This window comes from Spea bombifrons, chromosome 10 (genome assembly GCF_027358695.1).
Source record: "Spea bombifrons isolate aSpeBom1 chromosome 10, aSpeBom1.2.pri, whole genome shotgun sequence".
Lineage (NCBI taxonomy): Eukaryota > Metazoa > Chordata > Amphibia > Anura > Pelobatidae > Spea > Spea bombifrons.
The window spans coordinates 14416205-14488293 of NC_071096.1; the positions used below are offsets into that span (position 1 = coordinate 14416205).

At 39.0% G+C, this 72089-nt stretch overlaps 3 protein-coding genes across 3 annotated transcripts; 1 reads left to right on the top strand and 2 right to left on the bottom strand.

Moving 5' to 3' along the window:
- Positions 1 to 21679: 21679 nt before the first annotated feature.
- Positions 21680 to 28600, bottom strand: LOC128467988 (mucin-5B-like). The gene is made up of 5 exons (XM_053449767.1): positions 27320 to 28600; positions 26695 to 26735; positions 26384 to 26500; positions 22108 to 22230; positions 21680 to 21703 (listed from the first exon to the last, which is right to left on the bottom strand). Exons 1-5 carry the CDS (start codon positions 28587 to 28589, stop codon positions 21680 to 21682), a joined length of 1575 nt encoding a protein of 524 aa, XP_053305742.1. The 5' UTR covers positions 28590 to 28600.
- Positions 28601 to 28608: 8 nt separating this feature from the next.
- On the bottom strand, positions 28609 to 48843 carry LOC128467989 (mucin-5AC-like). The gene is made up of 30 exons (XM_053449768.1): positions 48822 to 48843; positions 47954 to 48010; positions 46968 to 47229; positions 46251 to 46368; positions 45799 to 45889; positions 45160 to 45266; positions 44786 to 45002; positions 44571 to 44696; positions 43559 to 43676; positions 41741 to 41879; positions 41222 to 41332; positions 41015 to 41084; positions 40437 to 40574; positions 40033 to 40197; positions 39233 to 39327; positions 38806 to 38932; positions 37243 to 37498; positions 37012 to 37064; positions 36781 to 36881; positions 36056 to 36207; positions 35301 to 35439; positions 35091 to 35201; positions 34614 to 34793; positions 33263 to 33502; positions 33021 to 33177; positions 31724 to 31852; positions 30300 to 30444; positions 29754 to 29797; positions 28788 to 29605; positions 28609 to 28704 (listed from the first exon to the last, which is right to left on the bottom strand). The coding sequence occupies exons 1-30, from the start codon at positions 48841 to 48843 to the stop codon at positions 28609 to 28611; spliced, it is 4584 nt and encodes a 1527-aa protein (XP_053305743.1).
- A 9604-nt stretch (positions 48844 to 58447) lies between these two features.
- LOC128467990 (acrosin-like) lies at positions 58448 to 60594 on the top strand. The gene is made up of 5 exons (XM_053449769.1): positions 58448 to 58517; positions 59000 to 59198; positions 59468 to 59733; positions 59863 to 60008; positions 60343 to 60594. The coding sequence occupies exons 1-5, from the start codon at positions 58448 to 58450 to the stop codon at positions 60592 to 60594; spliced, it is 933 nt and encodes a 310-aa protein (XP_053305744.1).
- Positions 60595 to 72089: the final 11495 nt, after the last annotated feature.

Genomic DNA, 72089 nt, shown 5'->3' on the forward strand with positions numbered 1-72089 from the left:
GATGTTTCAGGTGTTACATCTCGATTTAACAAATATATATATATAAATATATATATATATATATATATATATATATATATATATACACATTAGTATAATTCCCAGTATAGTTTTTTTCTAGTACTGTGAAAAAGGACAGTCCCCAAAATGATTTCTTTGAGTCTCTGATTAAGTCCAGTGCGGATGAAACTCATGAGACATTGTTCTCATTTTTTATGAAGTCCTTGTGAATCAATATAGTTGATAATTTTGGATAGACACATATGCTCAATGATTACTGTTCCTCACATTGCATCTTATATCTGCTTGTTTCTTTTATGCATATATAAAATTGACCCCAGTATGTACTTCATGCAAATATAGGTTTCAAACAGTTAACACATTTCTTTCCTTTAGCTGGCAATAGCATGGTAGATCAATATTATTTCTTGCTTTAGTAAAATAATACCTTGTCCTTCTTTTGATAGCGTGGAGATGTATGGATTAGCAACTGCAATACCTGTATCTGCGACAGGGATACAATCACAGTAAAGTGCACACCTATCATATGTCCAGAGCCTACCATATTTCCTTGTGAAAAAGAAGCAACCGATTTGGTGGAAGTCATAGACGAAAAACAGCCATGTTGTTTGAAGAAAGAATGCCGTAAGTGTGTTTCAGGGAAGCTGGTTTTCATACCATTTTGTATATGAATGATTTGTATCAGCTGGAACCACTGAAAACCTTTAAGACCCTTTTGTGGTGTATATCTTAATTTTTTTGCTGTAGCATAATTATATATTGGAAGAAGACATCTTGTCTCTTTTTGGGATTCTTTATCATCATTTTGATGATGTCACAGAATAGAATAAATATTGTAAACTGACATGTTGGGTTATGTAGAAGAGAGAGATACACAGGCAAATACACACAGTCCTTGGTGATTTGGTGTTCATGTTATTAGTTGATTTATAATAAATAATTATCAGCAAAGATTAAAAGAGCCCAATATGTGTAGCTTAGGGAAAAGAAGAGGGATGGAAGATGTGATAGAAACATTTAAATACATTCAAGTATAGGAGGAGAAATGTTAAAACAAGAGGTAATACTCTAAAACTAGAGAGTCAGAGGCTTAGTGGTAATATAAAGCACTTTAATTTAACAGAGAGGAATGGCGAACAATGGAACAGCCTTCCACCAGATATCGTAGAGGTCAAAATAATGAGAAGATTTTAAACATACAGTATATAGGATAGGCTTAAAGATATTCTAGATCTAAGATGAGACAAAGGACTGATTTAGGTCTGAGTCTTTATATCATGTAAAAAGCAGATTAGATTATGGGTCTTATCTACCATCAATTTCTGTTTCTATGTAAAACTGATGGCTCTTTAGATGGCACAATTCTGATGCTAGTTTGTCTTTGATCCTTTAGAGGCGGAAAAATGTCTACTGGGAGATTTTAGCAGAAACATTCTTAACCCCTTAATGACAAAGCCCATACATGTACGGGCTCAAAATGCATTGTTTTCAATGGGTTTTGGGAGCGCCCATTGTCCTTAAGGGGTTAAAAAACCTATGTTTTTATTATTTTGTATTTGTCAACATTGGATATCATTTCTTAATCCTTATATCCCTCAATGTTAACAAATCACCCGACATTGAGCAGACATTCTGTGCTGCGTTTACAAGCCTACACAGTTTGGAGTTTTAGAAGCTATATTTGTTGGTCATAGTTATACAATTTAAGCAGCTGTGTAGCTGGGATTGACCCATTTAGTACCTAATCTCTAACTGTTACAAAGTCAGAGGAGGGACCCTAAATAACAACTCTATGTTTCCTTTCTTTCGTTTAATGCCCATTGTTTCCCTTTCATTTTATTGTCCAGTCTGCGCTGGAGCACGATATCAAATACAAAATCTGTCATTTGTCCATTTGCAGGGTGCAATGTCAGCAAGTGTTCTCTACCAGTGCTGTGTAAGCCTGGGTTTATTTTGGTAACTAGTCACAAAGAAGGAGAATGCTGTTCTTCTTATGTATGCGGTAAGTTACAACATTTTTACACTTAGAAGAGTAGTGTTGATTAATTGAATTTGTATGAATGAAGCAATATCTGTCAGTACAATTCAAAATATTATATATATATATATATATATATATATATACACATATATATATACAGTATATCATATGGTAAATTAAATTTTATTCACTAAATCTGGAGTTTGCAGGAGAGTTTGCAAATCACCAATGTCACTAGGCATTATAAACGGTTTACACATGTGCAAGAGTATATCTAAAGCAAAAATGTTCTGTGTATTGTATAACAACATTAAAACACAATATTAAATAAATAAAATGATATAAGCATGTTGTAAGAATAAACTTAAAGGGGAGCTACTGACATGTTTACTTGTATCACATTGTATACGTTTTTAAAATTTTACACTCACCCTCCGCCAAAAGATAGTTTAACGAGCAAAGGATTTTTTGTTGGATAAGTAGGACTTTTTAAGCATTGCCATAAAGAATCAGCTCAGTGTGGGGTTTGTGCATTGAAAGCCACCCGAAATATCACGTCTCCATGTCTGTAGATAAAGACAGTTTATTGGAACAAAATGAAATAAAAATCATTATTAAATAATTTTAATAATAAATCTTTCTCAAGTTTGAAACAACATTACTATATAAAGCACTGTATTTAATGGTTACAGAAAATATATTTCCAGAGGCTTTCCTCTTAAGCATTTGTATTCCTTCAATACTGTTTTTGATAATAAAACACAACTCACATTGTAAGGTATACATCTAAAGTGTATCTCTCATAATAGATCCCCTGGCTGTTTGTGTAGTTGATGGGAATGTATATCAGGTAAGCAAATCCAAATACAGTTTGCTTTTCATGTAGAATTACACAGAATAATATCCCCAAGATTTGAATTTAAGATTTTAAATTACATTGTTTCTTGATTGATAGCCTGGTCAAAATATTTCACATGGCCTTGACCCCTGCGTAATATGCGAGTGCTCTGATGAGAAGGACACGGAGACCCAGTTACTTCGAGTAAAATGTAAGACTAAAGAGTGTAACACAGACTGCTCAAAGGTAAGTTCCTGCACTTTATTAAAATAAAATATAAGAACAGCCCCGGAGGAAAAGAAATTGGACAGAGGGCCCACATGAATTTAGTGCGGACAAGGTACCCATGGTCAGGCCTGTTGAAGGGGTTAGGGCATGACTAAGCGGAAATTTTGGCACTGAAAGTGTTAAGTTGGTGGCACGTGCAGGGCCAGAAGGGAGGGGGTAATTACCCTCCCTTGGGGGTATATAAGGAAGGGTCGTGGCCTATAGGGGCAACCATTTTAAAGAAAATTTTCCCGCCCGTCCCTCCCCTGATTTTGGCATTGTGCCGGGTACTCTGGTTTTTAAGCTGGTACGGTGCAGGAGTTAACCATCTAGGTATGGTTACTTGTGGTGCACAGAGGTGTAAGTGCAGGACACTCCAGGGGCATGCGCCTCTGTGAGTCATAAGGTCATGTGACTGCCGCGCTAGGGGACGCCGGCAGTTTCAGCAGGGATACAGGTGGACACGCCCATACCAGCAGGTTACTTATTTGGTTATTAATTTGGTTATTAAGTGGTTATTAAAATGGTTACAATTGGTTATGATATTTATATATATTGTGTCAAATTGGTTGTGGTAATAATATTTGACACTTTGTAACATGTTAATAAAGGTTGAGTGTCGCGGTGCTGAAGTTATTTCAAATAATTCCATATCTGACATTTAATAAAGCTTTTAAAATAAAGAAGTGTCTCTTGTTTTATTTGTAAAGAGGTACCGAAACTGGACGCTACTACATTCATGTTGATCCAAAAGACACAAAAAAATATTTACTGTGGTTCTTGACAGGGGTACAAGTACCATCTCAAAGAAGGAGAATGTTGTGGTGAATGTGAGCCCCAAGGTTGCACTCTACCTTTGGGAAATGGGACAACCATTGTTATTGAGGTATGTAGACTGGGCTCTTTTGCCTTTTTCTTTCTTCTTCTAGCTAATGTCGAAAGGAATTTTTATGATAGCAGCTGGGACCTGATAATATTTAAATTCGTTTTAATAAAAAAAATGAAGGTCAGGCTTTTTCATTAACAAAAACAGAGATCTAACCTGCAGGGGATTAGTAATGCTCATTGCGATTTGCTAGACATAGGTAACAATGCACCTTGTATCCTGCACCTTTCATACTACCAATTCGGTCTGATTTCCTTTTGGACTGTGAAAAAGTCTGCAATATGAACAGAGTTTAGATATTTTAATATCAGCTTAGTCAGTTTTCAAATATTGAAATTAAGTGTTTAGCATTAAACCAAATAATCGTTTGTCTCTCTGCATAGGCCGACAAGGAGATTTGGTATGATCTTATTGATAAATGCTCATACTATCAGTGCATGCAGGAAAATGGAAGGTATATCTTGATCCACATCAAAATATCCTGCGCTGAATTAAATGATACTTACTGCAATCCGGTATGTTTTTCTCCTATTCATCTATGTAAAAGCTTTGTGTTGTGTTAGAATAACATTACACAAAATAACTTAAGCCATATGAACATAGCTTTTATTAATCTAGCATAATATTCTAACATAATATTCTAACAATTGACATACACTATGTCTTGATAAAAAAAAAATTACTAACCTTCATGAAAAGTATTTGCCCATAACACACACATTGGAAAAGTACTGTTTTTGTGTTAAAAAAAAAAACAAGCACACCCTGGTGGGACACATTTATTATCAGAAAACAAAAACAAAAGCAAGTCTTCCACCACTACAGAGTTTTGATTCCAGTCTCTGGACTCATAAAAAAGATTATTGTCTTTCACTCAATTCCGTCTGAATATTACTAGAATGGTTTCAATTTTAAAAAGACATAGTGAAACTGATGATATTGTAGTAATGAATAAGGGCCATAAGGAACAAGAGATCTGGTGACTGTGGAGGCCATTCGAGTGCAGTGAACTCATTGTCATGTTCACATAATCTCAGACTGGTTTCTTGAACTTTGTAACATGGTGCATTATCCTGCTGGAAGTAGCCATCAAAAGATGGGTACACTGTACTCATTAAGGGATGGACACTTTAAAAAAGACATAGTGAAACTGATGATATTGTAGTAATGAATAAGGGCCATAAGGAACAAGAGGAGCTTTGATGTGTATTCTTACAATGTCCATGAAAAGGCTACAAGCCACTTCAATTTCTAGATATTTTGTTTCCACAATAATAGGGTTACAAGTTCCAAAAAGTAGAAGAAGAATGCTGTGGGCACTGCGTTCAGGTGGCATGTGCATTAACTCTGAGTGACAACTCAACCAAGATCATGCAGGTACCAGCATTTGTACGGGATATCACAATGGAGTTGAATATTTTGGTTGTTAAGTGTGTGAGAAATATGAGAATTTAGAAGATGTTTTTTTTAAGTGGAAGCAGCAGGATTTGGTGACTGGATGTGAGGGATGAAGGAGAGAGCTGGGGCAAGTATGACACCAAGGCAGCGAATGTGGTCAGTTGGCTGGATGGTGTAGTTGTCAACAGTAATAGAGATGCCTGGAATTGTGTACAAGTGAATAGCCATGAGCTCAGTCTTCGAGATGTTAAGCTTCAGGTAAAGCAAGGTAATCCACGATGCAATTCCAGAAAGACTGTCATGAGGCGAGTTAAAAGAGGGAAAAGGCCTGCATAAGAAATGTAAATTAGGGTTTCGCCTGCATATATGCACTCACTGGCCACTTTATTAGGTACACCTTGCTAGTACCGAGTTGGATCCCCTTTTTCCTTCAGAACTGCTTTTGTTCTTTTGTGGCATACCTTCTACAAGGTGATGGAAACATCCCTCAGAGATTTTGGTCCATATGGACATGATGGCATCACACAGTTGCAGATTTGTCAACTGCAAATGCATGATGTGAATCTCCTGTTCCACCACATCTCAAAGGTGCTCTATTGGATTGAGATCTGTTGACTGTGGAGGCCATTCGAGTGCAGTGAACTCATTGTCATGTTCACATAATCTCAGACTGGTTTCTTGAACTTTGTAACATGGTGCATTATCCTGCTGGAAGTAGCCATCAAAAGATGGGTACACTGTACTCATTAAGGGATGGATATGGTCAGCAACAATACTCAGGTAGGCTGTTGTGTTTAAACAATGCTCGATTGGTACTAAGGGGCCCAAAGTGTGCCAAGAAAATGTCCCCCAAACAATTGTATAACCACCACCAGCCTGAACTGTTGATACAAGGTAGAATGGATCCATGCTTTCATGTTTTTGACTCTGCTCATTCCAGGCAACATTCTTCCAGTCTTCCATTGTCCAAGTTTTGTGAGCTTTTCTGCATAAGTTGGTTTTAACAAGTGGTTATTTGAATTATTCTTGCCTTTCTGTCATCTCGAACCAGTCTGCCCATTCTCCTCTGACCTCTGAGAAAAACAAGGCATTTTTGTCCACACAACTGCCCCTCACTGGATATTTTCTCTTTTTCGGACCATTCTCTGTAAACTCTAGAGATGGTTGTGCGTGAAAATCCCAGTAGATCAGCACCAACAACAATGCCATGTTCAAAGTCACTTAAATCCCCTTTTATCACATTCTGATGCTTGGTTTGAACTTCAGCCTTGACAACGTATACATGCCTAAATGCATTGAGTTGCTGCCATGTGATTGGCTGTTTAGCTATTTGTGTTAACAAAACAATTGAATAAAGTGGCCAATGAGTGTATACTTCAATCAGGATATTGAAGTCCCCCAGGATTAGTGTAGGAATGGTGGAGAAAAGAAAAAGAGAGAGACATTTTATTATTATTATTATTTTATATAGAGCCATCAAATTTCATAGCGCTGTACAGTGGGTAGACAGGACATACGTAGTATGTAATATAACAATTTGACTTACAGAAACATCAGGTTAGGAGGACCCTGCTCAAACGAGCTGCAAAAAGATCAAAGAATTGCTTAGAAGGGCCATGGCAATTGGGGAAAAGAGACAGACAGAATGTACTTCAAAAGACCAGAAGGAGAGACAGGAAATTGGTGGCAGTCATTATAAGGTGCAGTGGGAGGGAGGGAGAGATTACAAACACCCGTTGTGTCTGACTATAGGTTTAGGTGTGTGGCTAAAGTGTAGACCACCGTAAGAGAGAGAACCAGGAGAGGTAGTGTCAGTTAAGTAAGTGAATAGAGGTTGAGGTGGTAAGCATGTATGGGAACTCTCTGGGTTTGACCCATTTTGAAAAACCTTCACACTTCTGAAAAAAATATGAAATAAAGTTAATTATAAAATAATATGAATACTGGTAAAATGGTTCACATATCTGTATTATTTATTTATCCTCAAAGTATTTTTCTTAATTTTTTTAGCCTGGGGAAGTATGGCGTCATCCAGATAAACCTTGCGATTACTACGAATGTATTAAAGTTGATGATAAGTTTGTTGTGATCACCAAACACACTGCCTGCCCTCCGACTGAATGCCCTCTTGTAAGTTATCGTGACGTTCTGTAGATTTTGTAAAGCTCAACAACCTTTTGCAGCGCATCACAGCTATATTCCTTGGTCTTATCCATTGTGATCTTATACTTATACCCCTGTGAAACAGGAAGTCACAGTTGAACAGTTTCCTGTTTCTAGTCACCCAGGTGTACTTAAAAATGTAAAATATCACTGGGAATATACTTCAACTATGTTTTTCGTATAAATTCATAGTGGTGCCAATAATCGTGGCACACATATATTTAACACCTGTTTTTGGATAAACATAAGTTGTGTTTTCAATTGTTTGATATCCACAACAGCTGAGTATTTTTGTGTATTTTGAAGAAAAGATCGATTAAGACAATTATTCACATAATTGCATATGTGACTCTAGATGTGTTATGTTGGCCCATAAAGAAGTATCTCCTTTGGCCAAAGACATCCTTTTTATCCACTATAGCTGCTAAAACATCAAAAATGAAAATGCCATCAGAATTGTATACTAATGGAGTGCACATTTGGATCATAGTTCTATTATTGATAAGGAATAAAAAATAGTTTTTTTTATGGACCGACCTAATACATGTTATATTCTATTTGCATAGCCTTGCCCTTATGGAAAAGGTATCAAAATGTTATTTGGCAAAAAAGTTTACATTTATCAGTGAATTCCACATCATAATTGCTTTTTTTTAGACATTTTTTTTTAAATCTAAGCTTAAAGGATGTCCCTTTTTGACATTTCTGTGTATAGAGATGTTATATTCAGTAAATAATCCCAACCAATTAAATTAATGAAATGTTTTAAAAAAAGCAACACAGATTTGATTTTTGACATTCATCCACATGTCTCAGAATGTATAACCAAATCATTTTGTCTTGTCTCTATCCTTTAGAGGAAAAAAAAGCATTAAATTAAAATAATAATTCGATGTTAGATGTCTACTTATTTTCATGTCTTCATTTCTCTAGGGATTTAAAAAGAACAATGATAAGTGTTGTGGTGATGCTTGCGTGCGTGATGCCTGTGTACTGGAACAAGAGAAAAAACTTCTCCGGGTAACATATAGGTCTACCTCTTTTTAAAAAATGATGTTCTCTGTCTTTCTTCTTAATAACGCAAAGTCCTAAACAAGTCACAAGAACTCCAACTCATTTTATAGACCATTTTCTTCTTGCCATCTGCTCCTGCATTAAAGCACTTTTATAGAGTGTTATGTTAACAACCATTCTCATGGCAATGTTTATTTAAAATATTTATAGTGGAAGGCATAGGTCTTCACGTGCTTTCAAGACCTGCATGGTCCATTTTGGTGGTAGGCAATAAAAATAAAAAAAAGGATAAAGGCTTGGGTCATTATGTTTTTTTACAGCCTGGGGAAATCTGGACACCTCCAACGGACAAATGTGTATCATACCAATGTGATTCTTCATTTGAGTTGTTGGCAACAAAAATGTTCTGTCCACCTTTTGATTCATCAACATGTGAAGAGGTATGTTTTAATAATGTGTCTGTTTTTTCATTTTCTGCTTCTGCACTGGGCATAGGTACCTAACATCTATCTACCCAAATAAATGATAAACTCTATTATAAAACTATGTTACTAATCGGGTGACTCTTATACAGGGAACTGTAAGAACTGCTGATAATGGCTGTTGCCAGATCTGTGAACAAAAAGGTAAGGAATTTTAGTTTAAAGTGCCTTTTAGGTTTTTTTTAATCGTTTACCATTGGACATCTGGATATAAAACATCAAGCAATATGTTGCTTATTTTAAAGAGATCTTACCTGGCACACAGTAGAGTGTCTGTGAATAGATTATATGGTAGCAGATGGTGATTGATAATATGAAAGCCAGATGGGTATGAGATGAATTTTGGAACCCTAAACAATGCATATGGGACCACCTCGGGGCAAGAAATTAGGGCACAAATTTAGCATGTGTTTCTAAGGCATGTCTCTGCATTGTTTTTTTTAATTTGTGAATAATTAGAAATTCATGATTGAAAAAGTGTTGTTATTTTAACATGACTTCTGCGTGCATGTTTATTAAATGTATCTTAGACTTGCTGTACTCTGTGTTAAAAGCTGATTTCTCCTAATGAAATATTAGTTTGACTAGTACTCTAGTGTCATTGGACGACAATGGAAGAAAATCAAAGCTCTTGAACCAGTGTGCAGTGGTGTTGGTGGATTGTAGCTCTACCAGAGCATGCCTTCTGAGAAGTGGGTGGCAGCACCCAAGTGATTAAGAAAGTAACATTTTCAGTAACAGACTGTGTCTATTCATTAAAGAGGGAGTTCGATGAACAGCTTGATTCCCTTCTGTCGTTATGAAGGCTATGTCACAATTTTTTTAAAACTCGCCTTACTTAGCTATGCGCTATGCCCATACCTGAGAACCCTGTGGGCTTGGCCCAGAGTCTCTGTGTGAATCTCTACTTCCATGGGTCTCCTGGTCAGTTTCTTCTTTTTCTGGACAGGGAGCAGTGTTTGGTCATGCCTACTCCCTACCTAACCAGTTCTTCAGCCACTACCCTCCCACTCAAGGCTGTCTTGAGGCTGGCCCTGACCCTAGAAAAGGCTAGTCCTGCCCTTCAGGAAGACATGAGAATGGTTATGCAGAGCAAGCCAATAATGTTTAACTTTAAAATAGAATCCCTCTAATGTATGTGCCTCTCCCACTGTTTAGTGGTGGGAAAACAGGATCACAATGGGGGATTTGCACTGCAGCTTTTGTAGCAGCTTTTCTCCTACAGAATAACAAATGTATAGTAAAGAATTTACAAAGTTATGATGTTAGGTGTGGATTCTGGATTACCGTCGCAGGAAGGAACACCCCTTATGGAATGTTGTTGACCAAAGCAGCCAGAAAGGAAGTGAAACGACCCAGGAAAGAACTTGAGCAGGCCTACACATATTCTGGAAATATAGTACCAAGTCTCAGGCAGAAGAATAGTCTGGATGGTCCAATAGTTGAGGCAGCAAGGTTAAAAAAGGATTACGCAGACAGAAGTCGAGACAGGTGGCATTAAGCATAATAACAAAACAAGCCAAAAATCCCAAACTAGGAAGCGGTAAAAGGTAGCAGTGGGCTTAGTGACACTATCACAATAATGGAAGAGTGGAAGATGCTGCCTACGTACCTGATGTATTCAGTGATGTGCGCTCGCTGAAAGAAGGCAGATGCATGCGAGTCGGGTAAGGATGTAAAGCAATAGTAGAAGTGGTCAGCAGCACCAAAAAAATCAATATGTACACGAGCTCCTTTAATAACAAATAAACAGACGGAGGTTCAGCACTTCAAGTCGTGCCATGTTTTAAAGACCACACACAAACATTGTTTCACTGCAACAAATAGGTTCATGATGGATTAGGGCTTCTATTATTTGTTATAATCACTATATGAATTTGGGGTATTTTAGTTTTTTAAAAAAAGACTATTATAAACCAAATTCTCGTGCTCACAAGTGTAAGTGAAAAATAATTATAATGTACTTCCACAATACTTCCCAGATGACTGCAGCAGCCCAAAAAAGACACTCTTCCTCAGGGTGTTGTAATTGCACTCACAAACAATATAGATGCTTCAGACCCATCATTGTGTGGTAGAAAGATTCCTTTAATTAATCTTCATAGAGAGTCTATAAAAAACAAACTAAAATAGTGCAGTATCTATAAGGCAAAAACAAGTATGGATGGTATAGTTGCACTCACAGTTAGAATATGCACAACATGAATAGTGTGCACGCGAGCTCGTAATGCCAAAAGTCCGCAATGATTCAATTGAAGAAAAAGTCCAACAGAGTTCTTCTGACGCGTTTCACCGTTTTGGCTTCCCCAAGAGAAGTAAAAATCGACCTACTGATCGATTTTTACCGATGGGTCTGAAGCATCTATATTGTTTGTGAGTGCAATTACAACACAAATCACATTTATTGTTGGTTATACACTCTGCACTATTATTATATTATTATTTCTTCCTATATGTATCTGCGCCCCAATCATCTGTTTATTGGTATTTTAGTTTTTAAAAGAAACATTTGATTTTATTCTTAATCAGATTCATTATGATGATGTATCATTCAGGTTTATCCTTTATTTCATGATTCCGTCAGCATCAAAACTTTACATTTTGTCACAACGCTTTAGTGTGTAATGACTTATTTTAATGTTCAAAAAAAATGTACACAGACATTTTAAGCAACATTAATTAATCTTTTTACTCATTATAGTCTTTAAAGAAAAATGTTCAAAACTAACCGAGTCCATCATTATCAAATCCGATGGCTGTGAATCAAAAGGATTTGTGGAACTAAGTTACTGCTCAGGAACCTGCAACTCATCATCCAGGTGAGTAATGAACAAAAAGAATGAATGGTCAAACTGGCAATATGATGGTCTGCATAATATGCAGATATGATGCATATTATGTTGTGCATAAACTCAATGGGCACCCTAATTCTGAGGTCTGCCACTTAAGCTTCTTCTTGGAAAACTGATCCTTGTTCACAAAACACCATAATGCAGTCCATCATAAATAGGGATTTCTTTTTCAAAGCTCTAGGTTACAAGCATTCATTGTAGTTACAATGCAAATTGTCAGTAAATTATGTTGTAGATGTGACTTTTTTTTACATTTTTTTTTTAAAAGTATTTTATCGCTTACTGTTTTAAACACTGCTTGTTTTGTCTCCATGTTTGTCATGCACGGGCGTAGGAACCGAGGGGGATGGGGGGGATGGAAAATCATGCGGGGGGGCCGATAATAGAGAAATCCCCCCCAGGGCTGTAAGTGAGGCAAGTGCCCTCGGGGGCAGCAGTAAGGGGGTACACAGCTACCCGATCAGCAGCTGCAGCGTGCAGGACTGGTTGGGGAGATCACGGATTTCCCTAACCAGTCCAACATTAAGGTAACACTTACCAGTGTGATCTCTGTCACTGAGCGACGGGATATGACGTTTATATCCCAGCCCCGGCGCTCAGCATAAACAGCTGTGTGCAGCCGCACTGCACTGAGAGTGAGCGGCAAACCAGAAGGAAAGGAAGAACAGAAAGGTAAGCGATGTGAAGAACGAAGGGAGGGAGTCTGATGTGCAAAATGATGGGGGGGGGTCTGATGTGCAAAAGAAGGGGGGGTCTGATGTGCAAAATGAAGGGGGGTCTGATGTGCAAAACGAAGGGGGGGGGCTGATGTGCAAAACGAAGGGGGGGCTCTGATGTGCAAAACGAAGGGGGGCTCTGATGTGCCAAACAAAGGGGGGCTCTGATGTGCAAAACGAAGGGGGGCTCTGATGTGCAAAACGAAGGGGGGGTCTGATGTGCAAAATGAAGGGGGGTCTGATGTGCAAAACGAAGGGGGGGGGGCTGATGTGCAAAACAAAGGGGGGGCTCTGATGTGCAAAACGAAGGGGGGCTCTGATGTGCCAAACGAAGGGGGGCTCTGATGTGCAAAACGAAGGGGGGCTCTGATGTGCAAAACGAAGGGGGGGGTCTGATGTGCAAAACGAATGGGGGGTCTGATGTGCAAAACAAAGGGGGGGAGGGGGTCTGATGTGCAAAATGAAGGGGGGGTTCTGATGTGCAAAACAAAGGGGGTTCTGATGTGCAAAATGGAGGGGGGGTCTGATGTGCAAAACAAAAGGGAGGGGGTCTGATGTGCAAAACGAAGGGGGGGTCTGATGTGGAGAACGAAGAGGGGGGTCTGATGGTAGATATGTGTGTGTGCATATACATATGGTGAGGCATGTATATGGGCAATGTTTATGAATGTGTATGGGCACTTGGGCAGGCATATGTGTGTGTGTATAGGGCAGGTGTGTATATGTGTGTGTATGGGCATGCGCATATAAGGGCAGTGTATGTGCATACGTGTGTATGGGCAGTGTATATGTGTACGTCTGTATGGGCAATGTATATGTGTGTAAATAAGGAGTGTATTTGTCTTATAGTGTATACGTCTGTGTAAGTATGTGCAAGGGCAGTGTATATTTATGGGGAGGCATGTGTGTGTGAGCAGTTTATGTATGTTTGGGCAGGCGTGTATAAGGGTAGTACATATGTGTGAGTACTGGCAAGTGTGTATGTGCAGGCAATTGCAGCGTATGTATGTGTTTTTGTGGGCAGACATGTGTAAGAGCAGTGCATATGTGTGTGTATGAGCAGGCATGTCGTACTTAAAGGGAAGAGAATGATTTCCTGTAACACATGTTTAACTCAGGGGCGCCTAGGGTTAAATCCAGGCCTATTTCTGGTTAAAATGAGTGTGTGTGTCACTGTATGTAGCATTTGGACACAAGAGAATATTGCGGGGTGCTACTTTGTCTAGGGCATCACTAATACAAAGCGCTACATGTTAAATCTAGGGGTAGGCAGAGTAAGTGAAGGATGTGTGTGAATGTGTGTCTGGGTGTGATAGCGTATGTTTGTGGGTATGTTATTGTGCACATCTGTTTTTACGGGTATGTTAGTCTGTTTCCAGGTGTGTTATGGTGGGCATGTGTCTAGGTATATTAGTGTGGGAATGTTTTGGGGTGTATTATTGTGTGTGTGTGTGTGTAGGTAAGTGTGTGCATGTGTGTATGTTATTCAAGTGTTTAAGTGTGTGGATATGTTCCTGTGTGCATGACGTGTTAAGAGTCTTAGATGGCTCCTTCAATACATCATAGTAGTCTCTGGCCGTGTCAGAGAAATCGTTCCCAGAAGAGTGGAAGCCGTTATAGCTGCAAAGGGGGACCAACTACATATTAATGTCTGTGTATTTATAATGCAATGTCATACAAGTCCCTGTTGGTGAAATGGTCAGGGATACCCTACCAGTAAAAATCCTATCCCTCTCAGATTTTTAGAGGTTCCAATGCCCATGTTGCCATGTGTATGTGGTCTATTTCATGCTAGGTAATTTAGTTTTTTATATTTTCTGTTTCCAAATAATATATTTTTTTGCCAATAACTGTATTATCGGAATAGAGGTGTAAACTTCAGATATTGTCTTGAAGAGATCTACCTACATTTGCACAAGACTTTGCCCTGTGGCACCGGATGCCATGCAATGCATTTCTTTAAATATCAGAAAGCTTTGAGGGCAGAGTGTATAACATACATTCTATCAAACCTCCCAAGTATCCTGGTTTTTGGTTACTGTCCTACATAACTTCCCCACTTTTGAGGCTAGTGGGGATCATCGGCCAGCTGGTGGAGAACATCTCATCTCATCTGACTGGCCCATGAAGATGTAAAATTGATGCGTGTCTGTGCCCTCTTATGCAGCTGGCCTCTCCCCTTCTCTGGCTGCCCTCTTGTCAGGATTCCACCCTGCTAGCCCGGATCATGTATGATTACTTTTGCCGTTATGTCCGGCTGCTACCACTAGTGGCCACCCTCTCCCTCTCTCTGCAATGCTCAGGATCAGAGTACCAGGTCAGCTGGGTCTGATCACCTGAGTGTAACCTGCCTTTATTAACCTGCCCTGCCCTGTAGTCAGGGCCTTTGCATTGAGGTGCATGGACCGCTCTGCTTTGGCCCTGTACCGTGTGCTACCTGCCAGTGCCTGAGCTACCTGCCTGTACCTAAGCTTCCTGCCATCAGCTCACCCAGTGGGCCTCCGGACCTGTCAGCCCTCCCAGTTGGGCTTCCTGCCGTCAGCTCACCCAGTGGGCCTCCGGACCTGTCAGCCCTCCCAGTTGGGCTTCCTGCCGTCAGCTCACCCAGTGGGCCTCCGGACCTGTCAGCCCTCCCAGTTGGGCTTCCTGCCGTCAGCTCACCCAGTGGGCCTCCGGACCTGTCAGCCCTCCCAGTTGGGCTTCCTGCCGTCAGCTCACCCAGTGGGCCTCCGGACCTGTCAGCCCTCCCAGTTGGGCTTCCTGCCGTCAGCTCACCCAGTGGGCCTCCGGACCTGTTAGCCCTCCCAGTTGGGCTTCCTGCAGTCAGCCCACCCAGTGGGTCTCCGTACCAGTCAGCCCACCCAGTGGGCCTCCGTACCCGTCAGCCCACCCAGTGGGCCTCCGTACCAGTCAGCCCACCCAGTGGGCCTCCGTACCAGTCAGCCCACCCAGTGGGCCTCCGTGCCAGTCAGCCCACCTAGTGGGCCTCCGTGCCAGTCAGCCCACCCAGTGGGCCTCCGTACCAGTCAGCCCACCCAGTGGGCCTGCGTACCCGTCAGCCCTGCCAGTGGGCTTCCTGCCGTCAGCCCACCCAGTGGGCCTCCGTACCAGTCAGCCCTGCCAGTGGGCATCCTGCATAGAGACTACTGCCTTTACTTGCTGGTCATATCACCTGTTACAATACAGTACCTTTCTTCGTATTCTGTTGTGCTGTGTGTTATTTCGCCTGTCCGTACCACATCACTTCCGTCATGCATCGTGGGGTGCAAACAGAACCCCTCGTATCCCCTGCTACTGGGCTCCTACCCGACCTGCTTACCAGGGTCCTGACAGAATGCAAAGGCCAATACAAGGAGTCCGCGGGGATACCTGCAGTACTGGAATTGCTGGCGGAATGTCTTCTCCAGATATGTATATCTGTACGGACTGTTTTAAAACCCGACCATGGTGATACCAAGACCAAGACAGAGACCAAAAGCAAGAAGGCTCCTAAGAAGAGCTACAAGCGTGAGCCACTCACCAAGGAGGAAAAACAAAGAAGGCAAGTAGATAACCTATGCTATTATTGTGGAGAGACTGGTCATAGGATTTCATATTGTCCATTGAAACCAGCCAAACCATCTGCACCCAATTCAGACAAACCCCGTGCCCAGGAACCTGCCTGTAGAGAGAATGCAGCAAAGCTGGAGCACACCCTGTCGCTTCCCCAGAATGGCGATCCAAGAGTTAACCAACTCCCGGAACCTGAACTACCTACGTCGTCTGAAGTCATGTCAGATGACCTCCAGACCATGTCTGACGACCCTGACTGGCCTGACATGGACGATGCTTCTTCTGAGGCTGCTATAGCGGACGAACCTGAGAACGAGAACACCATGGCTGTTGGTGCGGTTGGGACCACAACTCCCATCACTCACAGGAGTAAGAACGGGAGACTCCAAACCGCAAGACACTCCCTTGGGGCTCCTGGTTATGTCCTAGCAACCAATGGGACAATTGTGCACAGAAAGGAGCTGAAATATTATGAGCAACATCTTCGTGATCAAACAGCTGGTAGGCGTTCCTCCATTCCTGCCTCCACACAGTCCAGTCCCGGTATTAGTCAACAGCACTCAGAGGGATACAGTGTACAGGGGGTATTCCTATCCCCTGGCGAATGCTTGCCTGGTCCGACTTCTGTACTTACCACGACGTTCGCATCTGTGCCACCAGTGGCTAAGGTCCGGAACACCCAGGCCAGCACACCTGAGGCGCTGCCACCAGACCGTGTAGTGGCTTCCAATGGAACTGTCATACGCCGTGAAGATCAGCATGTGTTTGAGGAAGCGCTACGTGCCAGAACTAGGTTGTCCCGCCACAGACGGTGACACTACTGCCATACGCAGTCCTACGAGCACCCAGAGGTTGCTCCTTGCGGTGGGCATATGTCAGGATTCCACCCTGCTAGCCCGGATCATGTATGATTACTTTTGCCGTTATGTCCGGCTGCTACCACTAGTGGCCACCCTCTCCCTCTCTCTGCAATGCTCAGGATCAGAGTACCAGGTCAGCTGGGTCTGATCACCTGAGTGTAACCTGCCTTTATTAACCTGCCCTGCCCTGTAGTCAGGGCCTTTGCATTGAGGTGCATGGACCGCTCTGCTTTGGCCCTGTACCGTGTGCTACCTGCCAGTGCCTGAGCTACCTGCCTGTACCTAAGCTTCCTGCCATCAGCTCACCCAGTGGGCCTCCGGACCTGTCAGCCCTCCCAGTTGGGCTTCCTGCCGTCAGCTCACCCAGTGGGCCTCCGGACCTGTCAGCCCTCCCAGTTGGGCTTCCTGCCGTCAGCTCACCCAGTGGGCCTCCGGACCTGTCAGCCCTCCCAGTTGGGCTTCCTGCCGTCAGCTCACCCAGTGGGCCTCCGGACCTGTCAGCCCTCCCAGTTGGGCTTCCTGCCGTCAGCTCACCCAGTGGGCCTCCGGACCTGTTAGCCCTCCCAGTTGGGCTTCCTGCAGTCAGCCCACCCAGTGGGTCTCCGTACCAGTCAGCCCACCCAGTGGGCCTCCGTACCCGTCAGCCCACCCAGTGGGCCTCCATACCAGTCAGCCCACCCAGTGGGCCTCCGTACCAGTCAGCCCACCCAGTGGGCCTCCGTGCCAGTCAGCCCACCTAGTGGGCCTCCGTGCCAGTCAGCCCACCCAGTGGGCCTCCGTACCAGTCAGCCCACCCAGTGGGCCTGCGTACCCGTCAGCCCTGCCAGTGGGCTTCCTGCCGTCAGCCCACCCAGTGGGCCTCCGTACCAGTCAGCCCTGCCAGTGGGCATCCTGCATAGAGACTACTGCCTTTACTTGCTGGTCATATCACCTGTTACAATACAGTACCTTTCTTCGTATTCTGTTGTGCTGTGTGTTATTTCGCCTGTCCGTACCACATCACTTCCGTCATGCATCGTGGGGTGCAAACAGAACCCCTCGTATCCCCTGCTACTGGGCTCCTACCCGACCTGCTTACCAGGGTCCTGACACCTCTAATCATCCCTCTGCTTGACTGGCCCCTTTTTAGACTGACAGGGCTAAATTACCACTGATACATGAGAGATTAGGCTGTCAAATGACATCACAGGGCAAATGAGATCTCCAGACAGTGTACACTACTCACTGGTGGAGAGCATTCTAAAAACGTTAAAAGACCATGGGAGCCTCTTGATTTCTATACAGGGATACTTTACTAGTGATATTATCAGTGACACCACAGGGGATTTCCTGTGCCAGTAAAATACTCCCAAGGAGATTTATTGACAGTGTCCATTGCTTTCTGATAAAGAGCAGTAAAAAAAATCCCTTACTGATGATGTCATCAGTGACCTCACAGGTGATCTCCTGCACCATTGGAGATCCTTAGCGTCATAAAAGACCACCAAGGGATCTCTATACACAATAGACTAAGCAGCGGGGATAAAAGTAAAAGTGGTGAATGATAGATATGGAAGGTAGAAAAGAGGGAGTTCAATAAAATAGAGAAGTCAGATGAAGAAAGGGGAGAGGGAGAGAAAGTAGAAAGATGAACTAAAAAGAGAAATGGGAAGAAAGAAAGACAAAGAAATGGAGAAGCGAGAGACAATAAAAGAAAAGAAGGCAGGGACGGTAGTAAGAGGGATGTGGGAGGAAAAAGGAGAGAGAAACATTAAAATAGTATGAGGGAGGGAAGAAATAGGGTAGAGAGAGAAGAAAGAGGGATAGAGAAAAAAAAGAAGAAAGAAAAGAAGAAGAAAGTACATGCTAGTTTACTAATTACCTGCATCAATTGTTTAAGATGTTCTGAGGCAAAGGTGCCTCTGTCTCTGCTTTGCAGACTGCGGGCATCTGACAGTAAGAGGTATGACCCCAATCAAATGTAACAAGAGTAAATTGACTTTGTTGGATGATATACAATAAAATATAACAAGAGTTAATTGTCTTTATTGGATGACATCTAAGAAAATCCAGGGCAAATCATTAAGTTAAGGAAGAATTAGTAAAATGGTAGAAAGGCAGAAGGTAGAGATGGATATAGAAGGGGAAAGAGAGAGTTTCTGCCACATATTTCCAATGACGTGCACATAGGCTAGTATAGTAAGAAAAATAAGAATAAAATGGTACATCAAAGTTATATGATTACTTTTTTTCCTGCATCGTAGACTGTCCATAGACTGTATCTGTCCATAGCCGTGCTATGTCCAAAATGTTATCTTTTTCTTTTCTCAGGTACTCACTGAAGACTTCCAAAATGGAAGATACATGTGCTTGTTGCAAGGCAATGACGCTTAGTAAGAAAGAAGTGGAATTATCATGCCCTGGTGGTCAAAAACTTATTTATTCTTATATATACGTGAATCAATGCGGATGCAGTAGTATTAAATGTGAAAACTAATTGAAAATCAGAAGCTGATTCCCCATCTGCAAGTTATATTTCCTCCACCAGCCAAAGATGAAACTTGTAATGTGCTTTCACCTGATAGATATTCTCATTGTGTTTAATGAATATTTCAAAGCTCAATTCCTGTATAATTTGAACTAGCTGCACTCAGTAGTTTAGTAAAAGTTTATATAATCTTCAGTTCTCAGATTTGCTAGCCTTCAAACTTTTCATATGCCTGCGGCTTTAAAAATCGTTTATCAGCGTTAGGATCAACAATATTATCCATCTGCTAATGATACATGGTGTATGATACTGTTTCATAACACTATATGAAAATAAATAAATCATGAATGAACTTGCATTGTTTTATTTAAAACAAAACAGAAAATAGTAGCGTGCACCATACCTACAATGTGATGTAGCGCAGATTGTGTATTGCACACGTAGAATTACCAACAAAGTAAACCAGGTTATAACCCAGAGCAGCTGACAAAATGCCACTAGTCAGACAGAAGTCAATTTACTCATTGTAGCTATTCCTTTTTTTGTATGGGAAAATAGAAGGAGAACACAGGGAAATAAAAGAAAATGGAATAAAAAACATCTTGAATTAAAATAGGAGTTTAGCAGCCCGTCTTCACTTTGGTCTTTTACAAATGGCGAGCAAGCCCTTTATTTTATTGCTCTAAAATAAATGCTTACACACAGTACGCAAGCATAAAAAGCCAACTCAGCAAAATATAGAATTTTATACATTTTATTTTATTTAGTTGACCCCGTTACCACCACATATGGATTGTGTATTCATTTATTTTATCTGCCAATGAATTCACCTTTGAGGCTGCTAGTACTATTTAAATCATGTAAGTTTTTTCTGCAAAGCATAGCTGATTTGTAGCATTCAATCAATTGAATGCCAGCATACTCTTTTCCATTTTCATGAACAACCTTGCCTTTGGTTTTATTCCAAGAGTACACAAGTTGTCTTGCGGCAATGGCATTGTGTTACATCTGTGTAATTATAATCAATACTTGTCCCATTAGCACACGGCAGCTGGATGTTCTTGATTACGGTGCTTGATTCTTGACAACAGGAGCAGTCATGTTCTATGTCTTTAGAGAAAGTGGAATACCTGTATAATAATTTAGATAGTTAAATACTTAATACAATTAATATGCACTGTTGACTAGTAACAAATACCTAACACAAATGATACGCAATAAGCACCGGTAGGGGCATGACCCCCAAATTTTAGAAACCAGATGACTAAAAGTAAGTATTTTAATATCCACCTTGACGTTGAGGAGCAGACACCATCACAATATGTTTGAGAGACGTTGGCAGAACAGATGCCTTGTGTTATAATCTTCCAGGAGGTCTTCAATTCACACTTATCTGTGCAGTATCAAAGAAAAAATGTCAGTGTGTTGCAATTCCGTCACCTCTGTGTTCATTTCTCATTATCAAGTGGTAGGCATTTGGTTCTACGTACACATCTTATTATTTAATATAATCTTAACTATTTTGTTTAAATGCACTATGCTAAGTGTGTAGTTAACACACATTGTAACTAGATTAGTTTAAATGTATCTATGAATCGTCTAAAATGCATGTAGGTTTTATCCCATAAAGCCTACAGGGCCAAGCTAGGGCCCATAACTACAGACATCTGTGAGGGGTTTATGAAGACTTTAGGGGCAACTGGTGTGCTTGGCAATACAGTGTTTGACTAGTGTATCTGAGTCTGGGCTAGATGTCTAATGCTGAGCCATTATTTTTTTCAGTGAAGACTCTCACACAAGTAAATCAACCGCTTCGTTTGTGTTGGGCAACTGATAGAAGCTCAGGGCAGAGTTTCAATGAGCTTTTCTAGGGTCTTAGCATTCTAAGAGCTTTGTCTAAGTTGCCTCCAACTAATGTCGGTGTTTCTAATACGTAAACATCAGTTGACATTTGTGTAATGGGTTGAAATAGTCATATAGAAATATTGCCCTCTGTATTGAGCTTTATAATTAAAAGCACAGCTATGGCAAGTAATACATTTACTTACTATGGACACATATATTTGTCTTACAACAGCCATCAGAACTCCTAAATTCCATCATCTTGCCCTAAAGGAATAATGAATGGCATTTGTTAGACTGCTATTTACACATGCTTTCTTGAAGGCTTAAGTTACATCTACTATGCAGATTTGTTGTTATCTATCTGTAGAAACAAATTCATGGAAGAACACAGTGTAACATGCATGACAATTCTGTAGAATACTTTTGACTGGAATCCAATGTTGTGTGTCAGTATAAGTCAACAAAATGGCAGCAAGGCACCCAAGAACTGTCCAGTATTTTATATACATCTTGAAGTATTGGATATTGACAGAACACATTATTATATCAGTATGAAAAATCCAGCCCAGTATTCTGCTCCTCAAACCTGCCTTCAATAAAGTCTGGACCAATGCAAATTTCTGTAGATACATAAGCAGACCCATCCAAGACTGAGCCATCTTGATAGACCTATATATCATCTCAGCCTTCCCCTGGTGCCTTTGATTGAAATACAAATACTGCATTAATCAACATATCAATACATAGATTGTGTCCATACTGTACCTGTTCACATGTTAAATTTTTCTGCTCTGGACAAGAAACAACCTTTTTAACAACCATCAAGGTGTCTGGCTCACACTCATAACCAGTACAGTTATTACCAGCTGGATGCCAGGATTTTCCAGGCTGTAAAGAAAATAAGATTATAACATAATCTTTGAATTCATGAAACATTATTGATTTCTTTAAAATACATATTTAGTATCTTAAATATAATTTCAAGACTTGTAAACCAGGAAGGGGGACTTCAGTATCCATATATCAGTTTACAATGGAATATCCTGCTCTTATACTAAATGATACTGATATAAACAGTGATAAACTGATTCGTAGCCAGATCCAAAACACAGGACTAAATGAAAGCCGTATGGTTTTCGCCTACAACAGCCCATTTCCCCCTGTGGTTGAGCCTTTGAGCACTGTGTAGCTGTGGTTAGCATATAGAGTACTAGATCATTAAATACACAGTATTAGAACAAAGATAATCCAGGGAGCAATACTCAGAGCTTTATAAAGGTGATCTGGGGGTCAAAACACAAATACATTAAAAGACCAGCCTACGTGATGATACCGAAGACATAGAAATTAAGACGAAGGTCAAACTCAAAGGGGTACACCCAAAGAAATTAAATAGGCAGTTTCATTTATTAATTTGGGGCATTTGAAAGCTGTTCCAGATCATGTGAACCATGACAGCCATTAGATCAGTTGTTTTGTATGAACCCTGCTGTAGCCAGGTAAAAACAAAATACCTTGTTGCAGTGGGATAATTTGGCTCGGGCACTGGCAGGCCGTAACCATGTGACATAAGGACATCCTGAGCTAGGACACTATGATAAAGGTACACTACTTTTTTAATATCATGTGCCCTTCAGCAAACCAAGACATGTTGGACAACCTTATGCTTCCAACTTTGTGGGAAAAGTTTCGGGAAGGCCCTTTCCTATTCCAGCATGACGGCCCCCCCCAAGCGCACAAACCAAGGTCCTTAAAGACATGACTGAATGTGTTTGTTGTTGAAAAAGTTGACTGGACGCACAGAGCCCTGACCTCAACCCCATCAAACACCTTTGGGATGAACTGGAATGGAGATTGTGAGCCAGGCCTTCTCATCCGAGATCATTGATCTATTTATTCGCTTCATCATATAACTCCTCGTAAACCAATTTGAAACATTCTTAGTGTCATGGGATACAACCATATATTTTGGAAAGGGAGGATCAATCCATCTCGTGGTAGAAAACCAGTATAACATAAGTGTTGATTTAAAATTGAGCTTGGTGAATATTGCAGAATCCAAAATAAATCCAAGCAACCAAACCTGCAAAACAATCTTAATATTTCTTCTAAAAATCTTGCTTTTTAACCCCTTAAGGACAATAGGGGTTATTACTCGTAGTATATTGTGGGACAATGGCTATTTTAACATTTTTCGGTGTTCCTGTTTAGCTGTGATTTTCTTCTTTCTCATTTCATGCTCCCACACATATTATATATTGTTTTTTTCAGGACAAACAGGGCTTTCTTTAGATACCATTAATTTTATCATATCATCTAATTTACTATAAAAAAAATGATAAAATATGGGGATTTTTTGTTAAAAAATTACTTTTTCTCACTTTTTAAACAAAAAACTTTTACTCATCTGCAAAAACGAATGAAAAAACCTGCTAAATAGATTCTACTATTTGTCCTGAGTTTAGAAATACCCAATGTTTTTATGTTTTTTTGCTTTTTTCTGCACGTTATGGGGCAATAAGTACAGGTAGCGTTTTGCTATTTCAAAACCTTTTTTTCCAAATCTGGTAATTCTTCCCCCCATGTGCCATTTCGGGTATCTTTGAAGCCGGCCAATGCAATTTACCCCATCAAGTCATATATTTTTAAAAACTAGACACCCCAAGGTATTTCACATGCTGGTAATTTAACCCTTTCCATGCACTAATTTTACCACCAGCCTTTGTGAAACTTTATGGTAGTAAATTTTTTTGTATTTTTTTCCACACACGTTGTACTTCAGGTATAAAATTATCGCTCCTGGTGTATGTCCGTGTCAAACAACACCCCAATATGTGTTCAGTAACATCTCCTGAGCGCAGTGATACCCCACATGCATGGGTTTGTTGGGTTATTTGGGAGGTAAAAGGCCGCCTTTGTGAGGTGTGTATTTTTTGGCCATTTAGACATCTGATCCTACTGCCCCCATGTCCCATATTTGGGACACCTTTGAACCCGGCCAATTCAATTTATCCCATCCACTCATGCATTTTTTAATACGAGACACCCTATGGGCATTTGTAATGCCAATATTTTAACTCTTTCCATGCTGGAATTTTTGTAAAGATAAAGAATTTTAGGACTTGCTTATTATTTTTTTTTTTTTTTTTTTTTTGGTGACAGTGGGGATTTTTATATGTTACCATATTATTTTTATTTTTTTAAACATTTTTTAAAAAATTTTCTTTAAATTTTTTTTTTTTTTTTTTTTTTTTTTACTAATCACTCATTAGTGAGCTGGGCTCCATTGACCTTGCATGGTTGGATGCAGTACCTGCATTCAACCTGCAGGAGGAGCTCGAGAGTTCACAAGAGGGTCTGGATAGACCCTCTGTGAACTAAGATCTATTGTTAATTCCATCCTGTGAATGACGGCAACGTCATTCATAGGATGGCACTTGTGGTTGCTCTTCGGAGCAATCACAAGGTGATCGGGGGTCGGGGGCTAGTGTTGCTGATATGCCTCGATATCGAGGCATGTCAGTAACACCATTTATGCTTAGGAAGCGATTCAGATCGCTTCCTAAGCTGTTTTAGCCGGGCGCCGCCGCGAGCTTTCATGATCGGTGCGGCGGCGGCCATTTTTCTTCCGGGGAGGGCTGCCGAGGGCTGCCCTCCCCGGATCCACGGTCAGCCTCACTTGGGAGGCTTCCGTGGATGCTGCAAAGCCGCCGATCGCGGCGAAAACGCCACGATCGCGGCGATGCAGCTGTTTAACGGCAGCCCGTACATGTACGGGCATTGTCGTTAACCCGTTGCACGGCAACCCCGTACATGTACGTGGATTGTCGTTAAGGGGTTAAATTGTACCCTAATATTCTCGTGTGTCCTAGTGGTATACATAATTTGCATGCAAAAGACCTACCACGTTAGATTTGTATGATAAAGGATCAGAGCACTGCCCTAGTTTTTCTGTTCCGTTCTTGACCTCTGCTCTTTGTGCCCCTTTCACTATGACTCTAGTGCCTCTACCTAGACTCATTGCTTTTGACCTATAATTATCACCTAGTTCTGACCCAAGAGCCTCCTCTTAACAGACTCCACTGCATGGTATGTGGTAAAGCCCAGGAGGTATCTGAGTACCTGGAAGCTCAACCAAGTGGTTCTTCTCGTTAGCTTCATATGATCTGAAAGCGCTTAACTCCAAATCCATACAGAGAGAATACAGAAGTTACTCAACTAGTCAAAATATCAACAGAGATGAAGTCATAGCCATGTGACCATATTATTCACACAAAAAAATGTTGATTACAAGTCCAAATACCTCAATCAGTTGTGTCTCATTAAGTACACAAGAAGTCTTTTCACAAGTCCCACAACATTGTTCACCTTTTTTAATATATGTAAATCCCTGTAGGGAAAAAGGCAGATTATAAATCTTTTCATCCATGATACTGTTTTTCGTTGGGCTTTTTATCAATACACCACATTAATACACTAAATCTTCAAATAAAGACAAAATGCCATAAACATTTCTTACCTACACATAGGAGTTCACTACTTCAAATCTGCCTTTAAAATACATTTTGTGTATGATTGATTGTTTTAAATTGTTTAAATGTGTTTAAATTAAGAAGGCTTAATGTACTCTCAATCTACCCCAGCAAAATGTTTAGAAACCATACAAATACTTGCCAATCTCTGTCAGTAAAGGGCCTGCACAAATATAACTGGTATGTTGATATCTGACTGATTGAAAAGGCCTAATTAAATCCTAATTAAATTTTTTGACATTATTGACAACAAAGGCAGTCAAAACAACTTAAGGTAGGTTTTCTTGACAAAACCAATAGATAGATTGAGAGTAGCAACGGTAAACAGAAATAAAAACGGTTACAATTTTCACATTTAATCTATTTTCATTTCATAACTGTTTAACTTTATTTAATAAAAATAAAAAGGCCACTATTATTACAATAAACCAAGAATAATGAAGTTTTAGTTTGGTTGACAGGCTGATATGTGTCATTCCACAAAAGGTAATAACATTTAAAGGACTTACAAGCTGGCAGTTTTCCTGGCACACCGTTGGCATGCACTTTACAAATGCACCATTCAAGGACCAAATGCATTTACAATCTTGACAGGTCTGTGGTGGGGAAGGAACAGGGGATCCCACCTGAAGGTGGAGAAACGGCATACACTGAGTATTCAAAGACAATTCATTTTAATCTTCCCAATTCTATAATCTATAAGGTTAATTATTAGCCCAATGCTCTCTCCTTTTCACGTATTTATCTTTGTATTGGTGTATAATTTAACGTGTGGCACTGGTTACCAGTTAAAGAAATAGCGCTTTTGAAGACTACTCACCTCAAAAGTAGAGCCATCAACCATGCACGTATCAGGCCGTTCTACAGAAAAACGTAAAGAGTAAAAGGACTTTATCTATAAAAATATCCTAGATGTTACTTGTAATCTCCACCACATTGTTTCCAACACTGCCATGGCTTCATCTGTGTAAGCGTACATGTGTGTGCATATCTTTAGCCTGCCTGTTCTCCTTATGTTCTCAATGCATGAACTCATTTTTGTGCTGACATGTGTCTACTGCGTATCTTCTCTCTTGGCTTGCCTTGAGCTGCTTACCTGTCCTGACATGGCTAATGTTTCAAACCTAAATGATCAAACCTGACTGTTGGCTTTCAATCCTTCCGCAAACCTCTTCTGCCAGCCCTGACCTTTACATTTGCCTGACCTTGTTGTGTAAAAAAAATGTTAAATATGATATTTTCAACAAATGATCCTCATTAAACAGTAGATTAAATGGTTTCTTTTTCGTTAAGTAATTTGTCAGGGAGATGGTTTTGCTCATCCTTATAAATGGGATTGTCAAAAAATTATTATTTGCAGCGGTTGACATCACATGTCAGTAACGTGAAAAGGAAATTGTATTTTTATGGCAATAAAATGTAACGTTAAATAAAATGTGCCATACCTGTTTGAGTGGTTGCCAGTGGAGAAGTACTTTGTTGTGAAGTCTGTGTCAAGACAGATGATGGAAGGGAAATCGGATGACTTGTAGTGTTGCTTTTAGCAGTTATTTTTAGACTTTTGGAAGTATCTGCTGCCACTGATGATATGGATGTGAGATGACCTTCTTCAGAATCAGATGTAGTTGTTGAAAGGTCAAATGTGCTAGGACTAGAATTTGTACTGACTCTTAAACAATGGCTATCATCATCACAGCACAAGAACCTTATCTCATAGTTTAGGCACATATTAAATAAGCCTTTATTATTTTGATTCTGACAAATTAGTCCTGAGTATAGATCACATTGAATAATCTGGCCCAATTTTTCAAGTGGTACATTTGGATAATTCACAGCCCTGCACTGAATATCCTTAAGATGTGTTTTACTTTTGCAGACGTGCTTCCCTTTTAAGGAGCTTGTTTCAAAACTCTCGGAGTCTCCTTTATTGCGTGATCCTGGATGATTTTCGTCAAACCATATGGTCCAGTAACATCTTGGAGAGCAGTCCTCGGATGTAACAGTTGAAGGCACTATCACTAACGTTGTAGGCTTGTTCATTTTTGTTGTTTCAAGAACTGCAAATGAAGTTCCTCCAGATTTTGTTAAAGTATTAGAAGGACTCGTTTTAGGAGCAATGGAGAAGCCAGTAGGTGAGGAGGATATTTGGGGAGATGTCCCAATTGTTATTTTGTTTGCTGTTTCATTTTTTTGTGTTCTTGTCAGTTGTGAAGATGTCAATGTAGAATAGCCTTTCGTTGTACTTAAATGAGGTGGAAGTCTGGAGGGAGATTGTGTGGCTACTAAATGTGTTTTTGTTGGAATGATAATGGTACTTGAAACTACTGATGTTTTTTGTGTTGTGCTTATAGAGGTAGAATGTAAATTAACTGGAGGACAATGTCTATCGTCACAGCACAAGAACATGATTTCATAGTCAAAGCACATTTTGAAGCGTCCCCTATTATTTTTGCTTTCACAAATCAATCCAGAGGACAGATCACATTGAACTACTTGGCCCAACTTTTTAAGTGGTACTTTTGGAAAATTCACAGCCCTGCACTGAATATCCTTAAGGTGCATTTTGCTTTTGCAGACTGTTTTACCTTTCGCAGTAATTATCTCAAAACTTTCTCTATCTCCTTCCTTATGTGATGCTGGGTGATTTTCATTGAACCAGGAAGTCCAATGGCACTGAGTTCTGCACTGGGTGGGTAGTTCAGTAGAAGATTGCATTATGAACGTTGTTAAAGATTTAGAAGTTGCCAGAGAAGAACTGAATGTCTCTCTGCTTTGTGAAGAGAGATTCGAAGGCCTCGTAACCAATGATACTGAAGGTTTTAGTGCGTTTCTAGAGGTAATTGTTTCTAACGGTTCCAATGTTGAAGGATTAAATGTAGTTATAATACAATCATCACAGCATAGGAACCTTACCTCATAGTTAAGGCACATTAAAGTATGTCTGTTGTCTTCATTCCTGCATATTAAACCTACTGATTGGTTACAGTGTATAACCTGACCCAGTTCATCAAATGATGTCTCTGGGTACATTTGAGCCCTGCATTGAACGTTTTTGACGTGTCTTTTACTTCTGCAGATGGATTTGCCGGTAGCCTCGGCTATCTCATAGCTTTCTCTGTCACCTTCGTTATCTAAATGTGGCTGGTTTTCATCAAACCATCCTGTCCAGTGGCACTGAGGAATACAAGCTTTAGATGATTCTTCTGAAAATGTTGTTCCTAGTACTGCACTGGATTTCCTCGTTGTTGTGACTGACATTTGTTTGGTAGTAAAAGGGGTTAGAAATGAATTCCTGGTAGATTTAGCTGTTTCAGGAGATGTGCTTTTTGAATTTACTAGGGTCACTGATGAACCCGATGTTAAAAGTAAATTTGAAGACTCAGTTGTGACTACTGGAATAGCTGTAGTAGTAAATGTAGTTGAAGATGTTTTGGTTTGCAAAGTGAACAGTGGAACACCACTTTGACTTGCTGAAGTCGTTAACATTGCAGTGGCAGGAGTTGATATTTGATCTGAAATCTGACTTGAAGGAGAAGACATTTTTTCAGTAGTGCTGAAGTGCTGTGGTTCATGACTGGGTCCTCTTGTTGCACATTTGCTACTTAGAGTTATAATTGTTCCATTTACATCACACAACAGCTCTTTGCAACCACCGCCATCATCATCATCATCAATTATTTGAATGACATCATTGTAATAGAATATTTGACCTTTACTTTCACAGCGACATTCTGAAATGATATGACATAAAAAAAAACACGGGAAAAATAACATGTATACATTTTAGTGGAGGACTGATTTTTCATATACAATATTACTTTACTAAAATATTATATAAAATATACACGTAAATTGTAATAATTTAAGCAACATACATACCTCTTATATTATAATTGCATACAACTCCATTTCTCGTACACTCACTATAGAAAAAGAATTGTATGTATTATTCCCATACATGATTCAATTGACTGTAAAACTGACCATAATCCTCATATTCCTTATGCTCATTATACTGTGTATTATACTTTTCCCCAGCTTTCAGGCTTCTAAATGGCTTGGATATTCCAATTCTTCTTTGTATTTATGAGATTTGCATTTATGATCGTAGTAAAGTCAGATATCTGGCCCTGGATATTATTATTATTATTTTTCATTTATATAGGGCCAACAAGTTATGCAGTACTTCTAACAGTATATATATATATATATTTAAAGGGTATGCCAAAATTAGGATTGACATACTAAAACAAGTTTACACATTAAGTAATGATAGGTCTGTTCACAAGCTTACAATCTTTGGAACACAGTAAAGGTTTAATATAAAACATATTGTAAGCTTTAAAGGCCATAGCATCTATGGGGCGAACAATCCATGGACTGTTTGGCTAGTGCTTATTTTTGTAAAGAACATGGATAACTTACCAAGATTGACAGTTTTCTTGTGATGGTACTTTTTCTCCATATACATAAAAGATCCTTTTTTTGTCATAACAGCCACATTTAGAGACACACTTCAGAGTATCTTCATTAAAGTAGGGTTTGGAAGCAGGGCAGGCTGGATAGCAACCTATTAGAAACAAACTCAGCTTCAAGTAATCCCTTAAATTGTGTCCACCAAAAAAATAGGTGGCTTCGTTTGGTAAATACATCCATCCTATGTACTAAAACAAATGTGTTTCTCTAACCTGCTATGAGCAGCGTGTGGGGGGGGGCGAGGGGGACATTTGAGTTTTTAATTAGGTTTCTAGTTTATGGTAGAAAGGGAATCAGCAAAGGTTCAGATTGGCAAATTATAATGACAGTACTGGTTGGTCTGTCTAATCTGAGCTCTGTCCACAAATAATGTATGTTTGTAAGTTAATGTATTGTGTTGCGTTGGTGCTTCCTTTTAACTCCCAATTCTATTTAGGGGTGCACAGGCTTAACATTAGTACATTTAGAACCTAGTTTTCCACTGGGGTGAATTACTGGTAGTTCTAATTTATGTCACATGAATGAAATCATTTTTAGCACTGATGACACATTGAAACCAAACTTGTTATTGATGAAGCAGAATACATACTGTATATTTAGAACTTCTGACAGTTCTGATTCCTGACTCATGAGATTGCAGTGGATTAGAATGTTCCATTGTATACTTGCAAATCATAGTATGGAAATTTGTGCTACTTGGAATGTTTTATTTACAGACAATTAGTTAACACCATGTAGAGTTGAAGAGGCTCATATCCTTATAACGCAAACTGTATCCATAGACTTGAATAGGTTTGAATTTAGGCCTAGAATGGCAGACCACCCACTTGCACCATTTCTTTGAATGCATGAAATAGGCAAAAGCAAATCTTGAATATAAGACATGACCAAGGACTTGGGGAGACTAGATGGGCCCAATGTTTTTTATATGTCCTCAAAATCCATGGTTATATTCATTTTCATTGGAGAGCCAGTATGTGATTTTAAAGCCTGGTACTACACTGAGTGAAACCACTTTGAGGAATAAGCAACCCAGAAGAGGCAGATTTATCCCATATGGAGGAGCCCCCTCCGATGCATGATACAAGCGAAGTGGACTCAGCAGCGGATGTGTGCTGGTGTTAGAGGGAACTTAAATGATTTTTGTAAAGGTTTACTGGGAGTAGAGTCCCGGAAAAACCATAGAGCAGCAGCATCCATATATCACTGACCTTGGATCAGGAGAAGATTTCTAATAAGACAAGTATACAGCCATGAGAGGAAAATCTCAGAACAAAGGACTAATATTGTAGACCTCAAATAATGTATTTATGCCATGCTAGCAACAGCCTATGATAAGCTCTATGTTTAATAAATAATTTGTTATCACTTACCTTCAATGCCCACTAAGTCATATTGACACTCTCCTTTAGGATTTCTACATGTCTTCATACAGCGTGGGCCACATGGTTTATAGTGCCATGCGCACTCCCCAGGGGTATTAAAATAATCACAAAACAAGGCTGACGAAAAGGCAACAGAACAAACATTTAATCACTGCATTCTGTTTTCATCATCTCCACGCAAGTACATATAATCAAAGGAAAAATATAATCTTAACTCTTTTTTGGAAGCATATTTTTTTCTAAATTAATTTAATATTTGGTTTCTTACATTTTCATTTTAATGTTAAAAATGTCATGTTTTGCAACTACTTAGGTTAAAACAAAACAAATATTTCCATATGTTTTTTATTGTTAATAAATATCGTAGACACCCTGACATTTATTATTAAAATATTAAATATCATAATAAACTTTCAAATCAAATTAATAATATATTACCTTATTTCAATAACCCACCAATATTCATCATTTAGTATAGAAACCATTTTTGTAAACCCAGATATCAATTAATAATTTCCTAAGGAGTACAGAACCCAACCATGCATACCCTCACCATCAACACATAATCAATTTGGCTGGTTTATAATAGAATAAGCTACACATATGGGAAGCACCAAGCCCATCCTTTGCCTTACCCCATGCCCTCTATCTCATGCCTGTTGGAACACAAAAAGAGGAAATTCCCTTGGATTTAGGGGATTTTGTTAATTTACAAAATAATAAAATACAATTGATAAAGTAAGTAACTTTTTAAGAGAATGGAGGATGCAATGCATCGTCTCACCACTTGGAGCATGGCAGTATATAAAACTCTTTTGTACCAGTAACCATTATAGACTCTGTTGTCATTGGCTGCATATTGCCTTTGTTTTTCTGTGTTGTTTTTTCTTAGCGTTTAGGGCTTTTTTGTTTTATCTTTGGAGTGGCACCTTGCTTTCATAAGAAGATAAGAACCATTGCTGGATGTCATTGTGAAAAAGAATCGCTGACTCGCATATAACCTCCCACCCCCTGAGAGTGTACTGCTTTTTGGAACTCTAATTTGCAACTTGCAAGCAACTTGTGGTTTAACAAGTCTGCCAGTTGCTTAATTACTTGTAATTTGACTTTACTCCAGTCACATAGATGTGAGTAGAGTGTTAATTGCTGCAAGTGCATTTGCAAGTTTGGGAAAATTTAGCCCAACACAAACTCACGTTTTCTGCCAACTTGCCTGCACTCCCCGTGTAGTAAGTAGATTTGCCCATGTCCTCCCACCTCTATTGAAGGGGGCAATGATACTCACGGCATATAGTTGGAGTTCTCCAACTGATACAAACTCCAGCTTCGCTGCAAGCTTGGGCATATGAGGCCACAGCCGTACAGAAGCACTCGTAGTCTCCACCAGTGTCACAGGCGCATGCATCGTGAATACAGGACTCATAATATTTTATAGGATCCACCTATGATATGGAAAAAGACGCACTAAGATGACACAGAAAACGCTACAGTCAACAGTGCATTAAAAATGATATATTATGTATTTACCTGAGAGTGACAGGAACGGAAGACATTGCTAATGATTAGTCCACACTGCTTCTGTGCCCAAGGCTTTCTGTATGGGTTGGCAAAACATGGATCCTTGTTTTCAAAAACATTTGGACAACTGGAGTCCAGTTTCCAGCTATTTCCAAACTCTAGCAAATCTTCTACAACTGATTGACTCTTGGTGGTGAAGTCATTGACTGCATTCCCATCATAGTTACCACAAAGTCCACAGACCTTTCCCTGTTTGGTGGAGATGAAGTAATCTACTGAGGACACGTTGTATACAAAATATGCGTTATATATATTATATATATACAAGGGACTTTCGAAACGTTTCCGCACTTTTATATATATATATATATTTTATTTTTTTTCTGATGCGGAAACTTTTGGAACAACCCTCAATATTTCGTTTATTTCCCATGCTCATCAATTCTGTGGTATTTATGATGATATAATTATTTTCTATCTTTATAAATATCTTCAATTATAAATAAACAAAATCAACTAGAACATATAAATACGGCAGGCATTCATACATATTGTGTTTAATTTAAAGAAATACATTTATTTGTTAAATATTTCTTCTTCTATTTTTCTTCATCAGATATGCACATCTAACTACCTTCTGTATAAAGGTGACAAAGACACAAAAAGAGGGCAATGAATCAACAGTTTTTCATCAATCTTTACACAAAAAAAAGTATCATCTATGGATGAAAAAGCAATCACGCCATAAACAATGCCATATACAATGTACAAAACGTTGCTCTTTTTTGCGACTAAAACCCCAAATGTTAACCTTATCCAAATGTGTACACTGGTGTGATCACTTCAAATAAAACAAAAATATTATTTGATTTACTGGGGAGCTGGCCCTTCCTGGCACAGCTAAGCACCTGAGTTCCTGTGGGGAGTGAGTGCAGATTCCTAATTCTGGTGACTTTCAAATAAAACAAAACATTAAGCTGGGTAATTTATGATTAGTGTTGATCATCAAAGGATCTTTAAAACTGCAACCAGGTCAAAGACAAAAATATTACATCAGTTCATCTATGCTAACAATATACTTCCTTGTCTATATCGGACTACAACGTAAAAAAGGAGAACGCACATTTATACAATGTTTTTCTCTTTATTATCCTGTTTTTTCTCACCTCTATAAATCATCCTAATATGTAGGGAGCAATAACCCAAAATAAATCCAATTCGTAGCTGTAATGATAGTGTTATCTCATTATTTTCAATTTCTATAATAATATTTTGTTCTTACAAATGTGTGTTAAATGTACATTGCTATAGTTTGCCATTGCATTATTTATAGGTAACCATGACGTAATATCTTTTTTACCTTGAAGTCTGAACTGAGCTTGATAAAGATGCTGGTTTTTCTGTCCCACATCAGGGTTAATCCATTCTCAGCTATAATGACCATGAATAGGCCCCTTTGTTGGACTTCATACTTTATAATGTTTGCGTCACCTCTCTGAACCATCTCGATCCTTTCCTCATTAAGGAGAAGCTCTAAATCCTGCATGACCCAATGAAACATGGAAATGTCAAAAGCCTTATTAGATCTCACCAAATGTGAGATTGCTTTTAAACTGTGCAATGTGACACCATATGACATCATTTTTGGTAAAACTTAAATTGGTGCACACAATTTAAGATACCCAATTTAGGCTGCACAGCAGAAGCTTTACCTACATATAGAAACAGCATTTACATTTCAATAACCTATGAGGTGATTGTTACAAAGTTCTCACATCAGACCTCAGTTAATATAAAATCAGAGCAATAGACCGTACTTGTTATGCAATTCACTCACCCCCAAGAAGAATTGGATGTTTTTGGAGCAGGTAGTGCCCGTGCTTCCACATGGAACATTCTCTGTGATGACCCGAAAAGAGATTTTGTTATTGCTCTGTCCACAATGGTCCTTTGAGGAAAAAAAAAAGACAAACAAGCAGATTGTTCATACATTACTTGCAAATGGAGCATACATTGTTTCTGATAATACTGGACTTTGCAATTCTACCTGTGCCAGTGTGTATTTACAGTTTCCACTGAAGCTGTAATGTTTTCCATCAAAGGTTATGTAATGCCCGTCACCATAAACCGCACACGTACCCAAACAGGCTTTACGGGTACATTGCCACTTCCTGGTTTTGCATGTGCTGGAAAAAACACAGGTAGACAGGAAAACATGTCATGGTCAGGAGAAATGCTTATGGGACAAGATGAGGATAGGGTGTTAAATTTGGTTTGGTACCAGGCCCGAACTGGCCTAATGACTCCTACGTTGGTGCCCTGAGTGCCTCCCAACTCACCCTGCTTGGGTGACGGGTGTACTCCTTTTGCATATGACCGCCTGCTGCATACAAATGGCTACACCCAGGAAAACTGTTCATAAATGAAATAAAAGAGCAGAGTGCTGTTTTAGGCCTGTTATTCAGTTGGTGCCAGGGACAATTTACAATCCAGTTTGGTACTTTTTCTCCAAGAATAAATAGGATCAGTTAATGTATCTCGGATCATCTCCAAACTAATGGTGACTATACTCAAGCACCAATACTTGCCAGGAGGAGTGGTGGATGCATGTATTCTATGGAATCCAACCCTCCAATAAATACATTCCATTCTGGAAATTGTTTCTTATTTATAGATAATTCACATTAAGTGTAATGTCTTCAATATCTGGGTTGACAGCAAACAAAGTTAACCAAAAAAAAACAAGAAAGCAGAGCAGATTAATCACAGTGAATAGTAGACAAGAATAATCCTTGGGCTTACCAAGTGTTACAACCAACTGTAATGGTTGATCCCTGGTGGTATATGGCTTCATTATGGATACATGGACATTCCTCCTCAGCGATACATCCTCCAACACCATCTGAAACTAACCCTTCAGGGCATACACAGCCTGAAATGCACTGAGAGCTGAACTATGGAAACACAACAATAAAGCAGTGTTAGGCAATTACATTAAGTGTGTAAAACAGTTTCATAATATTTCATCATAAAGCCAACATGTACACTACATATCTGAGGCATACCTCAATATGATTCTACTAACATACTTACTTTTCCTTAAATACTTTACTTAAAGTAAATCAACTAAAGCTTTTTCTTAAAAAGGTGAAGAACATCAATAATAACAATGTGTTTGCAATATTTAAATATCTCTCTACTTAAAGGTTCTAAATTTAAATTAGGAATCACTGTGGTATTTCCAAATTACGTAAATATAGATGGCAAGCTTTCAAGACCTCTCAGGTCCCTTCATCAGGCATGTTATGCCTGATGAAGGGACCTGAGAGGTTTTGAAAGCTTGCAATCTATATTTACTCAGTTAGCCAATAAAGGTATCATTCAAACTCCTCTTGTCTCCTGTAATTCTACGGCTAACACGGTACCAACTCTCATCTTTTATAAATATAAACAAAACATTGGAAAAATAATATACTGTTTTATTCGTTATAGTAAAGAATCAGCAATATATATATATATATACTTACACAGTCCATGTCCACTGAGTGACAGCTTTTCTGACACTCAACTCCCTTGGTACCCCTTGTGACACTGCTGCAGTTGACATAAACCATTGGCTGCAAGCATTCTAAGAAATAATTTTAAAATTACTCAGAAATCTAAATATCCAAAAATATTTGGATATGACATCAGCAAATCAAATGTATTTGTGGTATGTGAACGGGGACACGTGATCGAAAAATGTTTACAGGCTTTACCTGGTTGATCCTTTCTTGCACCCATACAATTCAACCGGCCCTGGTTACACATGCTGTCAAAAAAATAAACAAATCAAAAGAGCAGCAAAATATTCAAACTACACCACCAACAAAGACAACCGCAATAACAAAATGATCTAATAAAAGCTGTTTCATCTGTTGAACAAGTATATTTGGCTACAACAGCTTTTGTATGCAAATCATATCAAGAATGATCATTTTGGCTCTTACCACAAGACTCCATGTTCCAGGGCCGTCTCTCCTGATTCCATTGCTAATCCATTATAATAACATGGACATGAGCTAGGTTGGACACAAACCCCATGGTCATCTATGTATGTTCCATTTCTACAAACACAGCCATCCACAGGGAAGAACGTAATGGCGCAGGTCACATCAATCTCACTCTGGGCTCGGCAGGACTGTTGGCATTGAGTAACACTGTAGCTGTATGCTTGGGAATTCCCACAATTTATGGTATATTTGTCTAATGGATAAAACAATATAATTATTTGTAGTAGTGGTAAATAGGTTGTCATTAAACTTAAAATTTTACTGTTCAGTGATTGGTATGTAATCGGAAAAAAAGATTACCATGTTTCATCACATATGTTTTTAACGAACAAAGACTGAATCAGGTTGGTACTGCTTAAACCAGTGGACTACTAAAAGTCTATTTTGACCTTTTCAATCAAGGGGCCGGGTGGTTTACAACATGCCTGGATCACCCATAAACCTATCTAAGAAGACTTAAAAACTTGTGGTTTTGATTGCTCTTTGGTCACAGAATGGTGTAACTATTTAAGACAAATGAATTTCTAACAGTAATTGTGAATATATTACATTAATTAAAATGATACTGTTAATTCTGTACAAGGTTATATCTAGGCAGACAAAGAACAATTGATACATAGTTTACTTTGAGTAAATGTGATATGAACAACACTAACATGACTGTTGTACGTCATATTTTCCAATGCAACAACTTTAAAACATGCATGGCATTTACACTGTGTGGACAGGACTATGAACTGACCAGTCATTGCATGTGTTATAGTATAGCTATAGATAATCGTGGTCTGTGTTCTTCTAACTTTGTTTTCACAGCCTAATCTACTAAACACCCTGACTCCTTATCATACTGCCCGTGGTAAACACTGCAAGGGGTCATTGCTAATTACCCATCTGGGCACTCATTAAAATCTGAGAGGAATGGACTTCGTTAGCATTGCCATAAGGAATCGGATTAGTGTGGTATCTAAGCAGAGGAAGTCACCCAAAACATCACATGACTAACAACAATGGCAGCCTCCAGGTTCTGCACATAAAAGACATTTACTGGAGCGAGTGGGATACAGCTAGGCTTTTGGAAGCATGAATCTACATTACTTTGTATAGCACTGGATTTTCGGCTCATGGACAAAAATATATTTATGTGGAACTCCCACCTTATCATGCAGTTTATTTGGAGGAGGCTGCATAGGAAAAGTCCCCACCTAAAATACATTGTTGCAAGAGCTATAGTTTTGGTATGATTTCAATATATATTATTTGTTTTAGAAGTGAATATACATATCACAGAATGTTTGAACTTCTCTTTAACACTATAATTATTTTGGCGATGATTCAGATGGGCGTTATCTGTTTTACCTGCGGTTTGTCATCTACAACAGACAATTGGAAAGATAAACCCTATTTTCTTTAATAAGCTGAGTAAAGTTTATTCTCTGGTTGAGACAATGACACTAGGAAGTTGTTATGTATATATACTCAAATGTCGATATGAATACTCACTGCAAGCTCTTTCTCTCCATCCTATGAGAGAAACTCCTTTTTTCGCACACACATAGGCATATGATGACAGAGCCGCGCACATGCACTCCTCACTGTCCTTACAGCTGCAAGTGTCATAAACGCAAGTCTACAAGGCACAAAAAGCAACGGGTTCTAATACTGTACAATTTAATTACCCGTGCATTGGAATTGTATCATAAGGAATTTAATGCAAAACAGTATTACATTTTATTTTTTAATTTTGGATATGGAATATTTCCATGTTGGATCTGTACATACAAAAACTTGTATAATTAAATCTTGAAATGGGACCTGAAATGCAGTGGGGAAAATGATGTATTGACATATAACATTAGTATAGGGGGTCTTTATGCTGTAAGACCCCAGTTGCGAATCAGTTGCAACGAGAGCATAATGTGGACCTTACCGAATAGTACTTGAGTGGATTCTCCAGGCTGTGACATGGAGCAAAAGGTCCCAGAGAATCAATGAGAAGAGAGCACCAATGTTCGGCATATTTCCCTGTTGAAAAGCAATGTCAATGGGCAGATTCACAGATCTAGACCCACCGCCTGGGTCTAGGGGCGAAGTTTAAAACGCGCCCCCCCCCCGCCGACGCCGGGGGGGGCGGCATTTTAAACTTCGCCGACGCCATAATCTACTATCCCCCCCCGGTACTTACCTATAAACAGTCCTGCGGCGAGTCTCCCTGCTCTGCCACGGTGCCGGCTTGTAATGCTGAGCGCCGGAAATTGACGTCACTTCCGGCGCTCTGCATTACAAGCCGGCACCGGGACTGAACAGGGAGACTCGCCGCAGAGGAGAGAGAGAGAGGCGCGCCGAGCGGGTAAGCGAAAACCACTCGGTGCCCCTCTCTCTCTCCTCCGCTTCAAAAAAAAAAAAAACGCTTGGGGCGGCAAAGTGCCCCAGTCTGCCCATTATAGGGCCGGCCCTGTGCAGAAGAGACAGGGGCATGTATAACATACATCCCAGGGTTCTCCTGGAACAAAGACAACTAACATCATATAACATAACATACAAAATAAAATGAAGCATTAAGGTGATAAGTCATAGATGAAGAGTGCAGATTATGGATATAAGGTCGTGTATGGACATAGGTCACAAAAGCTTAGTACAAGAAGACATAGGTGAAACTATGAATAAACCACAAAGACTACTATTTTGTGTTACCCCTAAAAGTGGAAGTATCGCTGGGGCACAACCTACCCTTTTCCATATTGAGAGAGCATGGATCTTCAAAAATGTTTTTGATATTGGGACAGTTGAATTGAGTCTTCCATGTGTTGGCGAATGCTGCTGCAGTCCCTTCTATGACTCCACTGGCCACTTTAAAGTCATCGTTGTGGACGTTATTGAAATTGCCACAAAGCCCTACAAAATATGTTTTTTATTAAATGGTAATCAAAAGTGGTTACAAGACAAAAAGAGATATTGTATCGACAGGTACTTACATAGTAGAAATCATTTTGTGATGACTTATGGAGTCATCATTATTGGTAAGAAAAATAAAGAACGTTATGTGATATCATCATAAGCAAAACACATTCCATTATACTGTTTACTGAAACACTGAGGACAGACAGAGGATTGATCGGTTCCTGAATCCTTACCACTAGTTTTATCCTGATATGAGGGATGTAAAATTGCATATAGCTGCATAATTGGTGTGATCTGCACTTGCAGCTGGACTCCACGCCCTGTCTCTACAATGATGGAAAAAGATGAAGGTTTGAAGACTGTAAGGCTGCCTGTAAGACAGAAAACAAATGTTAACCACACAGGATTTAACCAGAAATGTAATTTCTCATTTCTGTTTACATACTTTGATTTGCATAGTTTAACAGCATACAGCATCAAATAAAGTTCAGAATTACATAGCCACTGGCAAACATTACTTCTACATTGAAAATGCATCAGAAAAGATCAAACATATTGGGACGAGATCATTGGTCTGGATCATAGAAGTTGAAACGTGACAGATCACACATGCGTCTGTAACCAGGAACCAAAGATCGATTAAGTACTACAGACAGAAAGTTCTTAGGGGCACTCAGTGAGCCACACATAATATGGTGTAATAAACATACCCTTATATTAAAGAACGCTTGCTTTACGTTGCAACAATCATCAATATACCGAAAAAAACCCATTAACATTTCAGTCTTCCTAATCTTTAGGATTTACTCACCAATTGAAATTGGAAGTTGGGTGTTAATCTGATTAAGGAACACATTGCCGCTTGATTTAATAGTAACACTCTGTTGGGAGATGAAAGTGAAAATCATATTTTAATATCCCAAATTCTATTAACTTGTTTGGCGGGTGTCTCTTGGTTTGTTTGGCATGTGTCTATCATCTTTTATATTTATTGCTTTATTGTTTGCATTTTACTTACTGTTTGTGCACCTTGTAGACTTAGTGTCACGCTCCTGAGACAAGAACTGGTGATGCTTGAACCACATGGACGCAGTTCCACCAGAACAGTGAAATCACTGCTGTTAGTGGGCTGGAAGATATAGTAATGATAGAACGTAAGCGGTATTGTGTAGTCCAAAGTGCACAATTGTGTGACATATATATTTTCAAGTAATATTTTATTTTCAATACATAATAATGTGTTTGCTTTCCATATGCATATGTCACAAGTGTGCATAGGAACTTGTTAATGTTGCTATGACCCCTATGTCTTTCTAACTTGTGATTGGTTCAGAAATAACCTAGAGGGGCCATGACAGTTAAACTTTAGAACCCAGAAAAAGACACGTCTAGGTTTGCTGGTCTCAAATGATTTTGTCATTTCTGTTTCAAAATAAAAATGGTGGTTATACAGCATAAGTTACAAGACAAAAATGACAAATTGCAACTAAATCGCATGATATACTGATATTTAGAAGCGATTTTCCACAGATTTTACCTTAACGAGCACGTAACTGCAGTCCCCGTGAATGGTATATTGAGTCTGATCAAATGTAGTAATGTGTGATCCACCCTCCACAGAACAACTTCCCGTGCAAGGAAACTCTGTACAATTCCACTTCCCTCTGGAACATGTGCTAGTGAAATAGCATGTATACGTGTCAATATAAGATTTGATCAACATAAAATCTTAGTTATTCTTTTTAATAACTTTTTAATATTCTTTTTTATAGCAGGAAACCTTAGGCGGGAACTTTAATGTTTTATACCTTATATTGAAAGAGATATATTCTAAAGGATATCCATCTGGGACTGATTACTAGACTTGCGCATTTGTCTTCGGGCGAACATGAAAACGAACACAAAGGGTGCGTTTTCATGTTCGTTCCGAAGACACGCCGAAGAGAGGACAGCGGCGGTAAAATGTGGGCGAAGACGAAGACACACACTACGAAGATCTTCGTGATCGTCTTCGTCTTTGTCTACCACTCTCCCCGGTCCCTTCCCCTTCTAACTTACCTTGGCATCGCGGCATTGCTGCAGTTCAAAAGGAAAAGGAAAAGGAAATCCGCAGGTTCGCCGTCACGGGTTACAGGGCAGTGCGAATGAGCCTATTGGTCGCCTACAGGGACCAATTGGTTGATGCCAGAGGAAGACCCTGCAGGTGACCAATAGGCTCACTCGCATGGCCTTTGTAACCCCTGACAGCGAACCTATGGATTTCCGCTCCCGTTAACCCCTTCGATGCTGCGTTAGATAAAGCAGAAATACATAGGTTAAAGGGCCGTGCAAGCGACCAATAAGCTCACTCGCACGGCCCCTTAACCCCTTAAGGTGCAACAAGTGCACCAGGAGCCTAAAAGTCTGTACGAGTGACCAACAGAGTCGCTCGTACAGACTTTTAAAACCCCAATGCTGCAACTTACCCGGCAGATCCCAATGGTCTCCCTGTTCTATCAGTGAATAAATGATAGAACAGGGAGACTAATGGTTTCTGCCGGACAAGTTACGGCACCAGGAGTTTAACAGTCTGTACGAGCGACCCTATTGGCCGCCAGCAGGGGGCTCGTCTGCCATCAACCATTGGCAGACGAGCCCCCTGCTGACGACTAATAGAGTTGCTCATACAGACATTTAAACTCCTGTCGCCAGAGCAGCTGCGGTACGCGTTAACCCCCTATTAACCCCTTAACCGGAAAAAAAACTAAGAAAAACCGAACACGAAGAATGTCCACGAATAGTTGCCCGAAGAGAAGACAGGAACAGGCGAATATTCGCGGAATACGAAGATTTTTTTTCCCGAAGACGAGCACGAAGAGCCCCCTGGTGCCCCTGATTACCTCATAGTTTAGTCTGACTTCATTTTTCCTGAAGATTTCAACTAGTGCTTTTCTCACTGGTATATTTCACATGAAAGCTCCCACTTGCATTCAGATGTAATTCAATATATATTTATTTATTCTGGCAAACTCTGTGTCATTATTTTAGTATTGTTATTAGAAACATTAACAAATCACTCCAACCTAATTATTAAAACTGTAACATTTGAAATGTTGCAGAGGCAGTTAATTTAGAAATGTCTCCAGTTATTGTGATTATCCATACTTAATAAGCTATTTTCTTTATATTGTTTTATGATTTATGGTTGATAGACAAGTTAACAAAGTCCAAAGGGCCTTATTAAAGTTACAAACAATACTATCTAGTGATTTGGTATTTTTGAACCTAAACTAAAGAGGGCCTGGTAAGTTGTTCTCATGTATTTTTTTATAGCTGCCTGTAACAAGTGAATAAATATACAACATGTTAATCTTACCATGAATGACATGAAGTACTGTATGACGAACCTGGAGAATATTTCTGATTATTATAAACACAGAAGCATTCATCGTGAGGGACACATCCAGTATGGTTTATATCATCAACCACAGTCCCTAAAAAATAAAATTTAGACATCAAAAAATGAGTAAGCCTCGTTTTGGCATCTTTATATGTGTCCTATTTTTTTCTACAAAAGGACATAGTGGATGGTCTGAAAGAGTTAACATAGGTCAAACTCCCACAAATATCAAGTCAAGGAGTAAACAAAAGCATACCTCCTAACATTTCAAAATGTGATAGAGGGACACTTTTTTTGTTTTTTTAAATCTCGCGGAACTCACCAACACAAGCAATTGCACTTTAAAATGTTGTGCTTGTATCGCCACGCTTCATTTTTTGTCAGCACAGTCATGCATATTTAAAATAACCAACACATTAAATTGAATTCCCATAAGGCTCAGCCAGACATATTACTTCCATGATGCTGGCTGAGCATCATGGGAAGTACAGCAACAGTAAAGCTGCAGATGCTAGCTGTGAACTAAAATTCCTATGATTCTGAGCCAGCCAGGTGTCCACCATAATGCTGGCTGAGCATCATTGGAAGAGTAGTCCACAGCAGCAGAGATTTTTTTTTTTTTTAAAAAGGCTAATGTTAGCCTCCCTCCCAGGACCCCTACACACTGCCTTTATACACACCTGCCCATAAACACACATATACACATACACTGCCCTTACACACACACATACACACGTACAGTGCCTGTTAAAGAAAAATATAGATGAGTACACTGTCCTTACACACACATATACACGGACACTGCCCTTATTTTTGTACTTTTGTACTTTTTGCTGTTTCCTTAACTGACCGCAAAGGAGCTATAATCAATGTATCCAATATATCCATATACAGACATACTGACAGGGGCAGTTACTGGTAGTCATTAACATTGGGCTGTGTGGAGGTGTAGAACAGCTAACTAATGTGTGCATATGAACAAACATACCCTTGGGGCAAAAACATCCATCGAAGCAATGATCATCACACAGTATTGACCTCTCGGGATCTGAGCAGGAATCAGCGCAGGGAGACCCACATTCTTGATATACCATGTTATAAGGGCAAGGTTTAACTGAGAATAATAACAAAAATGAGGAACAGAGTATATAGTTTAGATGGTATCGTATCACACAAAGCATAACTAATTTTTGGGTCACTTACAGCAGAGTTCTGATGTTCGCCAGTTCCCAGGATGACCTCCAGAGTGAGCACACTGACGAGAGTACTCCGCAAATACGTTACAAATGCAGAAGTCTTGCACTTTACTGTCACAACTACACAAGTCACGCACACAGGCATCTATGTAAGCCATAGGCTCTACAAGTTCGTTGCATCTGGAGAAGGCTGGGGATGTGAGAACCTTCTTGCATTTCTCTTCCTCCTCAGTAAATAAGTAAGAAATATGTATTTACTTTACATATATATATATATATATATATATATATATATATATATATATATATATATATGTGTGTCTGAAATTATTTTATATAAAAAAACATGTGGAACAGCAGCATAAAGGTTAAGTTGTGTACCTTGTCTGAGCAGCTACTTTCTGTGGGTAGGGGTGGATTTTTGCAGTCTTCATTTGGACCATTCAGCTTTTGTAAATTACCAAACTCCACAGCACTGAGCTTTATTCCTATAACAAAAGATAGTTAGCCTTTTTGCACAGCATCCATTGATTCATCTCAAACACCAATAAAACATGAAACTATCCTGCTCTAATAACAGCCCTCCATCCATACTTCTACTTGGTGAGACAAAAATATGTTGGCTTCTCTAGATAGATGTGGTCCTTAAGAAAAACCACAACATAACATCCCCTATAGCTAGCCAGGTAGACCCAATGTATTATAAATGACAATAATCAGATGAAAACAATTAAAATATGAACATATCAACAGAGGTAAAGGATACGCACCACTGGACCTTTAGCATAACAAACAAATGTAATAATGGAAGTGGCAAAGGGTTGTATAAATGTATGTGATTACATTTTGGTAATCAAAAAGCAAAATATATGCTGGCCAATTTGCTATTTATCCAAGATTATACTTTGTTATTGTCTGTCACGCAAAATTTAACCAATTACAGGTAGTTCATAAGCAATACAACCATAGAAAAAACTACACATGCGCCTTAGCTGGGTTTTTCACAGTAATCATACTCACCATTGAAACTGAACTCACTATCTCCACTAACTTGATTGAAGTCACCACATAATCCACATGTCTGGTTGACATATCTAGTACTTAGCTCCAGCTGGAATGTAAACACATGTAAGGGTTAACGGTTATGTTTAGATAGCCGAGAAACACTTAAACCAGTACTTTTTCTTATTTTCTAAGAAAAATAATCATAAAATACAGGAACACAGCTTATGTTTTATATAAAATAAGAGATCTCAGGGTCAATACTTGAGTCTACACATGACTTCACTTGATATGGTTAGCATTTTATAAAACAAATTTTATTCTAGTAGTAATCCTAGTATAGGACTTCTACCAATCAGGGGCTCCCAGTGATTTTATAAATTTGTATTTGATTATAAGCTTGACTAAGTTAAAATCAATAGCGTACATTTGGTATAGGGGTGTATGGATTACACTTATTGGAAAAATACCGTCATGCTTTCTTCTTGATTCCACATAAGCGTCACACCAGCTTTGGCGACAGCCTTCAAAAATATGCCCATTCTAGTAATACGAACCCCAAATTTATCTATGGGCAGCTCTTGCACTCTGTGGAATAAAATAACAGAAAGAGTTGAGGAATTTAAATACCAAGTTCTGGAATTTCTAATCCATTAGCATTTTATTATGCTCATTAATAAGGATGTTTCTTAATGTTTCCCAGTGCTACTTGGTTGCTTAAATGCCAAATGGCCTTTGTGGACCATGTTAACCTTTACATCAAGGCATATATTTAAAAATGAGGAAAAAATACATGAGTTTCGCCTTACCCCTCACTATGGTTCCTTTGTAAACCTACGTTCAACTTATACCTATATAAGATTTCCCTTAAGAAAACAGAATATTTAAACTGCAATAAAGAATCTAATATCCAAAGATGATAGAATGAATATAATTGATTTATTATTGTTGTCTACTTTATAGAAATTAGATGTCCAGTTTATAGTAATAGCAAAGGGGCAAATATGTATTTTGTCCATCAGACCACGGGGCAAATTGATTATATTGCCAAAGAAAAGAACAAAGCCAAGACTCACTTTTATATGTAAAAACTAAAAACTACATGATGACTTGATTTTGCACAACGTTTTATACATCTTAAAAAATTATATTTCAGTAACAAGAAATGTATTTGTTTTTGTACTTACAGTACTCTATCAATCATAACTGATTTATTGGACATCTCCACCAACACTCCTTCCACCACCATAGTAATATGACTGATGACTGGGAACCCATTCTTTAAAGAACGTCGGAATTGGATGTTAAAGTCCTCATAACTCCCCTTGCAATGGGAGGAGAAGACATAATTGCAGGTTCCAGGAAAGTGGAAGACATCTCCATCAAATGTTTTGAAGTGAAAATTTCCCCATGTGCTGCAGACTTGCCTATTGTGATTTGCAAATGCAGCTGCAAATTAAAATCCACAATACAAAGAACCATGAATGAATACAAGAGGCATAGCTGGTTATCAATCTATCAACGTATATCATTAATATAATTATATATGACAAATCCACAATCTCTCTATGTGTTTGCCATAGTTCAGCATATTTGATTAGATCGTACAAGGTCCTACTTAGTGACTGAATATTAAAATTCATTATGTTTTTTTATTCTAATAAAATAGGATTTTAAAGCTAGCAATAAAAAAAGATTATGATCTCGTAGATAAAGTAGTGCATTGCATAGGTTGAGAAGAGAGAGAATGAATTAGGCCAGCCCGGTTCTTTTTATACAATGCTGATTTAGCCAGGAGAAGTACTACTAGCTTTGCCTGTAGAATTTTCACCGGTCAATGCAAATCTTAGCCTGGACTTTTAAGACTGAGTACCAGCCCAACCTTCTCTATAGATACTATATAGATGCAAGAATACTTAGACCGTGAATAGCAAATTTCCTTCCCTGGGGCTTTAACTTGTTTGGTAAGGGCAAATCAAACTTGCCAAAGCAAAGCAATACCTTCCTTTCAACACTATACAAGACTGCCTCAACATTTAATAGGGAAGAACTTATATTCAGGCTGTGTGTTTAAGAACATTGTCATGAATAAAGAATGTACTGTAAATGTTGTGTGGTTAATGAAATATAGGTTATATGTTCTTTTTTATGTTTATTATTTTATGTTACTTACAGAATTCATTTGATGTGACCATCCGCATCGGAGGGACTGTAGCGACATTAGCCAGACCTAAAAAGATAGAATACTGAAAATACTTAAAACAGAAAAGTGATCTAAATTAAATACACAGAATAAACATATATAACCGCTAGTTATTATATTGTATTAGGTTGTCATTCACTCCAATGAGACTTATGAGTGTAGTTTCATGTGTCCATCCCTGTGGTTCTGGTTACTATATCATGAGATTGGCACAAAAAACTAGAGTGTCAGGGGTGTAGATGTAATGTAAGGGGGTTCTACTTTACTTTGTCGGGGGTAGATAAATGGAATAGTCTCCCATCGGAAGTGGAAGAGGTCACAGTAAGAAAGCACATAATATATTATCTGCCACTGCTTAAAAGACATCATATGCATGGTCTTGCTATAAGTGTGGTAATGTTATGAGGTTTATTGGCTAAACACAATACCCACAGCTCCTTGGTAAGCAATAGGACCAAACCTCGGGTACTTTGACTTAGTGGCGGGCGAAGCAATATATGGCCATATAGTGTGACGGAATACCCAATATTTATATATATATATATATATATATATATATATATATATACTAGGTGTTTTTTGGATTATATTTGCTAGGTATGAACTGAATTCTTGCTTTGTTTTATATACTTATATGCATTATAGTCGAGAGCAGATCTTATATACACCTTGGAATGTATTTATTAAAGTGGAAGCCTTCCAAAATAACTAAACAAATCCAACCCACATGTCCAGTAACGCATCATAATGGAGGACTGAGTCCAGCCCTACGGGTGTTACAATCAACTACAGAACCTTATCTGCCAGAAGACTATACATCTACCCAGTAACTGTTTACCCACAGTATCCAGCTCCTTCATGTTTTTTTATACTTATACAATATTATAAAAGATTATTGAAAAAACTTAATAAACAAATTGTTTCCAGTTATTTCTTTTTTTTTTACTGCAATATAAAGAATAGAAAAAGAAATCTATATTCTTGAAGTTGTCTTCGACCCACTATGAGAGAGCCCATATTTCATACACCCCAACTTTAAGTGGAAAACACTTGAATATAATGCTTTAATTTGCATTTTCATGAATTTGAAAGCTGGTTATTTCTAATCACAATTGCATAACCTATAATAAAAATTAAGTATAATAAAAATAATTTAAGTAAAATTAAGGTATTCTCACCAATCTGTATCCATAAGGTAGAAAATGCACATATCAGAACCCATGGCTTTTCTAGAGACTTTATATGGAATTCCATGTTAGAAAGTGAAACACTAACTTGTTTGGCTAGCTGTCTCTCCTTATATCTCCTAAAATTTGGCTGCATTCCATGTTACAACACCAATCACTTCCTATGTTAACCTTATACAGACATAAGGCAGCTTTCATGCTTTGAAGGGTTTCTAACTAAAATATTTGGGTTCATGATGCACACACACACACAAATATATACCTTATATGTCTGAAGAACTGCCCTCACCAAACCTGGAGCAGATATATTTTGACACACATATTAGGAGGCAAAGCAGTAATACAAGCACAAAATATAGCGTTGGAGGACATTCTTTGCGTTGACATTTGAGTCCAGAGCTGTAGCTTGAGATCTTGGTGCCTATGGCATGCTTAGAGGTCATGCGCTTGGCCGAGGTCATGTCCGCTTCTGAGAGCAGGTGGAAGAACAAGGGGTGCCTGGAAGGGTTTACATGTATAGGCTAGTATGAAATGTATAGATCAGAAAGCAAAATCCTTCACAGTGAAGCTGTGATCCTAAACATACATTCATCCACCTACAGAATATAACAGAACTAGTTCCCTCCACGGACATTGAAGTCTTTGGGGCTTTCGATTAGTGTTTTTTTTGGCTGTAATAAAGAAGTGTTGATCTACGAATAAAAGTTCTCTGCTCCTCGTTTCATCTTTGTTTGGTTCTCATTTACCAACCCATTCGCTGCCTGTTTGGCGCATTCATTCTGCCTTTATACATAGCTCCATGTCTTTGGAGCATTCCATCATTATTTTTTTTTCTAACTACCATCTTCCTTCAGTTTGCACTATGTAGTTTTGTGTTTTTTAGCTTACCTTTGTAAGAATTTTGAGAAGAGAATGTGTTTTTTTTTATCCTGTTTACTTAAATTGTAAGTTTATTCTTTATTTTTCACTTTGTGGTGCCGCTTTGGGTGCTATCCTTGTGCAGGGTTATGTATTATAGTTTATAACAGAGCTGGACAAGTTGGCATAGGCTAAAACTGGACTTAATCAAGAAGAATGTATACAAGAACCCTCCATTCCCTGTGAGGAGATTCATTTTTGCTTATGTGCGGTATCTCAATATGAAATATGTTTTCAGGGAATAGATAAAAATCCAATTGAATTTTCCGCAGCTCAACAAAAAAGCGTCAATCTTCTCACCACCCTATAATATCAAAGAAATAAAATTAGAGGGTTGCGAGACCGCAATACGTATCTAGACGGCTGCAAGCTTCAAAGTGATCAAAAGTATTTATATTGAGTGGTATATTCCTGCTTTGGTGGTGCGGGAAGACCCATTACCCCTGCAGTGTGCATAATTGTGTTTATTTTCTTATTTTCTTGGCTTAGTCACTGTGGAGTATGACCATCGGAATAAAATCTGGAGTTATATCTGGAGAAGTGGAAGATTAATTTCCAATAACCCCCATAGTATTGTTTGCGTAATAGTTTGACACATTTTTTTTATTTACCGTATTGGCTCGGATATAGGCCGCCCCCGTATATAGGCCGCACCCTAAAAGTTTGGTGCTTTTTTAAAGAAAAAGTTTTTTTCTTGAAAAAAGCACCACAAAAAACATGCTGCCACTCTGTCCCCCCCCGAGATATGCTGCCACTGTCCTCCCTCCCCGAGATATGCTGCCACTGTCCTCCTCCCCCCCGAGATATGCTGCCACTGTCCTCCTCCTCCCCCCGAGATATGCTGCCACTGTCCTCCTCTGCTTCCCCCGACTTACCGGAGCAGACTCCCGAGTGTCTTGCGGGACCGGCGGGGGGCATCTACGCAATACGCGTATACAACTTCGGACGGTCCGCACGATGCGCTTAGACAACCTCCCGTGCCGGCACCCCCCCCCGTGGGAAGTGCTGGCAGGGGAGGCTGTCTGAGCGTAGTCGGGGAGTAGGATGCAGGTCCCCTGCACCGCTGAGGGGGATCTGTATCCTAACCCCGCTGCCTGCCCGGCGCCCGGGACTGCATGTCCCGGGCGTCGGGTGCTAGACCCCGAATATAGGCCGCACCCCCACTTTAAAGACTTAAAGTGGGGGGAAAAAGTGCGGCCTATATTCGAGCCAATACGGTATTTTATAGCACTCAATTTTAAGTCTTTCATTAATAAATTTGGACCTGGTAGGTTTATTATTTAAGGTGCTACAAACTTATCACGTACACTACAGAACAAAGAAATAGCTAAAGAGAATATTCTGGGCAAACTATAAGAAGGAAATTAGAGAAGGAACAAATTATAATCTGTTTGCATAAGATTATAACAATGCAGGAACAATTCAACAATGTGAAAGAATAGTGTTGGTTTATTTCTGATCTGGTGTGGTTTTCAAAAGCTTGCCAGAAATAATAACTATTGTGTTACATCATACGTAATGCAAATATGTATCGGGAAAGGTGAAAAGAAGACAATACCAATTTCCTGGATAATAAAGCAACGGATACTTTTTACTTAAGAGCAGGCAGACCAAACATTTGGCTCTAGGGTCTTAAAATGCCAAAATGTCCTTAATATGCCACCATGGCATGTCACTGCCTGGTGAATAGGATCCTCGGAGATTTTAGCCATTTTTCTCACATGAGTTTAGTGACTATCCTGAGGTAGTCTTTTTGAGAGAAATTACTCAGCCCCTGCTGGCTAATTTTAAGGAACCTTTGCAGCAAACATGGGATTGGCTGACACAAGAAAAAGTGCTCAAGCAATTAAATACTGTTAAGGTAGACAAGGCCCCTGGACCGGATGGTATACACCCAAGGGTACTGAAGGAGTTAAGCCTTATTCTGGCCCAACCATTACTACTGATCTTTAGGGATTCTTTCGGCTCGGGCATTGTTTCATTAGATTTGGCGCAAGGCAGATTTTGTGCCCATATTTAAAATGGGATCAAAATCTCAACCGGGCAATTACAGGCCAGTAAGCTTAACATCGGTAGTGGGGAAATTATTTGAAGGGCTGCTAAAGGTATACATTCAAGATCTTGATCCATAATCCAATTAGTAGAAGTCAAAATGGATTTGTGAAAGACCGGTCTTGTCAAACCAACCTATTAGCATGTCTGTATTTGGATCGGAAACTGGCTAAAAGATAGAATGCAGAGAGTTGTTGTTCATGGATGTTTCTCAGCCTGTATGCAGGTATTAAGTGGAGTGCCTCAGGGGTCTGTCCTCGGTCGTCTTCTTTTTAATTTATTTATAAATGATCCCCCAAGCTGGATTGAGAGCCATGTCACAGTTTTTGCTGATGACACAAAATTAGGCCGGGTAATTCAGACTAATCTTGATGTTTCTTCTTTGCAGGACGATATAGACAGTGTTGGGGACTGGGCGTGCAAGTGGCAGATGAGGTTCAATATAGAGAAATGTAAAGTTATGCATTATGGTAAAAATAATAAAAATGCAACCTATTCTTTAAATGGAATATCCTTGGGGGAAACTACCAATAAGAAGTACTTAGGAATAATGGTACGCAATAGACTTGACAACAGTGCGCAATGCCAGCAAGCAGCTGCGAGGGCCAATAAGGTTTTGGCATGCATAAAAAGAGGTATTGATTCACGGGAGGAGGATATCATCTTGCTTCTTTACAGGTCAATGTTAAGACCTCATCTTGAATATGCGGTACAATTCTGCGCACCGGTCCTTAAAAAGGACATTATGGAACTAGAAAAAGTGCAAAGGAGGACTACAAAATTAATAAGGGGATTGGGAGACACTAGTTACGAAGAGAGACTAAAAAAGTTAAAATTACGCTAGAAAAACGGTGTCTCAGAGGGGATATGATAACATTATATAAATATATGCAGGGCCAATATAAAGAACTCTTCAGTGACCTGTTCATTAACAGAAATATACAAAGAACAAGAGGTCACCCTCTGAGACTGGAAGAGCGCAGGTTTCATAGACGACAAAGGAAGGGATTCTTTACAGTGAGGACAATAAAAGTATAGAATTCACTTCCAAGGGAGGTGGTGTTATCAAATACACTAGATGCCGTCAAAGGAGGTCTGGATATTTCTTTAGAAAGGCATGACATACAGGGATATAAATAGAATTAATATTTTAGAGCTTTTTGATCCAAGGAGAAATCTGATTGCCTCTAGGAGTCAAGAAGGAATTTTTTCCCCTGATGGCAGAATTCGAAGTAGCTTAATTAGGGTTTTTTGCCTTCTTTTTGATCAAGAATAGGAAGGTTAGGTAGAAGGGTTGAACTTGATGGACTTAGGTCTTTTTTCAACCTATTTTTTTAAACTATGTAACTATGTAACCACAATTACATTATTGTGGTTTTGTTCATACATTATTTTTTGTATTTTTGACATCCAAAGACATAACCGGGGTTTTCTATGCAGATATTCTGTATTGTTCTTCTCTTAGCCTAATTACTGAGGTTAAAAATTACTCAGGTAATAGCACAATATTTAATTTAAATCTCTTAACTACCCATATCTGTTGATCCAGAAGAGGTTACAAAACAAACAGTGATACTTGTATCAGATATTGTCATGAAGAAGTCAGCAATCTGTTTTTTCCCCTGGATCAGCATTAACTAATGTTATAATAATAATATTAATGATAATAATGATAGTAATAATAACAAAACGCTTCCTTTGCTATTCATAATAATATTGTTCATAAGCCTCTGGTGCTTAAGGACATTGTGGTTCTTCTATAAAGATACTGCCATTGTCACGCTACCGGCAGAGAGATCCTCCGGGTCCCCCGGCCGGCAACGGCAACCGCCGCGAGGTAGGGGGAGACCCCCCGTTTCGGTCCGGCAGCCGCAGCTGCCGCAAAGAAGAGGGAGACCTCCCGCTTCTGATTGGCAGCAGCAGCCTCCGCGAGGTAGGGGAAGACCCCCTGCCCCAGCACGGCAACCTCAGCCACCGCGGAGAAGGGGGAGACCCCCCGCTTCTGCACAGCAGACGCGGCCGCCGCGGAGAAGGGGGAGACCCCCCGCTTCTGCACAGCAGACGCAGCCGCCGCGGAGAAGGGGGAGACCCCCCGCTTCTGCACAGCAGACACAGCCGCTGCGGAGAAGGGGGAGACCCCCCGCTTCTGCACAGCGGAGGCAGCCGCTGCAGCTTGAAGGAGGACTTACCTCATCCACGCCGCGTTCCCAGCAGCTTCAGCCGGAGCACAGGTCCAGCTCTGGTGTCCGGACACGTTCTTCTTCACGCCACCTAGTGGCGCCAGCGGAAACTACATCGATTTATATTGGGAGATTACGTGAACGCCATTAACAAGATGGCCGTGCAGGAAGTGACGTATCGGCAGTTTGAATATTTGGCGGGAAATCCCTAATTAGTACCATAACTCCTGGGACTATTTAAGAGACGCTCTAACACTCTGCCCTTGCCTTCTGATGGTCGTGCCTATCTCGGTATTGCCTTCCCAGTACGCGTTATTTCCTGCTTGCTCCTGTTATTGACCTCGGCTTGTTCCACGACTATTCTGATCTCTGGTATCCTGACCTCGGCCTGCTCCTCGATTATCCTGCTCTCCGGTATCCTGACCTCGGCTCTCTGGACCATCCTTTGCCAGTCCTACCTGACTACCTGTACGCTGTGTCGTGACAGCCATGACTTCTTTAAGGCAGAAGGGCAATTTAAAACATTATACAGGAACAAGATGATGAGTTGCATATATATTACCACAACAAAATATGAAGAGGTAATGAAAAGAAAGAAAACAATAATAAATACATGTATGTAGATGCAAGATGTAGGATTGGAAATAACTGGGAACGCCGCTTGATATTAAATATACAATGGATATATTTTGAAACCATGGACAGACATATTTATCCACAAAATCTTTGAAAAAGTTAATGGAACAAATGAGTGCTCTTCCAGACAAGGAGAAATATCTATTGTTTAAGCTATTGCTATTTTAGTGGTGTGAACCTTCTACCGTTCCCAAAACCCTTGGATTCATCTCAATTACTATTTTAATTGAGTTGCATAAATACCATGTAACATTTTAATGAGGGATTCTCATTTTTCAGATTTCATCTTGACTTTCCAGAACTCATTTTCTCTGTCCGTGTGACTGGCACTGTTAGTAGAATGGAATGGCCTTTGTATGACTGTTTATCCTAAACATGAGTAGCGTGTGATGAAGAAACTGTCAAAATACTAAAGTCTCAAGTTTGGTTTCTCACAAATGTTTTGTTTCAATAGGCAAGACCGTGCCAGGGAAACCATTTTGTTAGGAACCATTTTGTTAGGAACCAGCATCACAGCAGTTAATACAGAAGTTATGAGACAGCAGTTATTGGGCTGTGTTTTAATTCATATTTCATAAACCTACAGAAAGGAATTACCTTAACTCATAGTTATGTTCATTTTACAGAGGAAAATTCTCCTTTGCATACTACACCATTTTTAATTGAATTTTCTTAAAATAATTTTTCACGTTGGCATGATGTAAGTCACCAATTTTTAGCTTTTTAGATTTCATTTTTACATTTTTTTGTTTATTAATGTATTTTTACTGTTAACATTCAGCTATAACAGATGCTTATTGTAATTAATCTGAAATAAATCTCCTTGTGGCAGAATGACCAGTTTTGTCAAAGTAATGGTATATTTAAAGGTGGTTAAGTGGTGAAGGCAAAAATGGTTAAAATTACTGATGGATATGTTTGTTTGACTGTACTTTTGTGAGAGCAGGTCCCTTTTTGGGACCCAAATCCCTCTGCCTGTCTTTCTTGCTGCCTTCCTTTCCAGGAGCTTAGTGGGTATGAGTGTATCACATTGCTCTAAAGCTTAAATAGCCTTATATTGTTCCTTTTCTATGTGTCCCTGTTTAAACGGGTCATTTAGTGACCCTCTATAACCATTAAAATATTTAGGTCTATAGCCTACAAAAGCTCGCCAAAGCCCAAATCAAAATTAACACAACCATCTGGGGTAGAGAGGTCACCACAGCTTTATTACAAATCTTACACTTTAATCATTAAAGGTTAAAAAAGGCAACTAAAACCTCTCAATGTTTTGTAAGTTGATTAGATATTATGGTGTATTTTATCCTGGAGTCCATTAAATGCGGTTGTAACACTGATTTTTATATATCAAAATGGTGGAGCTACCTTCAAAGCCGGAACAAATCTAGCCTGGATCCCCCACTAAGGAAACTTGTTACGCAGCATTACATTTCGTGGGTAATGATATTTAAATTATCCAAAGAAGATAACATAAGAGTTCCAGAGATATGAAGCACTTCTAAACGTCCCACTAGGGATTTATAGAGTCTGCCAAAGCACCAGTAAAGTTAGTTTTACATTAAGCTATTAACCCTTCAATCCCAGGGGTTTTTGGTACCTCAAAGCCCGGAGCAATTTTGCCATTTTTTGCGGTATGTCGGTTTAGTGATTATTCTCCTTTCCTGTGAATAGTGTACCCATGTAACCTATATATTGTTTTTTTCAAGGAGTGATAGAGCTTTAGTTTGATACCATAGTTGGATGATTAGCTGAAAATTTAGAATGAGAAATTTAGTAAAAACTAGCGAAGATTAGAAAAAAATAAATTATTTTTTACAAAATTAGGTAAAGTGATGGAAAATCCCCGGAAGCTGTATTGCGTAGATGTCCCCCGCCGGCCCCGCAAGACACCCGGGAGTCTGCTCTGGTAAGTCTTGGGGGCAGAGGTAAAACGCATCGTGCGGACGTTCACCGGCTGCGGCGATGCGCGTAAACAACCCCATGGGAAGTGCTGGCAGGGGAGGCTGTCTGAGCGTATCAGAGAGTAGGATGCTGGTCCCCTGCACCGCCGCGGGGGATCTGTATCCTAACCCTGCTGCCTGCCCGGCGCCCGGAACTGCATGACCCGGGCGTCGGGCGCTAGACCCCGAATATAGGCCGCACCCCCACTTTAAAGACTTAAAGTGGGGGAAAAAAGTGCGGCCTATATTCGAGCCAATACGGTATATATATATGTTGGGGAAAGTTCAGAAAATGGCTACTAAAATGGTTCATGGATCACAGGATAAAACTTGCCAGGACAGGTTAAATGATCTTAACATATATAACCTGGAAGAAAGATGTTAAAGGGGGATAAATACTTAAAGGGAATCAACACGATAAAAGAAGAGAGTTTATTTAAAAGGAGAAATACTACCACAACAAGAGATAGACTTGTCTTAAGCTAGAGGGGCAAAGGTTTAAAGGTGACATCAGGAAATCTTACTTTACAGAAAGGGTAGTAGATGCATGGAATAGCCAGCAGAAGTGGTAGATGTTAATACAGTGAGAGAGTTCCCAGGTATGACAGTAAGGTTATATGATCATGATGATGATGATTACAAGAATCAACTAAGGGTTATTCATTAAAGCAGGGTGTTTGCATAAAAATGAAGTGTTATGAAGGGCGAGCCCTGCTGTGTACCTCCTGCAAGAACATCTAAGCTGGTCATGCCTAATGAATTGTTCAGCTGGTAACCTTCCTCAAGAAATGTCATTGATTCAGCAAGTCATTTACATGGACAGACCATCTTTTCTTACAAGAGAAGCCCCATGGGTTGACCTCTCATAATGCTCAGTAATATGGTAACTGTACTCTTAGAGGAAGTACCTGCTATGGATTGCTCCAAGTAGCAGCACATATTTGTTGCATAATTATTCATTATTCAAATAAGGACTAATCACACTCAGTGATTTAATAAGATATCATCATTTCTAGATTGTAATACACGTAACTGTATTATACATTAAGTCTTAGAGAAGACACATTTGTGAATTCTTGAAATGAACAAATGATACTCATTTCGGTCCATGATCAACTAACCCTATCAATTCACCAGATCGTCTACATTCAACTGCAAGATCTGTGTCCTGTTCTCATATTCTTCGTTAGGGGTAAATAGAATAGACAAATATGTGAAGTTATTCTTGTTATATATAAAACTTTTCTTGTTTGTCTTCCCTTAATTTATTTCATTCCCATTTCTCCTTTAAGATCAGCAAATTAATACATTTTATTTATTCTGCCGCAGAAGCATAACATTTATTTTTTGCTATTGATATTTGTACATATATTTGATTATGTATTTATTTATTTTCCAGTTTCAGTCTCTGTATTTCCATGTTTCACACTTTCACTGTTTTGTGACCTCATACCTAGTCCTGGCTTTATGATGCCGGAATTCCAGCAGGTGTACAATATTTTCTGCCCATTCTCTTGCTTGAGCAGATCGCTTTTTCAATGTGGACTAAATATGAAGCTACATGTGATTTTTCTAATTATATGGGCTCTTTTTGGAACATCTGAGAGCTCTGACAATGGAGGTAAGTAGATCTGTTATTACAGAAGGAAAGTCTATGTTTTTAATTTGTCATCAATGGCTTTAGGGGAGATATAGGCCATTACCATTACAATTCAGGGATGTTTTATATTTTTACAGCCTATTCTAATATAAATAACTCCTTAACCCATCACCCCCCTATTTGTACTGCTCTAAAACAGTTAATGCCTGTAACTGTCAAATAGCTTCAAATTAGGATCAGGTTATTAGTAGGAGTAATAATAATCACAATCATAATAAATGACAAATCCTTAATAACACATGTCTAATTTATTTTATTGTACCTAAATAGTGAAATAGAACTATAGACTAATGTATATACGATATATATGAATATATATATATCTGATATAATTTGAGAATTAAACAGCTATAGTTATATCTCCTTTTCATTTTTGTCTCAGCATGCCCGTCATTTTAAATGAAAGTAAAACGTCCTTTTTCTCCAATGTCTTTCTATTTCAGTCTGTGGAGACAGACCCCTAGCGGAGGATTTCCGTGGCTCCCGCGTGGTGGGAGGAAAGGATGCGGAGCCTGGTAACTGGCCCTGGGTAATCAGCATCCAGGAGTACAGGGACGATGAGTATTTCCACGTATGCGGAGGTGTCGTCCTTAATCATTTATGGGTTCTGACAGCTGCCCATTGTTTCCGGGATGTTGGCAAGTAAGTAACTTCATTATTTTATGGAAGAAACAATGCAGTGTTGGGTCAGTTTGGGAGAAAGGGGACCTTTGGGGTCTGTATTACAACTGATTGAGACCTTTAATCAGAACCATAACCGTACATTGTTTTGTAGAAAACATAAGCGTGCTTGCTTCCTGTTATAGTATAAAACTATTATTGAGGAAATTCTGACCTCTCACTATGTCTTATAATACAATTTTCTTCATTATCCCTGTTAATACTAATAAATAGCATTTTGTTTTACTCAGTGAGTATTATTCTTGGAGACTTGTGTTTGGGACCAACCAACTCTCAGACATGGGGGCACATGCTCAGATCCGAACTATAAAAGAGAAGATTGAACATGAGAATTACGACCCTGATACTGAAAGCAATGACATCGCTTTGGTCAGGCTGGATCAGACCATCGTATTTGACAAATTCACTCAGCCTGCCTGCCTTCCTGCCAAACAAGCAATTCTGAGCAAATTGGACGATTGCTACGTTGCAGGCTGGGGTGTCATTAAAGAACAATGTAAGCACAGATTTATCTATAGGATTTGTACATATATATAGTGAGGGTGGTTACAGGGACATGGTTTGTACTTTACCCCAAGATTTTTGATGACGACCCTGTGTTTGATATGCTCTATTTTCTATTCAGCCACTGGAACATCTGACATTCTTCATGAAGCCCCGGTAAACATTATTCCAGTTGAGCATTGCAACCGCCCAACCTGGTACAACGGAGCAGTGGGTGACTACAACCTGTGTGCTGGATTTGAGCAGGGAGGTGACGACAGTTGCCAGGTAAGCCAATTTTTCTTAGAATGCCCCTTTTACTCAGCGATGATACTTTGTTAATATTTTTAACACCCTGGACAGAATTCTTTCTGTAACACTGTGTCGATTAACAGCTGAGAGGTAATATGTTTCTGCATGTTACATGGGTCAGACAAAAGTGTGGGAAAATACGGCTATTTAAAGATTCTGTAGGGAAATATTATTGAACATTTCAGAAAGGGGAAAGATGAAATGCAGGAAGGAGCAGCACAGACCCAGGCAGAGAAAATGTCCTGATTCCGGCATTGTAATTATTGAAAGTCTTTATAAAGGAATACCTGCCTTACTTTGATTTCCGCAGGGTTACGGCGGAGGACCTTTGATGTGCAAAAGGAGCAAGGCTAAGTTCTACACTGTGGTCGGCATAACCAGCTGGGGCTCCAGCTGTCGTCAGAAGCAAATCCTTGGAGTTTTTACTTCTACCCAGTATTACGACGAGTGGATCAATGGAGTCGTCTTCAAGAAACCGCAAATGTCGGCTGTGAAGAAACTCTTCTGGCAAATTGCTGAATTCTTCTACAAAATCGTTAAGAAGGTTTTTCAGCGCTCCTGAATTACAAAGAACCGAGCCATCTCTATGCAAGAGAGAACTGCATAGCACAGCAGCAATTAGTTATATGTATAGGCTAATAGATTAATAAATAGGAATGCATCAATAAGACGTGTGCTTGTGATGAACACGGAATGCTGGGGATTCAAACAATACGTTACATTATCTTGTAAGAGAATCAAACAAGGGCATTAATGTTAGTCTTTCTTTTGTGATGTAGAAAGGCACTAGCTGACTACTGAAATGTAATGGTCTGGCTACTCTTCTTTAGGTCCACATTGGTTACGACCGGTTAGTGTGTATATCAATGTGTATTTTGTTTCTATGGTACACTAGGATATTAAATGCAAATATTCATATAAAATGCTATATTTAACCCCTTAAGGACCAAAAGTGTAGTCACAAAAGGATTTTTTAAACCATATACATTCATTTTTTTGTGAATAATATTCTTTTAAAAATAAGATTTTTTTCCACAGTCTTATAGGCATATTTATTGTACACAGCTGGTATAAATGGGAAAAATATATTTGTTAACTTGCCCTGACTTGGAAACCGTTTTATATTCTTTAAATTTGCTTATTTTTTGTTTTACATCTACATAATCCTAATCCTAACCCTATATAATTCCCCACTAACTCTTCAACACAGCAACAACACAAAATACGTTTGAAATATAAATAAAAAGATTACCTCTTAAGGGTCAGTGAAAAAGGAACACAAAATAAAATGTTTGAGACCCAGGGATTTTCTTACTGTTTTTGAGAAGATTTCAAAATCAGAGATACCTGATTTTCAGGTTCTAGTTTGTGTATATTTATATATACACATATATACACACACTCACTGGCCACTTTATAAGGTACACCTTGCTAGTATGGTGTTGAACCCCCTTTTGCCTTCAGAACTGCATTCATTCTTTGTGGCATACTTTCTACAAGGCTGCTGGAAGCATTCCTCAGAGATTTTGGTCCATATGGACATGATGGCATCACGCAGTTCCTGCAGATTTGTCGGCTGCATATCCATGCTACAAATCTCCCGTTGCACCGCCATTGGAGTGCAGTAAACTCATTGTCATGCTCATGAAACCAGTCTGAGATGAGGTGAACTTGGTGACATTGTGCAATATCCTGCTGAAATTAGCCATCAGAAGATGGGTACACTGGGGTCATAAAAAAATATGTATTGCTAATACAGTATTACCGTATTTGCCCGATTATAAGACGAGGTTTTTTCCAGAGCAAATGCTCTGAAAAATACCCCTCGTCTTACAATCGGGGTTGTCTTATAATCAGACCTCAAATAGGTCTGACTATGAGGCTGTGTTATGCCTCCCGCCAACTTACCGATGCTTCTGAGTCCCCGGTGCTTAGTGCAGGCAACGTGTAGAGGGTACGGAAGATTCTATATTTACTATTTTCGGAATCTATTATGCTGCGGAGATTAACAGGTGTTGTATCTATTCCGATGTGTTTTACAGAAGGATAGGAAGATGAAGACTCTACTGAGGACTGTTGGTTCTGAAGGACAGTATGTTAGATGAAGCACGTTGCACATGAAGGATAATATGTTAGATGAAGTATGTTAGGTATCAAGGATTATAAAATCAGACCAGACGGGGTATCTCGTTCGCCCTGTGCCCCCAATAAGCACAGGGTTACTTAGACATGAATGGACTGAGAAGCCAAGTAATAAGTCTCCCCAGGAATCCACCAGTGCCCCCCTCCCAAACTCAAACATACCCCCATGAACGTGTACACAGACCGTTAAAACCAAAGAATATTGCTGAAGGAAAACCCAGGGATATAATTATTCGTTTCTCAACTTTCTTTATGCGACAGAAAATATTATTGGCTGCAAGCAAATATGCTCCGAAAGTAGATAAATTTCAACATTTAATGTTCCTTCAAGATCTCTCTTTATTTACTAGACAAAAGAGATTTGAATTTAAAGAAGTGACCAAGATTTTGAGAGAGCAAAATATCAGATACTCGTGGGGATTCCCAGTAAAATTGATTATTATGTCCGCTCAGCATCAACCAATTAAGCTATCAACGGTTGATGAAGCTAGGAGTTGGCTTAAAGGAAATGTAGTACATGGTTTGCAATAATAATCTAGCGGATGCGCGACTTTTTGGGGGGGGATTCCCTTTTTTTTTTTTTTTGTGTGTTATTTATTCAAGATTATATATGTGTAATCTCCCATTATATGGGATTTGAAGGAGTATAGGAGGAATATTCACTTGTGTTACTATTAAATCACAGGTATTGTTGAGCTAATGGATTTGAAGGGTATGCAATAATTAATAATGATAAGTATAATTCAATCTACACTTTGTTCATAAATTTTTTATTTAGATTTAAAGTATTCTACCCTTTTTAAGCATCACGTGATATCTGGAGTATGGTGTTTCTAATTTCACGACATATGCCATTTAATACATAATTATATCTATAACTTAAATCTTCTATATTTCTATGGGAATTTATTTATTTTTTTTTTATTAATCACTTAGGATAAATTTTGGCATAGATAAGACTAATATGACTAATAGTTAAAATACACTAGGTTTCTTTTTTTTTTTTTTTTTTTTTTCTCTTCTTCTTCCCCCCCCCTCCCATTTGGTTTACTTATCATTCTTTCCTTAACATAGATTAGTTCCCGTATAGCTCCTCAACAAGGTGGAGTTACTATGTCCTCGGAGAATGTTGGGTTTTTTCTCCGATGTTGGAATAGTATTTGGGTTTCCATTATTTTGTGTAAATTTTGTTATTTGTGTATGGATGTAGGATGTATGGATTGTGAGGGTGTCAAGCCTTATCAGGTTTTTGTTAGTTACAATAACTATTTGAAACATGGAAGATTTATTTAAGATTATTTCGTTGAATGTTCAAGGATTAAATCTGCCTCATAAAAGATATTCGCTATTCAATTATATAAATAATCATCATATAGACGTATGCTGCGTCCAAGAAACACATTTGAAAAATGCAGATATCTGCAGATTGAACAATAAAAGATATATCGTCCTTGAACATTCATCGTTACCTAGCAGGAAAAAACGGGGTGTAGCTATCCTAATCTCAAATAAAATTAAAGTTGAGTTGATCTATAAGCAGAAGGATTCTCATGCTAGATATGTTTTCATAGTGTGCAAATTAGATGAGAGATTATTTTCTATTTTGAACATTTATGCACCTAATTATAAACAGAACCATTTTTTAAATGGCACATTACAAAAAATCCAGAATTATATCCAGGGAACCTTTTTGTGTATGGGGGACTTTAATTGTGCTCCTGATGCAGTATTGGACACTACTAGTTCCCGAGGTAGAACTCCTAATAGAAACCAAGTTAATTTATCTAATGCTTTCAGTATTACTCTTGGTAAATATAAACTCTACGATGTTTGGAGGACGTTGAGACCGTCAGATAAAGATTATACCTTTTTTTCGGGCCGGCATAAGACTTTTTCACGTATAGATCTTATATTAACTACAGCGAACGTGATCTCAGATTGTAAGCGCATTAGTATAGGAAATGCAGCCTGGACAGATCATGACCCAGTCTGCTTAGAAATAGAAAAGAAATTTCATTTAACCTCACGTCCTTGGAGGATAAATGAATCATTATTAGGCTGTAAGGATTCTCTTGATTATATATCCCAGACGACCATTCAGTTTTTCTCTGAGAATTTGCCGCATAATGTGAGTCTGGGTAATATCTGGTGCGCGTATAAATGTGTCCTGAGAGGATATTTAATTAAAAAAGACGCTTATAATAGGAAAAAAGGAAAAGAAAAATTGTCTGATCTATATATTTTACTGAGTAATCTAAAAAGAAAGTGCAGTCAATCTCATGAAGAACAGGACATTATGAATATGATTAAAATTAAAAAAGAAATTGAGGACCGTTTAATAAGTAAAGCAAATTATAATTTGATTAAGTTAAAGCAAAAATTCTACTACGTTGGGAACCGGGCAGAGAAACAGCTTACCAACCAATTAAAAAATAGAAATTTAAAAAATCGAATTCTTAAACTTATAGACGGGGATAAATATATTTCAAGTCCTGAAAATATTGGGACAGCCTTTGGTAAGTTTTATACATCTCTGTATAATATTGTAGGCCAAGCCCAAGATGATGCACAGATGAGACAGTATTTGCAGGACTCCAGATTGCCGAAGTTGACTGAGACACTGATAGAACAATTGGACGCTCCTTTTTTGGAGAGTGAAGTAAATAAGGCGATAAAAAAACTTAAAGTACGTAAAGCTCCAGGTCCTGATGGATATACAGCATTGTTTTATAAAAAACTGTCCAAATTGGTAGTTCCGCATCTAACAAGCATGTTCAACGAAATCAGTGCAAATAAGTCCTTTCCTAACGGTATGTTGGAGGCGATTATTCTTCCAATACCCAAAGCTGGGAAAGAGTTCCTGAAAGTGTCCGATTATAGGCCAATCTCTTTGATTAATTTGGATACTAAAATATACTCTTCAATATCAGCTGCCCGTTTAAAACCATTGTGTTCACAGTTAATTGGTAGAGATCAGTCTGGCTTCATAAAAGGAAGACAATCTAGTGATAATGTCCGTAAGATTATTGACATAGTAGAATACGTAACCACTCATGAAATTCCCTCAATCTTCTTGGCTTTGGACGCGGAAAAGGCCTTCGACCGGGTTAACTGGTCCTTTTTAGAACAGACACTGAGGTCTTATGGCTTTGGCGAAGGTTTTATTCGAGCTGTTATGGCGCTGTACACAACACCAACCGCAATGGTAGTTGGCCAAGGCTTTAAATCGGAACGTTTTAGATTAAATAACGGGACTCGACAAGGTTGCCCATTGGCACCTCTGTTATATATTCTTACATTAGAACCATTAGCGTCGAGAATTAGATTCAATAAAAGCATTAAAGGAATAAGAATCGGTGATTTGGAAAATAAACTCTGTTTATATGCGGATGATATTTTACTTTCTTTGTATGATCCGTTAAACTCAGTTGATTATTTGATGGCTGAAATTAATTTATTTAGCAGTTTTTCGAACTATAAATTGAATATCACTAAAACACAAGCTGTAATGATGAATCTCTCGGCTTCATCCAAAATGAGCATTGAGGAATCCTTTGATTTTTCTTGGGCGACCGATAAGATCGACTATTTGGGGGTTGTAATTCCAACTAAAATCTCGGAAATCATAGAAGTTAACTTTAGTAAATTACGTGATGAATTGATTAAGCAAACTAAAGAGTGGAAAGGCCTTTTTATTTCTTGGCTTGGCAGAATGAATGTTATTAGATCTTATATAGTTCCCAAATGGTTATATCTTCTTCAAATGATTCCGGTTAGGCTCCCGTTGTTTTGGTCTACGGTTTTTCAGAAAAATATTGATAATTTTATCTGGGCGGGTAAGAGAGCCAGAATAGCACGGAAAACCCTAGCAGCGAGTAAAAGTAAAGGAGGACTTAATGTCCCATCGCTAGCGAGATATGCCCAAGCAAGTATGCTCTCACACATCTTGAAATTACAATATAAAAATAACAACAATATAGACTGGTTTGTGATTGAGCAAGAACTGACAGGCTTCTCAAACCTGGAATGCATACTCTGGCTACATCATTCTAAGATGAAATCAATTAGAAATAACCTACCAATTACTCTCCATAGTTCTATGGAGTTTGGGGAATATATTAAGCCTCGACTAGGCCTCCGTAATAAAATAGCTTTAACAGCTCCGCTTGAAATTCTTCAGTATAATATCTCCCAATTAAACCAGAGAAACTGGTCTAATTTTAGGAATAAAAGGATTATAGATATCTTGATACAGGATAAAATAAAAACTTTTTCCCAGCTCTCAGTGGAATTTGAACTCGGCAATCTGGAGTCCTTCAATGTCTTTAGGATAACCCTCTATGTTAGATCTCATCTGTATGTGCAGTCCTCTTCTATTCTGAGTCAAAAGATCTGCGATTTGTTTTCTACAGACATTATTCTAAAAAGCCTAAAAAAGTGGTATATACTGCTTGAAGAAATAGAAACTCCCCCTGTCCATACAGCATTAAAATCATGGCAATCAGACTTAAAGTGTTTGATCGATTTAAATATATGGACTGGTAGTTTATTAGAAATTAATAAAATCTCGCATTGCCTCAATATGATTGAACTGCATTACAAGATAATGTGGAGATGGTATATAACCCCGGTGAAACAATGTAAATTTAATTCTAATGTGTCTCCTATTTGTTGGAGATGTCGTTCCTGTTTAGGATCATTCTCTCATATCTGGTGGGAATGCCTTCAGATCCAATGTACTTGGCAAGATATTTTTAAGCTCATTTCTGATACTCTGAATCAAAATGTAGTACCTACTATGCAAAGAGCCCTACTACATTTTGATTTAAAAGAATTTCGATTTAACCAAAGGGCCTTTATAGTACAATGCCTGTTAGCCATGAAGATAACTTTAGCTAGACAATGGCTACAATCATCATCTATTTCTTTGGATCATGTTGTGAATCAAATCAGCCATCAATGTTTGATGGAACGTGGCTTTTCTCTTGAATGTAGTAGCGTCCATTTTCGGTACCTCTTTACAAATAAAACAAGAGACACTTCTTTATTTTAAAAGCTTTATTAATGTCAGATATGGAATTATTTGTCCGCGGTGCGGACTTGAAATAACTTCAGCACCGCGACACTCAACCTTTATTAACATGTTACAAAGTGTCAAATATTATAAACACAACCAATTTGACACAATATATATAAATAACATAACCAATTGTAAACATTTTAATAACCACTTAATAACCAAATTAATAACCACATAAGTAACCTGCTGGTATGGGCGTGTCCACCTGTATCCCTGCTGAAACTGCCGGCGTCCCCCAGCGCGGCAGTCACATGACCTTACGATTCACAGGGGCGCATGCCCCTGGAGTGTCCTGCACTTACACCTCTGTGCACCACAAGTAACCATACCTAGATGGTTAACTCCTGCACCGTACCAGCTTAAAACCAGAGTACCCGGCAAAATGCCAAAAACAGGGGAGGGCTGGGTGGGAAAATTTTCTTTAAAATGGTTGCCCCTAAAGGCCACGACCCTTCCTTATATACCCCCAAGGGAGGGTAATTACCCCCTCCCTTCTGCCCCTGCACGTGCCACTAGCTTAACACCTTCAGTGCCAAAATTTCCCTTAGTCATGCCTTAACCCCTTCAACAGGCCTGACCATGGGTACCTTGTCCGCACTAAATTCATGTGGCCCCTCCGTCCAATTTCTTTTCCCTCCGGGGCTGTTCTTTCTCACCAGTGTTTACAGAAATTTTATAACATCTGGAGACCATGGCTGACTCGGTACCCTGAGACTCTTCCTTGATAGCAAATGATTTAATACAACGTATAAACTTACTGATTACATTAACTTGGCTTGACAGTGTGAATGGATTGTATGGATGGTTTGTTTTTTCTTTGTCTTTTTCTTTCTTTTGTTTTTCTTTTGTTGCGGGGTATAGACTGGGAAGTCCTGTTGTAATCCCGGTCTAATTGTGTTGTATACGTTTTATATTGCAATTTTAGACGCATCAATAATTTATTTATATAAAAAATGGAAATACTTGCTGCTCCATTCTTTGTAAGCGGAATGGGAATGATGAATATCTGTATTTATATGCTGCTATATTTATTATCTGCACTTTCTGCTTTTATATGATGCTCTCTTTTTCTATATTGTATGTGATGTGGTCTAATAAAAAAAAAAAAAAAAAAAAAAACATACCCCTATGTGTCCTCTGCCTCCGGGGGATACCCGTAACTGCAGTTGAGTCTGGTCAGTTGAAATATTGCTTAACATACTGATCATTTCATCTTTTAGTGAATGGAGACAAGAGATACAGCCACAAGTTCACCGAGTGTCCCTGTGCATCAAAGAACACGGCGTGATGCGGAAGAGAGAGATCATTACTTGAACCCCCAACCGTCTCAGCCAGTAGCCACCAATTGCAGTTGATTGGAACACTGATGAGATGGCTAAAGTTTTGTTGCACGGATGCCCATTTCTAGTCCACTGATCAGCAATAGCCAAAACTCATAAGAGCAATGGTCAGTATATATTAAAATAAAATATATTCCGTATTCAAAGAACTGACTCACTTTTACAGTACAGTACCATCATGAAACGCATTTAATGGAAGACGTTGCTGATGATATGTATCAGAGATGGAACCCACACCTGCTGGGCGGTGGACCCTCATTGCTTCTGCTCCCTCGTCTATGATTCCTGTGATTGCTCCGCCGTTCTTACCGTTTTCCAGAAGAGAGTGGGGTGCTCCCGCATGGTATATTCTATAGATTGTGTACATCGATTAATATATAAATGCCAAGACAATCAACATCCTGATGTCACATATGATTTACACTGAAACACGGCTACTGGATTGTTTTCTGTTGGTTCACAGAATTCAGTCCATTAAATGTAAAAAAAAACACATTCCATAAAACACCATGAAATTTGAAACCGGAGATGTTCAAAATAGATTTTTTTTTTATTTTTGAGAGAAAATGAAACAATATCTTCTCCAGAGGACGGGGTGGTACCTTCTGGCCCGGGGTGCAGGTAAAGCCAGGTGGTCCCCCTGGCCTCGTGTCAGAACTATTCTTCTTCCAAATGACGAGCTTAATGACACGTCATACCTTCTCTTTTCTTCATGTGGTGAACATACATACAGCGGGTCTGTATTTAAATCTGGGCAACCGTTTCTAAACGCGGCTCTGGGGAAAGAAGCCATTGGTTTCTCTATTTTGAATTACAAGCATACTGATGGCCATGTATTGCTTAGCCCGCCACTACGCCAAAGTACCTCAATTCGGCGGGTCCTAACCTAGTGTTATTGCTTACCATGGGGCAATTTTTAACTGGACACATAAATGTTACGTGATGCTGAGCAACAAGTAAAATGTACCATCTGTGGGATTCAGTGACGGCTCTGCAGCAATTGATATCATTTGTGGAAGAACACACAGATGCTATACCCTACTGGGCAGCACTTTACATACGACGGCCAGCACCATGTGACCTTTACACGTCAGGTTCAAAATGGCTGAACTGTATCTATCCTACATTCATATTAGACTAACTACAGATCTAAAAATACTTATCTATGATGAAAAAATTGAGGATTCCGTCACAATAAATGGCCATTGTTATTCTACGCATGCAATAAAATTACTATCTATATACAGATATATAAACTGATTTATAATGATATTTACTACTATATGTCATTTATATTATCTATAAGCAACTAAGCTACAGTTTATCTACTTATGATATCGATACATTACATTTTACAGGGATCACATATCCACACATATATATATATATATATAAACAAATTTTTTTGTATTTTTTGTATTTTTTTGTATTTTTTGTATTTCATTTCTATTATAAATAAAATATAAATATTCTATAAATATATTGTTACATTTAAATATAAATATTCTATAAATATATTGTTATATTTAACACTATTTGATACTTCTATATAATCAAGTAGTCTAGAGCTCACATTTTAACAAAGAAACACATTAATCTAAGACATAGTACAAAAGATTTATGTACAAAACATGTATAAATAGTATATAAATATATTTTTTTATATTTAAAGCTATACGGCACTTATATAAAACATATGGAAGATCTAACATAACTAGTATAACATTACTAAATTGCCTTTTATAAAACACACAGGTATGAGCTTAATATATACACTTAATACATACTGCTAATCTTATCAGTGCCCTAAAACACCCTGGATTTAGTCACACTACATCCGTATATATTTTAGCCCGTCACTATGCCAAAGTACTCCGTCCCCCACAGAGGTACTTAATAATGGTATACAAAGAGGGGTATAAATTACAGGAGAGACACAGGGGTATTAAAGGGGCAGTCATGCCCACAATGTTTGTTTAAGGAATTAGTGAAGCAAATGTTTTTCTTCACTAATCCCTACCTTTCTGTTTATGCATGCGCAGGTATTGGGATCACATGTTCCCATCATGAACATGCATTTCTTGTATCAATAGAGTAAAATGTTCACATAGTAAGCAATACAGCTAGGTTAGGACTCTCCATACTAGAGTACTTGGCTATAGTGAGGGCTGCAGCCATATAGTTTGACTAAATCCCAATTATTGCTATACATACCTGAGAAAACGTAATCCCTCGGAGATCCCTCCATTCTTCTCCATTCTTTATTTCCTGCCCTGTGGGAAAACTCCATCACTCCCAGGTTCTTTGGAGTGTCCCTCGCCGACATGTTCTTAAACAGGCCTATTCACTATAAACGAGCGCTTGCGAGTTGGGAAAAATGACAAAAAATCATTAAAGCCAACTCATATTAGCACTCGGAAAAAAAAAACAATTTGCATGCAGGCGGTGTGAGCGTGTGTGAGTGAAAACATTTTAAAAAGCAGGCAACTCACAAATTCACTAATTTCCTAGTTGCCTGAAACTTTTAATTATGTTTCTACTCACAAATCTAACTCAGAGGGTTGCAAGATGCCTTGCGATTCCCTCCCACCTCCATCCGCTACATTAAAAACAAAATAGAAGTCATTTTATAAATCCAAAATAGGGGTCCTCGGGACCTCCTATTCCCCAAGGAGACTTACCAGTTCTCTCCTCTTGATGACGAGGGGACTTTGGCACCAAAAGGATACCATCTGTAAAGAAAATAAACCTGTTTAAGTGCCCATCCAGCGATGATCACAAAGTCCCGGCGATGATCCATGAAGTATTATTATGGAGGTTGACAGGAGGATTTTCTTGATGGAGAGAGACGGTGACTCCTGTTAGAGAGGTGAAGAGAGTGTGAGTTGATCTCCATGAAGTTGTAGAGCAGGAGAGAGCAGTTTTCTTTCTATAGTGAGGGGAAGAGCAGATGGTGGTGCTCTGGAGGGAGAGCTGGACAGAGCGGATGTTGTTGCTCCGTTCAGCATCCTGAACAGAACGGCATTTCTTGATGATGTTGATGGCAGCTGAATATTTGGAGAGGTGGACAGTGCCGGTGTTGATCGATGTTTCTGGAGCTGTTGTTATTGCTCTGGTTGAAGGTACACTTGGAGTGTATACTGGGCTACATCTTTGAAGAGCGGACTGGTGTGATCAGATGTCCCACGCCGGGCTAGTAAAGGAAAAGCCATTAAACAGCGTTTGTTCCTCTATGCTGAAAGGTGTCTTCTTGGCTTCAGTCGATGAGATGGCTTTTCCGTCTATTACGGGTAGAAAGCCGTCCAGCGATGGCTATGCAGAAAACATGAAAAACTCACTTTAGTAAAATCCACAACAAAAACATAAAGCCAAATATATTGTAATTATTTCAATCCATCATTTTAAAACGGCACAATGTGGGCTGCATAGGTTGGCATAGATGTTCTCAGTATGTAGTGCCGTCTAGTGTCCAACACACACAACAAAGTTTAAAAG

Excerpts from the sequence above, each read along its gene's own strand:
- LOC128467989 (XM_053449768.1), bottom strand. The coding sequence starts at position 48,843 with ATGAAGGAGCTGGATACTGTGG. Across the intron at positions 40,575-41,014 it reads CCAACTTCCAATTTCAATTG|GCAGCCTTACAGTCTTCAAA; the intron begins GTGAGTAAATCC and ends TCTGTCTTACAG. Across the intron at positions 28,705-28,787 it reads TAATGTGCCTTAACTATGAG|AAACGCACTAAAACCTTCAG; the intron begins GTAAGGTTCCTA and ends AATTACCTCTAG.
- LOC128467990 (XM_053449769.1), top strand. The coding sequence starts at position 58,448 with ATGAAGCTACATGTGATTTTTCTAATTATATGGGCTCTTTTTGGAACA. Across the intron at positions 59,199-59,467 it reads TGTTTCCGGGATGTTGGCAA|TGAGTATTATTCTTGGAGAC; the intron begins GTAAGTAACTTC and ends TGTTTTACTCAG. Across the intron at positions 59,734-59,862 it reads GGGTGTCATTAAAGAACAAT|CCACTGGAACATCTGACATT; the intron begins GTAAGCACAGAT and ends TTTTCTATTCAG.
- LOC128467988 (XM_053449767.1), bottom strand. The coding sequence starts at position 28,589 with ATGCAATCTTCTACTGAACTACCCACCCAGTGCAGAACTCAGTGCCAT. Across the intron at positions 26,736-27,319 it reads ACTGGCAACCACTCAAACAG|AACGGCCTGATACGTGCATG; the intron begins GTATGGCACATT and ends GTTTTTCTGTAG. Across the intron at positions 21,704-22,107 it reads AAAATTTAACATGTGAACAG|ATAGATAACAACAAATCTGC; the intron begins GTACAGTATGGA and ends TTGTTTCTACAG.